The sequence below is a fragment of the Mycena indigotica genome (genome assembly GCF_014461135.1).
Source record: "Mycena indigotica strain 171206Taipei chromosome Unknown Mind.scaff0007, whole genome shotgun sequence".
In the NCBI taxonomy this organism is placed as follows: domain Eukaryota; kingdom Fungi; phylum Basidiomycota; class Agaricomycetes; order Agaricales; family Mycenaceae; genus Mycena; species Mycena indigotica.
Genome location: NW_023503006.1, coordinates 816,302 through 886,176, shown reverse-complemented (window position 1 = coordinate 886,176; position 69,875 = coordinate 816,302). Strand labels below are relative to the sequence as shown.

Below are 69,875 nucleotides of genomic sequence, written 5' to 3'. Positions count from 1 at the left end.
ATACTGTACTATTTTAATCAATTCATTAGCCTCGGAGCGGCTGTGTGACTGACGGAACACAAGCAGGCGGCCCCGCAGGGGCCAGCCCGACCCGGGTGCCATCACCCAGGCCAATTCATCAGCTCCGTTGGCACCCTGTGACTGACAAAGGTTTTCGTCAGTTTTAATAGGGTGTAACGCGTAACTGACTGTCAGGGGAACCTCCCTTTCAGCCCCTTGGAGACGCGTCCGATTCCGGTTCCAACTCCGGTCCGGCCCTCCATCTCGCCCGCACAATCACCGATCCGTCAACGCCCTCCCGACGGTCGCCCTGGGGCCTCACCTTCAATGCCGCCCAAGCCTTCTGTGCCCGACAGCGGCAGCTACGGACAAGCAGTATACAGTCAGCTACCTAGCAGGCGGATCCTTAGAGTTCCTGCTAGGTCAGCTTCATTTGTATTCGCTTACCAATGTTCACACTTTGGATCCTCCCCTGCTAGACCTTGATCTCAGGCCTCCGGAGTTGCCCTTACACTGACGAATTAATTAAAATAGTACAGTACAGAGCTTAAGAATATTAAAAAAAAAATGTCAGAGGAACCCTCCTCTCGGATAAAGCTCCTAACAACTGGCACAGGTGAGATACCTCCACTCACCTGCAGGTTTTTTCTGCTCAAAAATCAATACCTCCATCCCTGGCTGGTAGTAGGACACAAGGTACCTCCATCCGCAGATACAGGTACCTCTCACAGGTACCTGCAGATGGTGAGGGGTAATATCTATTGGATCATATATGAAGACAGTGATTGTCTGGTGTAAAGTGTTTATAAGCTTCAATAAATGATATTTCAAAAGCAGTATAAGTGAGTATAAGTGCATAAGGTACAGGTACGTATGACCTTCTGCACCAAGACCTCCATCCCCTACCATCCGTGAGTGTCAACGCCGGGCTCGGGCCGTATCGGGGCGTCGGGGGGTCCGACTTCGAAGGGGTCTGGGAGCACGAGGGATGGGTATTCGCCCGGAGAATAGACGATATTAGCCTAGCGACTACATCTTGTAAGTACGGTTTTTATATGCTACGATATTACGGATGGATCGGATGGGCGCCAGGTCCCAGGGCGGATCGGATGGGCGCTGCGTAGGGCCGCAGGGGTGAAGGGAAGGGGTTGGAAGAATGGGGGATTGTCGAAGGGGCGGCGGTATGCGGGCCCATGCAGGCCCGTTCGGGCCCGTGCGGCCTTATGGCCCAGACGGCCCGACCCCGAACCGTGACATCACCCCCTCCGTTGTGGGCGGCGCCTCGACGCCCTATGGGTCTGTGTCCCCTGGTCTTGCTTTCGGATCTTCCATCGGCCGTTTACGAGTTCTTCGCGGGGTGCGAACGGGTTAAGAATATAGAAATCCTCGAGTGCCTCTTCTGCGCCTTCCAGTTTGTCCCGCAGTTCCCACGTCCACTCTTCTCGAGGGTAACCTTTCCACTGAATTAGGTACCTCAGGCGATGTCGACCTTGCTTGCATACGAGGGAAATGGCCTCAACTTCGTAGTGAGGCTCGCCGTCCCGCATCTCTGCCGGGGGTGGCGGGGCGGCCCGTTGGTGTTCCGCTACTGGGGCGTTCCACGGTCGCAATAGCGCCGTGTGGAATACGGGGCTCACGCGCCAAGTTGGGGGTAGTATCAGTTCGTAGGACGTTTTACCGACTTTGTGCTTGACTTCGAACGGCCCGAATCTTTTGTCGTCTAGTTTTTTCGAGGGCCTATCGCTGGTCAAATTCGTCCCCTGAAGGTAAACTTTGTCCCCTTCGGCGTAATTTGGGTCCGGAGAGCGCTTCCGGTCGTAGTACTTCTTCATCGTTTCCTGGGCTTCTTTCATGGCTTCGGCCGCGTCGGCCCGAGCTTCCTTCATCCGTTCGGCAAAAACTGTAGCGGCTTCGGTCGGGACCTCTTGCGGGGCTTCGGACCCCTTCCTCGGGTGAAATCCCAACGTGAGGAAGAAGGGCGAGAATCCCGTTGAGGAGTTAACTTTATCGTTGAACGCAAATTCCGCTAGGGAAAGCCAGTCAGACCAGTCACTCTGCTGGAAGTTGCAGAATGTTCGAAGGTATTGCTCGACCTCCATATTCGCACGCTCCGTTTGCCCGTCCGTCTGCGGGTGGTACGCCGATGAGGATCGAACCTTGATTCCCAGCAATTTGCTCAAGTCGCTCATGAAATGCCCGATGAATTGCTGGCCCCGGTCGCTAGTTACTTCCTCTGGAAATCCGTAATCCTTCCAGACATGATCACGATATAGCCGAGCGACTCCTTCCCCGGAGATGTTCCCCGTGCACGGGAGTACACGTATCCCTTTACCCAGTCTGTCGACGATCACGAGGATTGTGTTGTATCCGGAAGACTCGGGTAGTTGCACGATCAGATCGATTGATATGCGCTGCCATACCCGAGTCGGCACGCTATTCGGGACCAAGGTCCCTGCGGGGCGTCTCGGGAATATCTTCGTTCGTTGGCACAACGGGCAGGCCCGTACGTACACCTGGCAATCGGTATGAATAGACGGCCACCAGTAGTTGCGGGTCGTCAGTTCGAGGGTTCGATGCCACCCTGGGTGTCCCACGATAGGGATGTCATGGTGTTGGCGTAGCACCCGATGCCTCAATCCCATGGCTGGGGGTACGTATACGAGTCCGTTCCTAGTCTTGAAGCCGTCATGCTGTTCCCAGCCTTCCGGTTCTCCTTCTTCCCAGAGTTTGAGGACCTTTTCCTCTGTGGCCGATTCGGCCCGTCGGATCGAGTCCATCAGCCCGTCGCCCTCCGTATGCTCCAGTGTGAGCATAGCGCGGATCGCGTGTTCCTTGAATAGCCCCGCCGGTAGTAGGATGATATCCTGGTTATCCTCTTTCCCGTTGTCGTACCCGTTTCGTTGGGATAACGCGTCGGCCCGCCCGTTCGTTTTCCCCGGCTTATGCAGCAAGGAGAAGTGATACTCGCTCAGTTTGAGTGACCATCGTGCCTGCCGCCGGTTCAGTTTTTTAGCAGTCATGAAGTACTCCAGGTTCTTGTGGTCGGTCCAGATTTCGAACGGCTTATCTCCCCCGTTCTGGAGATAGTGTCGCCACTCGGTGAGGGCCCGCATGATAGCGAGCATTTCTTTGTTGTGAATGTCGTAGTTGCGCTCGGTGTTGTTCATGGCCCGGGAGAGGAATGCGATCGGTACCCACTTCCCTTCTTGCTCTTGCGAGAGAACGGCCCCGGTAGCGAAGTCGGAAGCGTCCGCTTCGACCCGCCATGCCCCGTGATCCGTAGGGAAGTGTAGAACAGGTTCGTCAGTGACCCGGTCTATCAAGGTCTGAAAGGCCTCCTCCTCTTTCGGTCCCCATTTCCATGGGCTGTCCTTTCGGGTCAGTCGAGTCAGTGGCTTGGTGTACGCGCCGAAGTCCTTGATGAATCGTCGGTAGAAGTTGAGGAACCCCAGGAAGCTTTGCACCTCCCGCAAATTACGAGGTCGGGGCCATTCGCGCACGCCCGCGACCTTGATCGGGTCCATGCGGAGTTGCCCGTTCCCGACGATCACACCGAGGTATTCGACTTCGTTCCGCTCGAAGTCACACTTGTCCGGTTTCAGGTACAGTTGGTTGTCCTTCAGGATCCGTAGGACCTCTTTCACCGTCGCGCGATGTTCGGAGAGGTCGCTGGAGTATATGAGGATATCGTCCAGGTACACGATCACGCGACCCTGGGAGATCAGGTTGGAAAACAATTCGTTCATCATGGATTGGAACGTGGCTGGGGAATTGGTGAGGCCGAAAAACATCACGAGTGGCTCGAATAGGCCCCGATTGGTAACGAACGCGGCCTTCTCTTCGTCGCCTTCTTTTATGCGGATGTTGTTGTACCCCCAACGTACGTCGAGCTTGGTGAACCACCGGGCGTTACGTAACTTATGCATGATGTCCGATATGAGTGGTATCGGGTATCGGTTTTTGATAGTGATCTCGTTCAGCTTCCGGTAGTCCTGTACGGGCCGTAATTTCCCGTCCTTCTTCTTGACGAAGAAGAACGGGGATGCGTATGGGGATTTCGAGGGCCGAATCCGCCCGGTTGCCAAGTGTTCCTTGATGAATGCGTCAAGCTCTTTCTGTTTCTCTCCTGATAGGGGAATGCAGCGCCCTTTGACGGGTTCGGTGTCTGGGTGTAGTTCAATGGCATGGTCCTATTTCCTCCGTTCCGGGAGTTTGTCGAAGTCCTGTTTTTCAAAGACCTCCTTGAATTCCTCAAGATAGTGCGGCGGGTACGCTCTCCTCGGTGGTTCGGGGCTTCTCGGCAGCGTAGGCGGCAGCGGCCAGTTTGGTGGCCACGCTCTGCATGGCCCGGATGTGGGCGGGCGCGTTCGAACCTTCGTCGTATATCCGCGTGACGAAGAGGCGATCCCCTTTGCCCAGGGGTTCGTCGTCCTCTTTGTCCCATTGTTCCAGCAATTGGGCCCGCTTGCACTCGGGCGGGCATCGGGTGAAGGCGATCGCCCCTTCACGCCAGTCGATCACGGGATTGTGCTTCTTGAGCCAGTGATGCCCGATGATCACATCACTGTTCCCGTCCGTGATGGCGAACGTCAGAAGTTCGGAGTGATCCTGAATGACCCGTAAGCGGGTAACGTGGGTGATTGCCCCGTCGGCGTTGATCGTCCCGTCGGCGTTGTACACTAGGACTGGGTGCGGTAGGGCTTCGAGTTCCAGTTGCGAGTCCTCCGCGAACCGCTTGTGCATGAACTCGGAGGTGGCGCCACTATCGAGGAGGGTGTCAACCAAGTACCCGCGGAGGTCGTTGACCCCTTGAAGGGTGACGGCTACCCGCGTAGCCGTGGTGCCTTCACTTTTCCGAAAGGGGGGAGCATTTTGCAGTTGTCGCAAAGCTTCGGCTACATCGGGGGCGTACCCCGTTCGTATGAACTCTTCTAGTTCGGGCCCATTCTCGGCTCGTCAGGCCGGATGTATCCACTGTTGTAGTTTCGAGCGGGCCTTTTCGGGCTGATCTCGAATCTGCCCGACAAGCCTCTCGTCGCTGGCCGCGGGCCAATTCTTCCAAGCGGGCCTCGGGGGTATCTCGTACGGCTTTGTACGGGCCCTTCTTGCGGGTGGAAACGGCGGGTTGCGGGGTTCTTTGTTCGGGGTTGGTTTCTACGTCTGGTCCCATGTATCTCTGAGTTGGCAACATGGAATATCGATTATGCGGGTTGTAACTGGAGACACTTGTGGTATACGTTGGCGAAGGGCGTAGGCTTCACTCGTGACGATCGCCAAAATCCGCCTTATCCGCGTTATCTTTGATAAACTCCGAGAAGATAGCGCGGATCTGGGTGGCCGATGCGGCCCGGTTCGGGCACATCTGGCTGATGTGTCCTTCTTGGCCGCAGTTATAGCAACCAGTGCTGCGGGCCGTGGCGGGGGCCTGGGCCCGGTCGATCTCCATAGGCGCGGGTCCCGTCGAGGGTCCGGCGACCGTGGTTGCCCCGTTTCCTCGGGGTGCGGCCATGGTCGGTCCAGTGGCGCTGATCGCTGCGTTTCGGGCCCAACCGTTGAACGGGTTGCGGTTGCTGAGCCCGCTCTTGGCAGGGGCGGGCGCCGTCGGGGGCGTTTTGGCCCGAGGGTGGTTAACCTTGTGGCTTTCGTCGAAAATGCGGTAGCGGCGGAGTGCGCCATCTTGCTTGATGGCCTCTGCCTTCCAGGCCTCGTAGGTATCGGGGAGCGTGTCCTTTCGGTAGACCGCGTTTGTAACACCCCAGAGCATACAGTTCTTGGCGACGCGAATAAGGTTAACGTCGTCGTAATGCGCGACTTTGTTGAGAGAGTCGAGGACCGTGAAGTAGCTAGTCGCGTCCATGTCTTTGGTCTGGACGAAGGTTTCCATCTTCTGCTGCGCGATTTCGGCGTGAGCTTCCCCGCGGAAGGCCGCGATGAAGGCTTTCTCGAAGCCTTCGTACGTAGTATAGGCTGCGGCGGTACGGAGCTTCATGGCTTGGGAGACGTTTTCTTTCCACGTGACCGCGTTCCCGCCTTTGATATAGGAGAGTGCGTACGAAATCTTTCGCACCTCGTCGTTGTAAACATTCGGGTTGGCTTCGAAGGCCAACCAACAATCGGCCAGGAAGGCGTCTACTTCGCTGGCGTCGCCCGTGAACTCCTTAGGGGGAGAGACGGTTACTCGTGTATTTCCCCCGTGGGGCCGATGAGCCAAGTCCTCTCTGGCTTGGCGGAGCAGATCGTAGCTCTGCATGACTCCCTGTTGTACAGCTGCGTATTCCCCGTTTACTCGGGACAGCTCGGCCTCGAGGACCACTTGTCGATTCGTCAGGGCGGTGTTTTCCGCCTTGAGTTGCTCCATCTCCTGACTCGTTCGGAACAGATGGGCGAACAGGAACTCCTGTTGTTCGTTATGGCCCAGGGCTATGAATCGGGCACGTTCGTCCCCCTGGTTCGCAGGGGTGCCCATTGTACTGTCGTGCTCGGTAGACATTGTCGCACTTTCTTGCGTTCGTGGGGGAGGCTAATATTCTGTCAGCGCCGGGCTCGGGCCGTATCGGGGCGTCGGGGGGTCCGACTTCGAGAGGGTCTGAGGAGCACGAAAGGTGGGTATTCGCCCGGAGAATAGACGATATTAGCCTATCGACTACATCTTGTAAGTACGGTTTTATACGCCTATGATATTAGGGATAGATCAGATGGGCGCCAGGTCCCAGGGCGGATCGGATGGGCGCTGCGTAGGGCCGCAGGGGTGAAGGGAAGGGGTTGGAAGAATGGGGGATTGTCGAAGAGGGCGGCGGTATGCGGGCCCATGCGGGCCCCGTTCGGGCCCGTGCGGGCCCGTGCGGCCTTATGGCCCGGACGGCCCGACCTGAACCGTGACAGTGGGAAAGCAGGTACCTCCATCCCCAGGTATGAAAACCTGCGGATGCGGATTCCAGGTACCTGTGAAACCATCCGCAGGTCCAGCCACTTCTAGTCTCGGATCTGTGCTGTAGATGGAATTGTTTCACTGTAGGACCTCATATTCTTACTCACATCACCTATTGCTTCCCTCACTACACCAGTACAAATCTATCATATTATTGATACACAGTACTTATATAGTCAGTTAGAGTTTGTTCTCTGTACTATAGTCTTCCTTGCTTGAACTCTGTTCTATTAAGTAGAACAGTAAGAAAAACGACATAAATCAACATAATATAAAAAAGCCTCTTATACCAATGGTTTTTCTCATATAGGCATTTGTTTATACTATAATTTGAGGAGCATTTTTGGGTTTAAATTTCTTTGCTATCTAGTTGATATTTGTGGTTTGATTTTTCTCGGTCGTCATTTTTTTTTTTTTTTTTTTGACTAATTATTATTCTGATTTATCTTTTTGAAAGACCCTCCAGTTTTCTTCTGAGTCAGCGAGAGGTTAGCATCAAACATGATGTATGATGCTCAGTTTCAACATTCAACATCACCTCAACAGGCTGAACTTCAGCAAGTATTATGTCAATTTCAGGTTTCAGTCTCAGAATAAACAATGATAAACAATGATAAATAACCTCATATAAATAACCTCATATGCGCAAGTATCAGAGGTGTCCCGGCCTGAACACCAAACTTCTCTTCCAAACATGTTGGCACAATATACAATACTGACACCAGCAAACTACACACCCACTCCGTCCTGCGCCTACTGGGGGAACAGCCCGTTGACGAGCCCGGGGGTGCGGCCGCACGAGATGCTCTGCACGTCCTCCGGGATGTCCGCCGCCGCCTCCGAGTTCGAGAACGTCTCGCGCGCGGCCCGGAACTCGCCGTCCACGAGCGTCTCGCAGTCGGGGAACCTGCCATCACGTCAGCGCCGATCCACATGACATATGTACTCGAGCGAGCGAAAGCGCACCGGAAGAGCACACAGGTGTCGTCCTCCTGCATGACGATCGAGCGCGCCGCGGAGGCGTCCGTGCACGCCGTGTCCCCGATCGGCACCTGGCTCGAGTCCGTCACGTGGAACTCGATCGGGACGCACTCCCCTCCGCCGTCCGTGTCGGAGCACACTTGCACCGTGCCGTCCTGTTCCAGGCGGCGGACATGGTCCTGCGGGTGGGTCAGTGGGCCAGGAATATGGAGTGGCACAAGGGACGCACGAGGGGCGCGGCGACGCTCGAGAGCGAGAGGAGGAGCGCGGAGAATGCGGTCAACGCAGTGAAGTGCATGGCAGAAAGAAAAAGCGAAGATGAAGAGGGAGAAAGGGAGAAGAGAAGAGAAGAGAATGGCCGCGCACAGGCGGTGCGCCGCCTTATAACGCCGCGCGCAGACATGGTTGCTATGCCTGCGCTAATGTCGCTGCCGCTGTCCGATACCGCACGGGACTTAGGGCTCGCGCCGTTTGCGGTCCGCCGATGGCTTGGCGCACGTGGTCACGTCGTGGTGAGACGCGTGTGCGTCACGATTGTCGGACCACGCGTGCGTTCCCTGAGCGCAGCGCGCAAGCCCAGCTGGCTTGCGGAGTGTTCTCGGTGGAGGGACGCTAAATAGAATTCAGGCGCGACAGACGGGCGCTGATGTGCAAAAGGGTCGCCGTTGCCGTGGAGACCCGGCGGAGTTGCCGGCCCTTATTGGGCCCTTAAGAACCGATGCCCGCCGCTTGACGGCCGCGCTGACCGGCTGCCCGCGGAATTACGGGACTCCTCGATGCACTCAATTGGAACAAAATCGAGGATTTTTTAATCAAGGTGATAATGGCCCAAAAAAGGATACCTAAGCCTTTGTCTTATAAATAAATACAACAGCAATTCTATTAGAAAAAAAACATAATACGACTGACCTATTTCATTCAATTAGGCGGGTCACGGTCACATCAGATTTTTTTAGCCGAAATATTTTGGCGGGTCACAGGTCACAGCCAAATCTTTTGGTCCCAAACTGTCCCAATCGGGAAGATTTTCAAATTTTCGGCACCTGTGGCGCGCCGAACTTCCTAATCGGGTAGTAGGTCACGCCAAATTCCGCCTGTGGCCGAATTGGACATTTCGGCCAAACGGTCACGGGTCACAGGCCTGTTGAATTGATCGAAATGGGTCAGTATACTAATAATGTTGGATCTGATTTCCACCCTCAGGCTTGCAACGCACTGCGCAGGAGCGTAACAGCGGGGCATCCCGCTTGCGCACGGCCCAGAGCTTCGCTTTGTGCGCCGCCGCCCGGGGGCCGCGCGGACAAATGGTGTGGGATGTCACGGATAAGACCCGGCCCGTCCGCTCCGGCGCTGGTGTCGGGCCATTGCGGGCCCGCAACACGCAGCACGTGATGACGGGGAACATGCGCCCCAGTAGGAGGAACGCACCCGTGGGAAGCACGTGACCGAGAACGACGCGTCGAGCCGTCGCCGAGCCCAACTCGACACAAGGGGACTGGGGAGGAGTGCTAGGAGGTCAGGAGTAGCGCCTGGCCCGCAAGGGATGTACGATTGTCCCCTCTGCGGCCAGGAACGGGAGCGAGGAGGAGGAGGAGAGGCCAGGGTGTCCGATCACCCCCTTTGCGGGCCCGCGTATATAAGGCGCGATAGTGTACCCTGTACTCTATCGCTTAGATCGTCTAAAGAACTACCTTACTCCGTGCGAGGAGACGCTATCGACTCATCGGGCCCGACACGACCCGATTCGAACCTTCGACCACCGACTACGGCAAGGGACCGAGTTCACGGGCCCTTTCGGTTTCGATCTACCCCGCCCGCCGTACTTGCGGGCCCGACTATCCGTCTGTTCTGTTCCGGGCGCACGTTCTTAGGAGAAGTCCTCACACGGCCCGACCCGCAGTCTGACATGGGAGTGGGCAAGTGATGACTCGCTCGTCCTTTATAGGTGGGTGTGACTCCGCCAGATGATGAGCTGGTAGCTGTGCTGATCTGTAAGTACTAGTCACCGCATCAAGAACCAGGATTGGACACACGGGGCTGTGTGGGGCCGTGGGCCCAGGGCATTCATGACCACCAGGACCGTCCGCGTCAATGCAGGGGCGACGGACCGAGCAGCACAGAGCGCTCAGCGGTATGTGGGTTACGACGTCGGCTCGCCGCTCCGCGCAGTCGCAGAGCCCGACAGACACGCCGGCCAAGGGGAATGTGGACATGAAGAGAAAAGATGACACGTCACCGTGTCACACGGTGGCGGTGAAGCACGTGGAACGCGTGGAACGCGTCTGTGACATCAACAGGTGACACTAGTTTTTTTTTTCATATCTGCATTTATGATTTAAGGTGGGCCGACAAGCGGCGTAGCACAAACTGACTAGAAATACTGTAACATCAGTTGAATATTGACCCTTAAATACATGGTGATCAGTGACTATTGAAGCTCAATCAGTAAGAGTGACTTGAAATACTTATATAATTATAAGTGTCAGGGGAACCTCCCTTTCGGCCCGGAGACGCGCCCGATTCCGGTCCAATTCCGGTTCCGACTCCGGTCCAGCCCTCCATCTCGCCCGCACAATCACCGATCCGTCAACGCCCTCCCGACGGTCGCCCTGGGACCTCGCCTGCGACGCCGCCCAAGCCTTCTGTGCCCGACAGCGGCAGCTACATCAGCGAATCTGTAGAATTCTTGTGAGAGCGTGTGAGCAAATCGATCACGCGTGATTAAATCACAGTCTCGTTTCCTTCTCACAAGCTCTCATGAGCACTTCAGACGGCTGACAAGTCTGTGCTGCGCTAGTGAGTCTCTCACTTGTAAGCTATTCGACTGCCAGTGACTCATGATGCATCTTCCAGCCTCAACACTCACTATTCAGTGGACAAGATGCCGGGCACACTGCTCATTTGTCCATCGACAGTCGCATCAAGGAAACATGAGTAGCAGGCTAGGCCCGCGAGCACCACCGTCAACAATCCCTGCCAACGACACTCTCAGCCAGTGTGACGGTGACATCCACTGTCGTCGATACCAACAGCAAACATGCAAACATTCGACTCCAATATCGCCGACTTCTGGGGTTGGGAAACGGTTGCCAGCTCACAACCTGAAGAGGAGGAGCTTCCGAGGGCTCAGGTGCGTTCTTCCAGCTTCCATGTCTTCCATTCCCATTTCCTCACTTGCTTTCCAGCACCCTTTCCCGAGTCTCATCCCAGATATCAGTCATCCGTTGGCTATTCGTGGCTACATTACTGCGCCTGGTGGGCGCCAATTAGCTCTTAGAGTCCCGCCAAGCGAACGGTCTCGAATGCGTGTGAGTGCAACGCAAGCCGGGCTCCAAAGACGTCGACACCGTTACCTGGTTTATCATGTCTCTCAGGTGCGCTCTTCTTCTAACCTTACACTTTTACCTCTGATTCCATTCTTAGATGCCACAACATTTGCGCGAACGTGCTTTACTGGAGAAGCGTGCCATCAAGCGGCAACTTAAATGGCTCAAGAACGCAACGAAACGACTGCGTGCCGAGCACAAATACTTGCAGAGGGTTCTTCGAGCCCCAGGTGCTCGTGATTTCAAAGAAAATGTCTCTCCAATGTAGTTTGAATATACAATTTGATACTACAGACTTTTAGTAGCTATAAGCATGAATATCGAAGTCGTTGTCATCGAGTTGTGAGTTGCAATCGGACTCATCCTCTATTTCCTCTTCCTCTTCACCACCTGTTCCATAGTCTTCATCATAATAGAACTCTGGTTCCTCCAAGTCGTTCTCCATATTGATCTCAGTGACCTCATCATCTCCATCGTCAACCACGACATCGGTTTCATTGATATCCTCCAAATCAATGTCTTCTTCAGCTTCATTGGTTGCATTTGGAGCTGATGGTTGTAACGGCGTGATGGTTGGCAATGTGGGAGGTTCAGCATGAGGTGGAACACTGTCGAAGGAAGAGATAGCGCAGTCGAGATGGCCAACACCACCACCAACATACCGCATTAGCATATCACGATCAGCAAATCTGTCCGAGTCCAAGGTTAGCGACCACAAACAACGATTACTTACTTCCACGCACATATCAACATAGTAGCTCTTCCAATCATCGGTCTCGTCGAACAAGCGAGCTGCAGTCGGCTTCTGCGTTGATAAAAGATCATTTGTTCGACCCCCCGCAAAACGTGGAATAAGATGGCTCGCACGAATAACTTGTGCTGGATCAAGAAACCCAAAGGCATATGGATCGTCTTCGGGAACAAAACCAACTTGCGGAAGCTGTGCTGCTTCAATATCTCCAGGGCGCTCGGGGACAATGCCCATCCATCGGACCCAGAGAATCTCCATCGCGACTGGTGGCGTGGTGCCAGTTAAGAGAGAGCGATATGCTCTGGCGTGGAAGATCCCGATAACCTTGCAATACCAGTATGGGTGAGCCAGTCCACTGTCTGGTGCGCGCATTAGGACGAAGGGAGTTGTCAGCGGGTTGACAGTGTTGTAGTCTCGTCGAACATCATAGGTGGTATAGTTCACGCGCAGAGTTTTGGTGGCATACAGAGCATTGTTTAGCACATAAACAGTGTTTCTGTCGGCATCGGTGAAATCATGGTGGTCGTCGCCATCGAAAATACGGTGTTGTAGTCGTCCAAGAATATGATCTTGGAGCTTGGGGTAGAAATCCTGTCATGAACTAAGTAAACGGACACAGGCAAGTTCATGCTTGCAAAATTAGCTACCTTCATCGCAGGATCCTGCGTGCCGACAAATCTTGGAATGTCAATTGGAGATCGGCGAGCCCAACTAGTGTGATGATGGACCCGCATTGAGACCATTCCAAGCGGGTCAGACAAGCCTGAACGGACAAGGTGAAAATGTCGGGGCTGTCGAGCGCGATTGGCGCGAGCGGCTGCTCGTGCACGTGCAACCCGCATGTAGCGCTGGGCAAGTTGACGCTCATGGCCATTCTTGTTGGTCAATGTGTACATACGCTTGAGGAGGCGATGTAAACTTTCGCCCTGGAGAACTTTGTCAGAATTTGAATCCCGCAACCTTCGGCGGAAATATACTTGCAATTTGGGTTGAATAAATGTCAGTTGTCCCGAAGAGTCGAATAGTTGGGACATAGTCTCCCAGGGAATGCCATTTGTAGGTATTGAGATTAAATGCTTTGAGCTTGGGAGTCGAGGACGATGTTTTGCTGCCAGATGAGATAGCTTGATCATGGCGATGACGTGCTTCACGTGGCAATTCTTTGGTCTTGAATGCAGTACACGTTGTCTGCTGAAAATTGCGCATGAGCGTTCCAAGTTGACTCGTAAGCATGTCGAGGTGGTCAAGAGTCTGGTCCGTATGCATTCTGAGCTTGGCATAGCCGTGCCATTCAGCAAGACGGTACAGAAGCTTGAGAATGCAAGAGTTATGCTCGTCTGTGTCAGGCAGGGAAAATAAGCCTTCAAAAACCGGAATCGCACACTGGAGTAGATCTTCGAAATCACGTGCACTCAATTTCTTCATTTCAGACGCGTTTGTCGCAAATCGGCGAATGGTATCAATACCAAATCTTGGAACCTGACGATATCTATTGACTGGATGAGATCAACTCGGTATTATACTTTAAAGCATACCGTGAATCCAGTTCTGCCACCAGAGAAGGCCCATCCGGCATGGCATACAACAGACGGATAAGATGTGTAAATAGGTTCTTCCAGACCCCAAGTTCGAATTCGTGCATGAAGTCGACAACTAACATCCGGTGGAGGGGGAAATTGTGACCAAGGCGGTTGATAAATGCATTCTATATTATATTCCGAATCAAGACGATGAAAGCGAGCGGACTCAAGAATGCGTACGACAGTTGGCACAGATGATGTTGCCTTAAGCTCCTTCTCAACCTTGCTGGAGCGGACCCCCAAGCCATATGCATAGATGTATCGTCATGCTTTGGCAATCTTGCTGGAAAGATATTGCCGGACAAAACTACCCCCACGATTCACAAGATCTTGAATCTGGCCCATAAGGTGGAGCGCAGATTTTGGTGTCAGACAACGAGGACAGGGACATTCCCCATTTTCGCGGATTGTTGCGAGCAGAACCCTGGTAAATTATTTAGCTGACCATATTATACGCTTGTGAAAGCTTACTTCTCTGGATAATCAGCGGAGTAGGTGAATATTCGGGGATAAACACGTCGCTCAATACCATCGGCACATGTTACGACAATTCCGTACTGATAGTAGTGGAGGAATTCATCGTCAAGTAAATGCTTCCATACAGCATGAACAAGCTCGCGGCGACAATGGGCCAGTACCGATGCCTTTTGCGTATTCCATTTTGTGAAGATGGACTTGATTTGATCTTGAATTGCGTCCGGAAGCTGTCGGTTGGTTGTCAGTAAACAGTCGAGCATCAAGAGTAATAGCGTACGGAAGGAATATATGCTATATGGTGTTCCGCACCAATACTTGGTTTCCCACCAATATATTTAGATAGGTTACCAAAGAGCATGTAGATTGGCCAAAGCTTTGCGGTACCAAAGTTTGTGAGATGAGTCGAGTCAGACCAGAACAGAAGTGCAGCAACAATCTTCTCCCGTCCACATTTGAGATCATCGGGAGGAAGTTGACCGTGGCGCTGGACATGATCATGCTCCGCAATGAAAGCATCGGAATTATACAGCTCGCTATACACCCGAATAGGTGCGTCATGGCCAGGGAGCTTCCGAAATAGTTTGAATGGTGTGAGGTGAAAGTGTTGCGACAGTGGGTCGGCAAAAGCAGCCTTGATAACGTTGACAAGGCTTCTGAAATAGAGGCCTGGAACTGCCACGGTCACAGGCGGGGCTCGTCGCACACCAGTCGGCACCTGGATATCGACGGTTGTAGTAGTGAAATCTTTCATAAAAGGGAATGAGGTCTTTCCGTCTTCATCAACAAGTTTGTTGGCCCGACTTGCGTTGAAATCCACAAGATCATCGACGTTGAATTCGGGATTGAGAAGAACATCGTGAACGAGGGAATTTATTTCACTATCCGATTTGGTTACATTCCCGTTGTTCTTCCAGTCCATCAATAGTGTCGCCGTTGGATTTGTTGCTGGTGCAAGTAGCGTGGATTTTCTCGGAAGACCAACTGGGGGATTCCGAGAGAAATTGCCTGAAAGATCGTCGTCTTCGATGAGTGAATCAGGATCATACGATGGGCGATGGAGATACTCTCGCCATAGACCAAACACACTCGTTGCAATGGTCTTGAACCTATCGCGCACGATGAGCGTGACCCGAGGTAAGATTGGCCCCATGACCTCCTCAATCGGCGCAACATCAGGGACAAAATCGTTGAACCGTGCTGGAAGACGCGTTGTCCTTTTAGGGCGGCCAGAGTTTTCTCCCGTCTCCTCAGGCATCGGAGGAGCATTGCCAGTGCTTTGTTCAGCGCTTGCTTGCAGATTAATGCTGGTGTCGGAAGATGGTGGGGTTGGTATAGATAGCCCAGGGAGTTGGGAATGTGGCTCGAAGTCAGAATTAGTAGCTGGAGGCGAGTGCTACATTGGTTTAGTCAACTTTTTGATATGGTTATATGCAAGAGCCCACCTCTCTCCGCCGTTGTTTTCGTTCCACAAGAGCGGGTGGTGCCTTGCGCTTGGTTGAGAGCCTTTCCCTCAAAGTTGGTGGCCGAGTTGGGGTCAATGATGAGCGCTGTTGATGTGCCGCAAGCCGCTCTTGCTGGAATTGTCGATACTCAGTACAGGTTGACTGGTGTCGCGTCAGCCATCCATGGTCCGCAACTATTGTGCCGCAAGATGGTGCCAAACAACGAAAGGTAGCAGCAGCACTGCCAAGGCCATTTGGTGGGACGGCGGCCGGCATGCATAAGAAGAGAATGAGCAGAATAAAGAGAATGGTGTTGTGATGTTGACTGTGCCAGTGACGGCCCCAGCCCATCGGTATTGACTTCACGTCGGCGCGCACACACTGGCACGGCTTGCGACAGCGACTGGCAGTGGTGGAGGGGAAGAACAAATTCTTTTGGTCAATGCGATTACATGTTTCATACTAGTACCTAGTCACCAAGGGAATGATCCTCGTACTGAAAAAAAAAATTAGTTCGGATATAAAAGAATTTGTTTGTGATGCTTGCCTTTTTGCCTCCCTCTTCCCCTCCGACTGCCCCGCCTTTGAGTTATTGGTGGTGGCGGCAATGGCGCACCCCATAACCCCAAACCCATCATCCTCCCCAGCCCATAATGCATCAACAGCCACCCAAGACTCCGACGAGTCGGACGAAATGCTAGTCGACTGGAAAGCCAAGTACATGGCACTTGAGGCTCATTCACGGCTGACCAAGCGCAAGCGATCTGGCAAGTAGGTCTAGCTGGTACTTCACCAATAACATATATCACTCACTTACCATTCACAGTGAAACACAGGGCAGCATTACGCAGCAAGGCCGTGGTATCCGGTTGCTTGTATCGCTCTTTCTTGATCCAGCACAGATTGTTGTGGCTGGAGAAGCGTATGAGCAAACTCAACAGGAGCCTCTTGAGTATGACGAGTTCAATGACGAGTTGTCAGAGGAGCAGGAGAAGGCAGTGGCCGAACGTCGACCGTAAGTCTGAAGTAACTCAGATTCAAGTTGAAGCATTACTTCTCCACTCACAGAGATGAACGGCTCTTCACCGCATATCGCTTGCTACTTGAGCTTGTCCCAGGACTTCTCTACCAGTTGACAAACTGCAATAACCCCGACGACTTAACCAGCTACTACATACAGGTCAGCAGTGCTGGTGTCTGTGGACTGAAACTCACCATCGGCAGCTTAATAAGGGAGCTAACGACTCGCGTAGTGACGACATTGGCCGAATTACTAGACTCCTGGCAAATCTCATCAACAACGACCGATATAACAAGGAGATTCTTCAGTTTGACTTTACCCCACCTGCGAAAAACCAGGATGGTCAAACAATCAGAGACCAGCATGGAAACACAGTACGGCAATATGCACCTATCTTGACGCAAGAGCGCAACAACAGAGGTGTCCAGCATGATATCTGTGGTGGTTTGCTGTCGTCAACTGACTGTGACTGGAAAGACGACATGTTCGTTATCATCTCTGATCCGACCCTCACTTACTCTTCGCTTTCATTCAGTGCCCGCATTGCAGCACGCACATTCGAACCTGATTCCACCTACTCAGCCTCATTCCTCTGTCGCATTTTCTTCCAAGGCTTTGAGTTCAAGCCTGAAGACCCGTATGAAGGTTTTCTTCAGTCGCACTACCTCGTCAGCGTCAGCGCTTATTCCCTATCCAAAAACTTGTCTCATAACTGCCCAGTGCTACAAGTCCGTTTTCCTGGGTCCTTCCTCAGTCAAAAACAACGAAAATGTCCCACCTACTGCTAAAAGAATCAAGAATAATGTCGGTCAAGCTCGGAATGTGGCGACTAGACTCAAAATGAACGGTCGTGTAACTGGACGCTCTGTGGCATATATTGCAGTTCTGGTAGGTGCTTGCTGGTGGTAGTATAAGGACTGACCATTATCTTAGACCCACTTCTGCTTGACAAACGCAGAACAATGGACCGAGGAATTTGGCGGCTTCCTCTACTCTTCCATGTACAATTTTATTGTTGATTATTTCGAGGCTGCGCGGGTAGGGACGGCACACCGGGAGCGTGTGGATAAATTGTTGGCATGGTGGGACAGGTGAGTGGTCTCAAATGACATTCATTGCGCAAAAACTGAGCTTTACAACAGCCAAATCTTCCCCCACCACCCTTCTACTCGGACTGTCAGCAAGACTACCTCAAACACCATTGCCCGATTGCGTGGCCTTCGTTGATACCACACAAGCCTGTTCATTCTAGATAATATACAATATATCCTTTTAATTTGCTAGAGTATTCTGTCGGATTGAATTGTGTGTTCTGATAAGTGGGATACTATGCTTGTCTCATACTGGTGAGTTGCTATCTGTCGTGTACTGCCTCATGAGTAGGAGCAAGACTTTTGCATGCTCAGAAGCCCCGTGCCGACTAATGCTTACCGTTGAGCTTGACCAGCGATTGGGAAAGTGGATGGTGGCGATGATGGCTCATGAGAGCTTGCCAGTGACCACGCGGCTGATGTCATCCTCACAGCGCTCGTCGTCAATTCGCGAGTTGCAACCGTACTTGTGAGCACTCGTCAGCATTTTCCAAATTCACTGATGTACGGACAAGCAGTATATAGTCAGCTCCCTAGCAGGCGGACCCTTAGAGTTTCTTCTCTTTGGATCCTCCCCTGCTAGGACCTTGATCTCAGGCCTCCGGGGTTGCCCTTACAGACTGGGAGGACTTGGGCATGGTTGTGGTTGACTAGAGACCGCGTCGGGGCGGCCGCACGACTGATGTCATTTACAATTGAATCGTCCGGTTACTTTTTTGTACACCGTGTAGCTGACTATATACAGCCCGGGCTTGTCTTTAGCTACTGCTGTCAGGCACAGAAGGGCGGTGTCGCAGGCCAGGTCCCAGGGTGACTGTCAGGAGGGCATTGATGGATCCGTGATGGTGTGGGCTTGACCAGGTGTCAGACCAGACATGGAACCAGAATCGGAATGGAATTGGAATTGTCTCCGAGGGGCTGAAAGGGAGGAAAGAATATTCTGCTTGCATTCTGGGGAAGCATTGAGCATTTTGATGGTAATTTCCTATTTGAGATGTGATGACATAACCACGTCACACCTGCCAGTGCACACATGTGACATTCTGGCCTTGAATCACAATGCCTGTGGCCAAGAGGATATGTATCTCTTCTTCTTGCACTGAAAATCTGTGAGAAATAGTGCACCCTCCAAGTCTGCAACCGAGACTCTCCCAGACTCTGATGACAATGACACTAGCTGTTCAGACCCACTTGTCGAGAAGCCGACTCACTTCCAATAATCAAATGTATGGGGCCTACCCCCCTTGATTGAGTACATATCCTCCCACCTGGCTACACTTTTTTTCCTGATGATGAGCGTGATAAACTTGCAGCAGCTGCAAGTTTACTTGCTCATATCATGGTACACACTAATAACTGATTGGAAATAAAAAGTAATACATTGGTTTGGACAATGAGTAAGTATTCTCAACAACTTCAAGTTGAATCATATGCAGAAGGAGTCCCAGTGGCCAGTGGCCAGTGGCCAAGTGGCATGTCCAGTTGCGATCGGCGTTGTATCCCGCGACCATGGGCTGGTGTGGGGCGGATTGGTGCTATCCACGCGTCCATTGGTATATGAGTATGCTTGTAGCGATGGGTGGCACCCACCGATTGATACCACCGGCAGCAGCCAGTCCTTGGGGGGCGGGGCGGGCGGGGCGTGAATTGGTAGCGGGACGCGGACAATCTTGCGGCTGATCGAGCGCGAGTTGAGACTGGCGGGCTATAAGCACCGACAGACACAAGTGTATTAAACGACGCACGAGGCAAGGAGGCTGTTCGAATACACTGGGCGGCGTCAGTCACATGGCTGCGGAAACAATGGCACTCACTTTTGGCGAGGAATGTGTACAGCGCGAGCCACACGACTGGGCTTGGCTGTCAGTGTCCAAGGGGGGTTCAAGATCCGAATCACGGATATAGGGTCGGAAAGTTTTTTTCCGACCCTCCGGGGACCCCCCCCTCCCCCCCTCCTGCCATATAGGGTAATATGTTCCCACGATTAGCATCATGTGACCACTGATGTGATCAAAAATTGGCATAAAAAATTTAATCTTTGTGAAACTTTTTTTTTTCAAAAAAATTTATGTATCTGTATATGTATGTGTGTAGGTATCTATATACCTGGAACCCTCAAATACACATGGCAGGCCATATCACTGTTCAATATGTTCACCTCTCATCAATTACCTGATGATGGGCCTGTGATAGGGTGTACTATCCAGGCTTATGGGCCTGAAAGTATATAGATATAAGTATGGGGGGTTGTGAACTATAGAAATGAGAGTGTATACACTATATTTTCAGTGTCTTTACACCCATATAAGGCCCAAATCTTTTATATACAAAAAGTTTTTTTTACCCTCCGGGACCCCCCCCCTCCCCCCTACCCCATGTGCCTGATAAGGATCTTGAACCCCCCTTGTCAGTGTCTGCGTAGGTGATGTGAACATAGATGACCACGCACAGTTCTCCTTCATCGTCGCGAACTGGATACCTGTAGCTATATTAGGAGAACGGGCGGGAAGGCTGAGACCTACCGAGATGCCGACGGCCACCGACGTCAAACTGGCCATGGTGTCAGCCTGTCTCAAAGAAATGAACAATTTAATGTTACCTGGTGATGAGCCCAGTTTCTGCGCCATAATCAGAGTGAGCAACTTGAAGTACACAATCGGCCACAAGCACGCACCGATCGTCCAGACGACAAGTTTGTCAATGATCCGGCGCCCGCCAGGAAGGCTGTAGGCCCCGTACAACCGCCTGATGTAGTAGCAGAGCGCCACCGTGATGAGCACGTCGAGCACAACGCCGACGTTGATCGCCGCAGTGATCAGCCACCCAAATTCGAACTGGTATCGCGCGCCGTCCGGCTGCCGGGGCACATCCACGAAGCTCTCCGCGGCTGTCACGCAGCCGCCGCCCAGCCGCACGACTGCGAGCACGGCACAGATGCCCGGGACAAGCCGGCGCCCCGATAGCAGGTGGATGCGGTACGTGAAGAAGCCCTTCGGATTGTCAGAGTTGTTCTGCGAGTGCACCGGTGGTCAGCGTACCTGAACGAGGGCCGTGATGAGCAGCTCGAAGACGGGTGTGAGCGCCAGCGGGTAGGTGTTACCCGGCTTGAGGAGCTCAGGCAGCCCAGCGGACTGGACCGTAAAGATGTATAACGCGTAACACGAGCTGATAGTGTGTGCAAGTTCCAAAAAACTGTCAAGTCAGTCCATGTCGGAACTATCAAGCAAGGACCTCACATCACCATTACAACGAGGATCCGCAACCACAGGCGGTCGTCCTTAGCGCCGCCCCAGTAGATGTATGCCTGAAACATGACTGTACCGAACAGGAAAATGGACACCATGACGCCGATTTCGAAGGCACCCAGGATGAGCGGCGAGTCAACGCCGATCGACACCGTCCGTATGTGGGGTGAAAGCAACATTTTGACTGAGGAGATGATTAGTACTGAGGATCCGAGTCACTGAATGTCGCATTACTTATGTATGACTCCGAGGGCACAGAACCCAGATCGCACCCCGCTGCGTGGGAATCCAGCCGGAAAATGACAGATTTGGATACACGACGCCGATTCAAATCCTTGAGCTTCTGTGGAAACGGAGATGGCGATCGAGAACAGTGTAATTGTTTGATGTTGTTGCCGGCTTGAGCTTCGTAGGAGCGCCGCAAGGTCGCTGAGGATTGGTGGTTAATGTTTCTTGTGGGAAGATGAGGAGAAGGAGGCCGAGTCTGTGGTCGAATGATTGACGCCAGGAGCGACTCATGGATCCAAGAAAACCGATATTAGCCATAGCCATAATCGTAGTCCGATAGCTTCAAGTTTAGGAGCATCATTCAAAGTAACTGTTTTAGTTCAGCATATGACGCACCTCGTCCGCGGTGCGGCGCAGGACAAACCGCACACTGCGGAGCGCGACTCAGTCGGAGGTGCGCTGGGTAGCAGGTACCGGTCCGCCTCCTTATATGGTCCAAAACAAGTGTACGCCTATAGCTGGAGGATTTCGGCGGCCAGCGCACGCGGGTACTTGTAAGCGCCGAAGGACACGTCGTCATGCTGCATTGCACAGTGTCTGGGCTGGTGGTGATGGTTATGAGCAAGAGAGATCAATATTACGCAGTGTGTCACATGTTTTTCACGTGCCGTGACGGATTGGGTGACTGATGGCGTCCGTTGCCACGGAAATGGGACACCACGTGGCCCGCCTTCTCTTCTTTCCGTAACCACCACCACTAGACTGCACCGAGACTTCATCCGTCGACATGCGTAGCCGAGCACACACGCAAGCGGGCGGCCTTCTCCTAAGCCAAGTTGTGCAGGGCACTTCGAATCTCCAAGCCGACATGACATCACAGGTCGGAACGTCTTCCGAGGAGTGTCTGAGGTGATTACCCAGAGGCCCGCCCGCTGGCACTCCCGACGAATAAAATGCGGGAGGCTGCTGGAATGGAGGACCCAATTGCCCCACCAACCCAGCTGTTTCACTACGAAAATGTCTCTCCCTACCTTCGACGTCTCCAGCACTGCCGAGCAGGTCGCAGATACCTTCGCTAGCGACATCGCTGGGAAGAACGGTACGTCCATATAACCCCCCTCCATTGCAGCAACTTGCTCACCCGCTATTGTAGTCCTCGTCACCGGCACGTCGCAGAATGGCATCGGCTTTGAGACCGCGCGGGTTATCGCCAAATATGCCAACCTCGTCATCATCACCGGCTACAGCTTGGAGCGTCTTCAGAAGTCCGCTGAGGCTCTCCGCAAAGAGGGTGGAAAGGCTGAGATTCGTCCTCTTGTTCTCGACCTCGCCTCCCTCGCTGCTGTCCGCAAGGCCGCTGCTGAGGTTAACGCCTACTCTGAGCCCCTCCATGTATGTCTCAGCCGCCCTCAATCTCGCTGCCAATGGATTGACTTTTGCAGGTTCTCATTCACAATGCGGCGGACACCAACGCAACTTACCGCATCACCGAAGACGACATCGAAGGCCAGATGGCCATCGACCACCTCGGCCCCTTCCTCCTCACGAAACTTCTATACCCCAAACTCCTTGCCTCTACTTCTTCCTCGTGGCTCCCCCGTATCGTCATCGTTGCTTCTGGTGCCCAGGGCGCTGGCCCCGGCATCGACTGGACGATGCTCCGCAAGCCCCACCCCGGCTCACCGCAGGAGAGCAGTGTCTTCGCGCGCTACCACGAGGCCAAGTCCGCAAACGTGCTGTTTGCCCTTGCGCTCGCCAAGCGCTGCGAGGGGAAGCTCCGCGCCTACAGTTTGCATCCCGGTAGTACGTGATCTCGCCAGCCTATCTGCTCCTCGTTGATGCTCAATTTTGCAACTAGTCATCTTCAGCAACATCTTCACGAAGGAGGCGATGCTTCCGGCGCTCAAGGCCATGGGCGATATCAAGGAAGACGGATCACAGAACCCTGATGCATCCCACCCGTGGAAGACCATCCCAGAGGGCGCTGCCACGTACGCTTCCGCGGCTCGTTCCCTGACTTACGCTCATGGATCTTTCCCTCAGCACCCTCGTTGCGGCCTTCGATCATCGCCTAAATGGTTCGCGGTCTTCCTCCCTCCCTACCTTCCTTCTCCATTTATTCACGCATCTCGCAGACAAGTCCGGCGCCTACCTGATGGACTGCGCCGACGCCAGCGAGACTGCCGGCGGGCCGCACAACCGCAGCGCGTTCAACTCGGATATCGTAAGTCTTTCAAATTGCAAATTGCGAGGAGTTGGCGCTGACGATGCTCGTCTAGGCCAATGCGGATAAGTTGTGGACGCTGTCGGAGGAGATCGTCGGGGAGGAGTTCAAGATCTAAATTTAAGTGCCTATCTAGAATGTATGGACGACGCAAGTCCACATAGACTGCTACTTTTTGTACAACATGGCTGGGATTTTCACCAGTTAAAACGTGATTAAAGACAATTTGTGGCGTCGTAGTTCCCAATGCAACAGCTTCTCTCAATAGATCGAAGGAAAGTTACTAGTAGTCTTCTTTGCACTGGCAGATCCTGGCTTTATTTTGCTTGAACTTGGGAATTTCTGCAATGAAAACTTGATATAGCACTGCTATTCTGGTTGATCAATCTAGTCTCATCGTTGTACCCCAATCAGCGCTGGCGCTCACCGGCGCATCTGATCCGAATCCGAGCCATCGTTGTCATGGCGGCAGGCTCACGCCAACTGACTACTGTTCGGCAGCGCTGTACGAGTATATCACTGGCAGTCTCGCGTTCAGCGCCTTCCACACCACCCCCCAAGGCTATTCCACAATGCCGCTTCTTCCCCTCCGCGACGTCCTTCCCATTGAGCTCTGGGAGCTCGTGATCCAGGATCTCGATGACGACGACCTTCTGCTATTCTCCGGCGCCGCTGCCGCCTTGCACGAGCTCTGCACACGGCGCTACTTTGCACACCACAAGCGTGGGACTGTCACGCTAGTCCGGCCCGATCTGCCGGTGGTGCGTGTGCTGTCGGATGCGTGGGGCCCGCTGCTGCGCCGTATGAGGATCGAATATGGATATATGGGCGCGGCAGAGATAGACGCGCTGCAGGGGCTACTGGCCAACGCGAAAAAGCTACGGCAACTAACTCTTACTTGGGATCGAGCGAACTGGGACAGCGCCGAGTTCTGCCGGGCGCTGTTCCTGGCCGCGCGCAACGTGAACGGGCCCGTGATTGTGCACTACTCACAGGCTTTCTTTACGTGTCTTTCCGGGGACATCGCACGGTGGGACCTGGGCTTCGGGCAGCGGCTGAACCCTCCGGCCCGCGGCGGCGGCGGCCGCACTCCGGATACTTACTATGAAACAACAACGACGTGCCACGACCGCAGCCGCCGCCGGGTCGCGAAGCCGCCGAGGGTTATCGACGAGGTCAAGTTCACGGTGCTCGGGCCGCGCGCGGCCGGCGGTCGGCCGTGCAGCATGCTCCTCTTCAACCCCTCGGCGATCACGGAATTTACGCTCACGGACACCCTCTCTGCCTCCGTGCGCCCGTACCTGGCCATTTTCCTGCGTTATGTACGCCTCCCTGCCATGCGCAGCCTCCACATCGCGCCGCGCAACATCGCGGACCCTGACGCAGTCCGTGTATTCCTCCAGAATCACCCAGAGCTCACCACGGTGGCAAGCACTGGAAGTGCCAGCAGGGAGTCTGGCGCCGAGGGTCCGCTGATTGATCCGCCGCTAATGCTGCCAGCGCTGGCCGAGGTCGTTACGCATGCCGAACATGGCACCGTGGCCGGCGGCCTGATCCCGGGGCTCGCGCGGACCCCGGCGCTGCGTACTGTCTCATTCCACTTTGGAGAGACTGCCGCTGACATTACGCCGTTCTTTCGTGACCTCGAGGCACTCGCTGTCTGCCGGCCAGCCGCCGGCGAGCTTGAACTGCAGCTTACACTGACGCCCGGGTCCAGCAAGCCTGGCGGCGGCGCGCGGCTCCGCTCCGGCTCGCACGCCCCTGCGCTCTGGGCCAACACGACACCTTTCTTCGACGCTGCTGGTGCGCTCACATGCGTCAACCAGCTCACACTGAATGTATACACGCTGCAGTGCGCGCGCAATCTGCTGCCGTGGACGACCCACTTTCCCGCGCTGACTCAGCTCACGTTTTGTCTATGCCTACCGCCTCCTGATGATCCTCCAGCGCAGGAATTGATGCGTTCAGCATTCTGGGATGAGGCTGCTAGTCGCTTGACCAATTCACAGTTTCTGGGAGTGTACATTAAAACTGTTTATTAATCAGAACAAAATGCTCATTGATCAGTGACAGTGCTAGTGATTATCAAGAGATGGTTATTCCCTGATAACAATAGCAGACATGCTCATAACTATGTTACTACCAGGTATATATCTGGTTACCAAATACACACTAGTGTAGGACCTTCCACATAAATATAGATAGTTGTCACATGGTAAATTCAAATCTTTCTTTTCCCCCAGAAACATGAACACAAATATCACCTTTTAATATATATTTCCTTCTGAAAGAAATAAGATATTTTATCTGAATAAAAATAGACACCAAAATGATTTCTTTTTATCCATCTTTAAGTACCAGAGAAAGACACTCTTTTCATCACAATGAAAGAGCAATTAAAAGACTGCCATTTTGTCCAACTTTCGAAGCGGATCATGGAGTTCAATGTGGTTGTGACCACATACGGAACAGGGCACCCTCCCGAGCCAGGCGGGCCTGAACCATTCGTGGCAGACCTCTTCTGCGCCGCGTTAGTACGACAACGCGGGCACGAAAAGAAGTGCTACCCATTCGCTTGCGATCCCGGACATGCCACATTGCAGCCCAGTAGCGAGTGGTGCACTTGTTGAGCTGTCGGAGGCGATTCTTGGGCAAAGACGTGTGTCCGATCTTGAAAATGTGCTGCCCATTTCGCAATTTGAGGTCCAAGGCGTAGATTACGCCAGGACCGTCTTTGGGTGGAGAGTGGTGATGGTTGGAGATCAGTAGCACTCGCGCTTGAATGGCGAGACGTAATTGTTGAGGGGATGGGAATTTGAGAGCGAGGGTTAATGTGCGGGTGCGAGCATCTTTTTGCAAAAACACAAAGATCACAATTTGTTGTAGACAGAAAGTTGGACAAAATGGCAGTCTTTTAATTGCTCTTTCATTGTGATGAAAAGAGAGTCTTTCTCTTTTCAGAAGGAAATATATATTAAAAGGTGATATTTGTGTTCATGTTTCTGAGGGAAAAGAAAGATTTGAATTTACCGTGTGTGTTGTTGCATTTGTAGGCTTCTTTTTGAAGGAATCCATCACATGATCTGGCATCAAATAAGCCAAAGGCAACGAATCTTGCCCTACAGGCCCATCTAGAACAGTATTACAAGTGAGAAATGCCATCTTTCAGTTAAATAAACCTTATAAACTCAAGTATATACCATAAAATTGTTCATCATTTTATATTATTATATTACTATTTTTAACCGTTTTTAAATGGTAATAAACGTTTACTAAACGTTTTCTTACCATTTCCATTTAGTTTACCTGGAGGTGTAAATGAAAACTAAATAGTTGGAGCCCTAGAGATGTTAGGGTGCAGGATTTAATTAGTGTTTTAATTAGTGTTTCAACCTGCATTGTGGAACATGCACCGGTGATTTGGACAAAAAGGGTGGCCCAAAGCTGGATTTATAGGGCAAAAATCTGGTGCCAAAAATTGCCAGCTGATTACTGCTAAATCAAGACCTGAGATATAAATGAGCATGACCGAGTATATACAAGAATAGTAGGACTGGGACTCACACAGTAGGACTTAGTCCTACTTTGATAGCTCCCATATCACACCCTGTTGATTCCTACCACATACCTATCCTTTTTGATCCAATCATCGCCCTGATGACATCCCCGCTTGTCACTGTTCCTGTCAAATGTCTATGTCCTGTTGCATAGCCTTACTCTGACAGTAGTGTGACAAGTGCCATGGTGAAACAGCTACTTACAGTCTAGTTTAGTCTGACACCTGTTGCACTAGTATGTGACGTCACAGGTGCAGACGGTATATAAGTAGCCTGCTAGATCTCCTGTACCCTAGTCCTTTTATTCTCATTGATTACACCAAACACACCTACCTGTTTGGGAGTCTGTCACACTAGTAACAAACTCCTACCATCTTACGAATCCTCCCTTTACTTTGTTCTACGGAGCCATCACTTGATCACTCATTCAGTTGACCCATCATTTGATCAAGCTCTGTTTGTGACATAATAAAAGGACTACCTTCGTACCCTCGTACCAACAACTACCAACAACCACCAACTATCAACCACTACCCCTATCCCTTACCTCTACTCCGCCACCCTCATCATACTACTATGACTACCAAAGTCATTCTCGCCTCTACTCCCTCGTTCTTCGATGGCACTCCAGCCAAGTGGAACAACTTTTACGACACTCTCACTACCTATATCGGTGCTTACGACAGTGAACTGAATACTGAGAAGAAGCGGATCTTCTTCACAGTATCCTTTCTTCGAAAGGCAGATGGTTCAGACTGTGTAGCAGCTGATTGGGTCCGCAACTGGAAGAAGCGTACTCTGAATCCAGATGGTACTCTTCGCACCTCCTATACTTTTGCAGAACTCATCACTGAGCTAGAATCTGCCTTTGAGGATAAGAACCTCTCACAGATTGCTCATCTGAAATTAACAAGTAATTGCCAGGGGCGTATGTCACTTGTTGAATTCTTGCAACAGTTTGAAATTCATGCAGAACAGGCTGGTTACTCACCCCATGCAGAGGGTGGTAACTATGATGCCTTCCTGGTGGAACTTCTAGAGGACAATGTGAATGAAGATATCATCAGTCAGATGTATGTTGGAGGGGATGTCCTGCCTTCCACATACAAGCTCTTCAAGGAACGATTGCTACAGATTGATGGAAATCTGCAGCGAAGCAAGATTCGACGCAATCGACAAGTTACATCTCCGGTACACAAACCACGAGCAGTACATCATACTCCCCGTGGGTTTACTCCTACCCCAGTGGGCTTGACTCAGAAAACCTCTCAGTCAGTTCAAGACCAAGTGGTACCCATGGATGTGGACAAGCAAAGGCAAAAAGGAAAGCCTTTCACTTGTTATAATTGCGGCAAGATTGGACATTTGAGCAGAAACTGCAGTGAACCCCACAAGCAAGGATTCAATCTTCGAGCGCTTTGCGCTGAGATTGATGGCTTGGACACTGGCAGTGAAGTTCTGCAGACTCTCGCTACAAAGCTGAGAGAACGGGGTTTTTGAAGCGCTCAGTGCCAATGGCCAAGGTAGCTGAGCAGAAGTTTGGAAGATATACAATTCTTGAACAACTAACGGATACAGATCTTGTTGATAATACCGATTCATCTCCTAATTCCCCACCTAATACCATTTCGAAATTCCATATCCATTCCAAACGCAAGGCCCGTGGCAGACTTGCTGCCTCGACAACTAGAATGAAACCTCAAGAACAAAAGGGGAGCAAGAAGACTCCGATGGCTCAATCCTTGGATAAGGAGGAAGCGCCAATTCCAGTATATAAACGAACACGAATTCCATCCACCACACGCATTCGACAAGCTGCACTTAACCAGCACACTACAAAACCTGATAAGCTGTCACAAGATCTCAAGGAGTTCTACAAGCACAGGAACCGGCATGAATTCATGCTTCCTATCTCTTTGACTACGCTTGACACAGGCAAAGTCCGTTCTGTGAATGCATTGCTCGACTCTGGCTGCACTTCAACATGCATTGACAGAGATTATGCAGTTGCACAGAATTTTGAGATGAAGGAGCTGGATGTTCATATCCTGCCAAGAAATGCTGATGGAACTGTCAACTCCAGGGGGAGAATCACTCATTATGTTGAACTTCAGATGAAGATTGGCTCCCACCAGGAGAAGCAACGATTCTTGGTGACAGGTTTGGGGAAATCAAGAGTATTCATTGGATATGACTGGCTCTTGAAGCATAATCCCAAGGTTGATTGGCGAGCCCACAAATTAACATTCAGTGGCTGTCCAGCAGAATGCAACATGACTGGCACTGAATATGGAACTGGTTGCAATGATCCTCTAATGGAGGAAGGAGATTCAATTCTTCTGATTGACTTTGCACCTGCTATTGATATTCGAGCCAAGGAGACACAATCTCAACGGTTGGCTGAAGAAGCTCGCAAGGACCAACACTCAGCAGAGATTCCTGTGCAATACCGACATTACACAGATGTCTTTTCCAAGGAATCATTTGACTCTCTTCCTGAACGCCGACCATGGGATCATGCTATTGAGTTAAAGCCTGGAGCACAAGCTGTTGACTGCAAGATCTATCCTCTGTCTCACCTGGAACAACAGAAGCTAGATGAGTTCCTGGAGGAAAATTTGGTAACTGGCCGAATCCGACCATCAAAATCACCAATGGCATCATCATTCTTCTTTGTCAAGAAAAAGGATGGGACCCTCAGACCAGTACAGGATTACAGGAAACTGAATGAAATGACTATCAAAAATCGATATCCACTTCCTCTAATCTCTGAACTGGTGAACCAACTTCAGGGTGCCCATTACTTCACAAAGCTTGATATTCGCTGGGGATATAACAATGTGAGAATCCAGGAAGGTGACGAGTGGAAAGCTGCGTTTCGAACAAACCGTGGCTTGTTTGAACCACTTGTTATGTTCTTTGGACTCACCAACTCTCCTGCAACATTTCAAACTATGATGAATGACATTCTTCGAGATCTTATCAATGCAGGACATGTTATTGTCTACCTGGACGATATACTTATCTTCACCGAAACTCTTGAAGAACACCGGAAGGTCGTGGCCCAGGTGCTTGAAACCTTGGCTAAGCATAAGCTCTATCTCAAACCAGAGAAATGCCAATTTGAACAAACTTCAATTGAGTATCTGGGAGTGATTATCTCACACAATTCAATGAAGATGGATCCAGTTAAAATTCAAGGAGTTCTTGATTGGCCTGAACCTCGTTCCGTCAAACAGGTTCAAGCTTTCCTTGGTTTTACAAACTTCTATCGCCGATTCATTCGAGGATATAGTGAGGTAGCCCGACCACTTACAAAATTGACTGGCAAGTCTGGCTGGTGCTGGGGTGCTGAGCAACGAGATGCTTTCCAAGGTCTGAAGTCTCGGATAGCAGAAGACGCTGTCCTAGCCTTACCAGCAAATACCGGAAAGTTCCGATTGGAAGCTGATGCATCTGAAGGAGCAGTTGGTGCTGTGCTCAGCCAAAGACAGAATGACCAATGGCGTCCTATTGGATTCATGTCTCATAGTCTCAATCAGACAGAAAGGAACTATGAGATCTATGACAAGGAGATGCTTGCAATCATGTCTGCTCTTGAGGAGTATCGACCAATGCTCATGGGAGCTAATGAGACATTCGAAATTTTCACCGACCATCAAAATCTCGAATACTTCAAAAAGCCTCAGAAGCTTAATCGAAGACAAGCCCGCTGGTTAACAGAGCTCTCAGAATATGACTTCACTCTCCATCACCGCCCTGGTGCACTCAACCGTAAAGCTGACTTGCTATCACGCAGAGCGGACCATGACCAGGGAAAAAATGATAATGAAGATGTCACACTTCTCAAGAAAGAACTGTTCAGAGCAACAGACCTCCAGATAGAGAGTGTAGATGTTCAGATTTTGGAGAAAATCAAATCTAGCAAGGTGATTGACACTTCGGTCAAGCTTGCACTCCAAAAATCATTACCCGGTTGGAGTCGTGAAGGTGATATCATTCTCTATCAAGGCAAAATCTATATACCCCGTGACGAGACACTGCGGGAAGAGATTATTCAGCAGCATCATGATGTGCCAATGGTTGGTCACCCAGGAGAATATAGAACTCAGGAATTGATTGAACGCAATTTCTGGTGGCCACGCTTGGGCAATGATGTCAAGGCTTATGTCCGGACATGTGAATCATGTCAACGAACTCGCTATCGACGACGCACACATGGATTCCTGAATCCACATCATGTGCCTGAAGGACCTTGGCAAACCATCTCCATGGATATGATTGGTCCCCTTCCCACGAGCAATGGGTTCAATGCAATTCAAGTTTGGGTAGACCTATTTACCAAACGGATTCATGTTGAGCCAACAACGACCGAGCTCAATAGTGAAGGAGTTGCAAGACTTACTCGGGACAGAATTATTCGGTACCATGGAGTACCAAGGAAGATTATATCTGATCGAGATCCACGTTATCTGTCTGGGTTCATGACTGAACTGAACAAGCTACTTGGGACACAAATGAATCCAAGTACAGCCTACAGACCTCAGACAGATGGACAAACGGAACGCATGAATCAAGAGATCGAACATTACCTGCGTATTTATGTTAACTTCAACCAGTCAGATTGGTCTGATTGGCTTGCACTTGCAGAGTTTTCATATAATGACAAGGTTAATGCATCTACAAAGACCTCACCTTTCTATCTAGATCATGGATATCATCCATGGAAAGGAATAGGGACATATGTTGAATCTAGAAATGAATCTGCTCAAGAGCTTGCAGATAAGATGAAAGCCATACGAGATGATGCCAGTATAGCCATGCGAAAGGCAAAGGAACGGATGAAGAAATATTATGACAAGAAACGAACTCCGGCTCCTAATTTCAAGACTGGACAGAAAGTATGGCTAGAAGCAAATGAAACTGTAGATCAAGGTCGCCCCTCTGCAAAGATGTCAGATAGACGACTTGGACCCTATGAAATCCTGAAGAAAGTGGGGACAGCTTCCTACCAATTAAAGGTACCAGGCCTCGACTATCGATACCCTGTGTACAATGAAGAACTGCTGTCTCCCTATCATGAACCACCACCTCATCGTCAAGAAGAACGCCCAGGACCTGTTACAGTTCAAGGAAAACCTGAATATGAGGTAGAGAAAATCCTTAAATCTCGAAAGAGAGGCAAGGGAGTTCAATACCTTGTGAAATGGAAAGGCTACCCTTATAGTGAAAATACCTGGGAACCTCGACGGAATCTTACCAACTCTCAGGAATATATTGATGAATTCCTGAATACTCGAACCTCAACTATTTCCCTCTCAACGGTGGATTTGATCTTTCCCTAATCTAGTCGATGAGGACATCGAACCTAAAGGGGGGGTAATATCACACCCTGTTGATTCCTACCACATACCTATCCTTTTTGATCCAATCATCGCCCTGATGACATCCCCGCTTGTCACTGTTCCTGTCAAATGTCTATGTCCTGTTGCATAGCCTTACTCTGACAGTAGTGTGACAAGTGCCATGGTGAAACAGCTACTTACAGTCTAGTTTAGTCTGACACCTGTTGCACTAGTATGTGACGTCACAGGTGCAGACGGTATATAAGTAGCCTGCTAGATCTCCTGTACCCTAGTCCTTTTATTCTCATTGATTACACCAAACACACCTACCTGTTTGGGAGTCTGTCACACTAGTAACAAACTCCTACCATCTTACGAATCCTCCCTTTACTTTGTTCTACGGAGCCATCACTTGATCACTCATTCAGTTGACCCATCATTTGATCAAGCTCTGTTTGTGACATCCCAGTCCTACTCTCGAGGTCCCGGAATAGGACTTGCTTCCCGCATATCAGCCACAGTTGATAGATCGACAACTGTTACATCAAGGGTGCCAGCCAGGATTTGCTGGCGCCAGCCATGTATGGGCAACCCCGGAGGCCTGAGATCAAGGTCCTGGCAGGGGAGGATCCAAAGAGAAGAAACTCTGAGGGTCCACTTGCAAGATAGCTGACTATATACTGCTTGTCCGTAGCTGCCGCTGTCGGGCACAGAGGGCTTGAGCGGTGTTGCCAGCCAGGTCCCAGGGTGACCCTTAAGAGGGCGTTTACGGATTGGTGATTCTGCAGGTGAGATGGAGGGCTGGACCGGAATTGGAATTGTCTTCGAGGGGCTGAAAGGCAGATTCCCCTGACAAGCCGGGGTTTTCCACCCTGACCGAGGGCTTTGCCCCGGACCCCACACTGCTGTGGGCTGCCATTTGCCAGGCAGGCCCACTGCAGAGTGTGTGATCCATCTTTTTATGATTGGCATTCTGAGTTGAGTTGTCTCATTAGTGGCTAAGTGGTCTCAGCACCACAAGAATGGGACTGCGCACATCAAAGTGGGACTGAGTCCTACTATTCTCATTACTGCTCAGCATCAACAGTAAATTACCAAATCAGCCAGGAAATTATTCTTATTTGGTAATTTCCTGGTCACATACATGCAGAGCCTGAATTGGTGTATTGTATTTTATTGGTATTGTATTAGCAGTGTCAACCATATATATTGTATCTGTATTGCTAATATCAAACTAGGTCATCAGAGGTCCCACTGATGATTTCCCATGAGACCGAGATGATATGCACTGTCACAAATAACACCAAATCAGAGGATGCCAGCAGTGAAGGCAAGCAAGAAGCACTGTGGAAAAATATTGTAAAGATGATAGAATTCAAAGACTAGGGTGCAATACAAAATCTACTATACTTATATACACTACTACCATGTGTTTACCATGCCTAATACAAGAGGCAATGATGTCATACTTTAGCCATGCCTTTACGTGCTGTCTGCCTCATTTCGGCCAAACCGTCACGGGTCACAGGCCCGCTGAATTCATCAAAATGGGTCAGTAATGTTTGACTAGGTAATCCTAATAACAAAAACAGGCACACTACAGGTCTTGACTACCAGGTTCATCCAACAGTTCTTGAGAGTTCTCGAGTCTTTTTGCTATCTCCCATGCAGATATCCCTTCCACTGCACCAGATACTGCCAACCATAACCATGCTTACTTCTTCATAATCTCCTTAACCTCCCACTCCTCATGATCATACACAATGTCTGGTGGCGGCCTTTCTTCTCATTGGTGGGATGGGGGCTCGTGGTAGGCTGTCAGCTCTGTCTTATTATAGACTCTCAGATGGTCAATTCTGCTGCACCTTTGACCCTTCAATGTACACCTTGTCTCCAACTTTGAACTCAGGTGCAGGTACATATTTCTGGTCATAGTGCTTCTTCATCCGCTCTTTGGCCTTCTTGATTGTCACGTTGCATCCTGCACCTTTTTTGCAAACTCTTCTGCTGCCTCAACCTTACGGTCATATGGTCCTTTAACACCTTTACAGGGATGGTACCCATGATAGCATGAGCTTTATTATTGTAGGTAAATTCGGCCAACAGCAACCATTCGATCCATTCCAACGTGGTGGTTGACATACTAGTAGATGTAGAGATACTGTTCAATCTCTTTGTTCATCCACTCTGTCTGACGGTTGGTTTGAGGATGGTATGCTATGCTTGGGTTTATCTCTCTTCTCAGCCTGGCAGCCGATCAAGCTTGGGCATGAAGTCAGATACATAGTGCTCCCTCACTGTTGATCTTGATGCTCATGGGCTTGATATGGATTCGTTTGGTAAATAAGTCAACCCAGACTTGAATAGCTGTGAAGCCATTGCTTTCTGGTCGTGGGCCAATTAAGTCTATTGACAGTCCATTGGGGACACTATGAGGTTACAGCAGTCCATGAGTTTGTTGGCTCCATTGACTCCATTGGCATCCATCGCAGGTTCAGATATACTCCTTGATTTGGTTACCCATTCTGGGCCACTAATATTTTTGTTCAATGAGTTTTTAGGTCCGGTGCTCTCCAATCACCTTATACACCGCCAACGGGGTTCCGGCTGTGCCACAGCCACAAAATCCCTGGTGGATACATGTGACACTGGGCTAGTTCCCAGATCAGCGCCACATTGTTTCCATGTTTGGTTACAAATGGTTGCGGACCTACAGGCGGTGTCGGAGAACAGGAGCAACCCAACTTGGCTTGTGGGAGCAGAGGGCCGCTGCCGCTGATCGTCGCCAGGCTGGTCGCTCAAGCCCTGTTCCTGGGGGGTACTCGACCCGGGTCAGGGCCACGGCATTCTCCTCCATCGGGTCCTTCGGCCAGTCGGAAGGGGAAGGGTCATGTATAGCTGTCGGGTATTGCTTCGCTATTTTTTTATTTTTTATTTTCTTGGACTTTTATAATTTTCTGCAATAAATTGTTTTTTTCTCTCTCTCGCGTGTTCTGCTGTGCGGGCGTAAGGGGATCGCGCGCCCGGAACAGAACAGACGGATTGTCAGGCCCACAAGTGCGGCAAGTGGGATAGATCGAAACCAAAAGGGCCTGTTGACTCAGTCCCTTGTCGCTGTCAGTGGTCAAAGGTTCGAATCGGGTCGGGTCGGGCCCAATGAGTCGATGGCACCTCCTTGCACGTAGTAAGGTAGTTCTTCAGATGATCCAAGCGATAGAGTACATGGTACGCTATCACGCATTATATACACGGGCCCGCAAAGGGGTGATCGGACACCCTCTCCTGCTCCTCCTCACCCCCGTTCCTGGCTGCAGAGGGGACAATCGTACATCCCTTGCGGGCCAGGCGCTACTCCTAACCTCCTAGCACTCTTCCCCAGTCCCCTGGTATCGGGTTGGGCTCGGCAACGGCTCGAAGCGTCGTTCTCGGTCATGTGCTTCCTACGTGTGCATTCCTCCTACTGGGGCGCATGTTCCCCATCGTGTCACGTGCTGCGTGTTATGGGCCTGCAATGGCCCGACGCCAGCACCGGAGCGGACGGGCCAGGTCTTATCCATGACATGGATCTACTCTGGGTCCAGAGTGGCTGGAAACCAGCTGGATCTCCAGGCCACCACCACAAAGTACATTTGGTAGGGCCTAGACTTACTGTAGTATTTCAATCAATTAGTCCTGTCACGGTCACATTAACTTTTTTGGCCGAAAATTTTCTGCCTGTCACAGGTCACAGCAAGTTTCTTCGCTCCCAAACCGTCCCAAAATGGTAATTTCTGAAAAATTTTGCGCCTACAGCGCGCAGAACTTCTATATAAGGCAGGAGGTCACACCAAATTCAGCCTTTGGCTGAATTGCACATTTCTGCCACATGTGTCACAGGTCACAGGCCCGCAGAATCGAATGAAATAGTACAGTAGTACTGACTGGTTTAATTAGATGAATAAAATTTTAGTGTTTATAAATACTGCTTTGGAAAGATTTAACTAGGTCCCTGGTTTATAAACCAGGCTAGTTATGGAACTGAGGTGATCCATATTCAGCTGATTGGTCGAGTGTTAGGGTTTTCATGGTCTTTGACCATGACACATTGATATGAGAAAGGAAGTGACAGTGCCAGTGAGCAATTACTACTAGTAAGTAGAACTTGACGAGAAGGCATTTAAAAAAGTGGAAAACATTTTTTTTCTACAATGCACCTTTCTCCAATTCAAATGGCAATAATGCTTCAAGATGTAAAATACTAAAAATAACACATATTTGAAAAGGCTCAGGCTACTGACACATTTGAAATTGACTCCAACTCTTATCTTAATAAACCGCTTTTAAATACCTATTTTTCAAAAACTACACCATATGAGTACGTAGTTTGAAAGTTGTCATATTTCAAATGTCTCCCCAATGATTCCCTCGGTCATGTTCCACAATTTTGCCGCCCGCTCCTAAACATGTTCAGTATGGATGCTGTTCACAAGGATGGCCATTGGCCGCCACTCACATCATCGGCCGAGTGGGGTGCAACTAGTTGATCTGCAACAACACAGTCGGCGAGATAGGAACCAGAGTAGTCTACAGAACATGTCTTAGTAGATGAATCTGAGTCTAAGTGCATACCATTGATTCTCGGGTCAAAAGCTGCGACGACGGTGCTAATAATAGTTAGTCACGCATCCGCGGTTCATGTCAACCCGACGTACGTGGCTGCGCCTTGACCGAGAGTCTTCCAAGTGTATTGAGATGCAAGCGGATTACCCTCGGCGTCTAGAATACCCATTGTTTGCAAGACAGGCTGTACGGCTGGCTTTTGGTGCAAATTTGTGAGGATTGCTAAGTATCACAAAGGATCAAAGGTCGTTAGTTCTTCTTTATGAATAGTGCATAACAAACCTCCAGGATCCAAGCTGAAGGCTCGGAGTTTTGACCCGGCCTTTCTTGCCAGCTCTCTGGCGGTTAGAGCGTTGGCGCTTTTCACCTCCCCGTAGCGCATGAACCCGCGCGCCGCATCATTGTCACCTCCGCCCTTACCACGTGCCAATTCCTCCTTTTCAGTTGGTGCCCCATTCAAAAGAACATGCATCGAGGACGAAACAAAAACAACACGCGGAACCCAATCCCCGGAAGTTGATTCGAGGAGTTTGGAAAGAATGAGCTTGGTGAACAGAAACGGGTTGATGTGACCCGTTGCCATTTGTACTTCGAGATTGTCCGGCGTCTGCTTGTCGACAATGTCGGTATATGCGGCGTTGTTAACAAGAACCTATTGCGGGAGGATGTTGGTCAACAGGAAGGCATTCTCAGGCTCTCACTGTAAAACCTACGTGAATGGGCTCCAAATAAGCGTTCACTTCAGCGGCAGATTTGCGCACGGACGCGTCAGTAGACAGGTCCAAAATCAATGGACGTATCACGGCTGTCGGATTTTCTTTCTCAATCGCCTCTTTCGAAAGTTGCAATCTATGTATGTCTCAGCGACGGAACGCAACAGGGGTCAGAAGGAATACGGACCTTGTTTCATTATAACCTGTAATGACGACTAGGTTTGCATACTTGGCAATCGTGCGCGCGGCTTCAAAGCCAATTCCCTTCATCGTCGTGCCGGTTATGAGGACTGGTGAAGTTGGTTGGGGAGTGCCAGTAGTGAGTGTGTCGTATGAATCCAAAAGCTGGCTAAATACCGTTCTTCCCCGCGATTTCGCTGGCTAGCGCGGCAGTGGCCTCTTCAGCTGTAGTGGAAAATTCAAAAGTGGGAAGAGACATTTGTTTCTGTTCCCCTGACTTGCATGAAGGCGCTTTTAAGTGAGCGCTCGCATGCCGGTGTTATCGGTTTTGCTGAGTAAGTTATGGATACAGACCATCGTGTAGCCCGAAACCATCGGTGAAAGCCCACTGAGTATCTCGCCAGTTTTTAGCTCGCGGAATTATTGAAAAGGGAAATGCAGAGACGACATGCCTCCATTCATGCGGGGAGTGTCATTTGAACGACGGCACTGAGGACCATTTGTAAGACGGGCCGGCATTTTACAACCCCCACTCGCAGTAGCGGGGAGAACTGTCGGAAGAAACAAGGCCCAAGAAGGAGTGAGTCAAGTGGTAACCGATGCGGCGACTGCTGTAACCTTGAGCGAAGATAGGGCGGAGAGTTAGCGCTTGCTATCGGGCATAGGACGACCATCGACATATAGAGGAAAAGGATCGAGGGGGTATACGTCGCGGGTCCGAGCGAGAAGTCTGACGTGACACCCTCGCCCCATCTATCCTTCCAACCACCACGGCCAACACTATGACTAGCACAAACTACAAACCCCGCGCATCTGACTCCAGTCCTTCGTAATCCCCCCAGCGGCAAATGTTGGGCGTTGCGACGGAACATTTGGTTGCTCACCCTCGAGCACACGACAAGCGAACTTGGACGGGTCAGAACGCAAGTTAGAGTCTTTTATGATGGTGCGTCAGCCTCCAGAGCCGCAAACGACTTGCTCTCAACTACCACACCCGTAGTGGGATACCCCCTTGTTGACACGGCCGTCCCCCGACTCCCGCCGAATGCTTGCTACACCTCCTGCCGTTACGGTTTCACCCTCGATACCAGCTCAACAGAAGACGGGCGAAATAGACGGGAACGGAGGACGGAGGGTTTCGCGTTGAAGTCTCCCTGAATAGTGTGTACCCCTTCAAACCATTATTACCATTTCTCACATCTACCGCTAGGAGAAGAGCTCTGAGTAGCCAATGTGATATGTTCCCCCGTTTTCGCTGTCGGGTTCCCCATACGATTGTACCACCTGTTTCGCCTAACCATGGTTGAAAAACCTTCCCTGAATGGCCATAGCGCCACTCGCAATCCTCTGCGGGAGTGGCTCAAGTCGTGCTTTGGTTACGCTTGGGCCCACATACCATTTTCGGCAATTTTACTCCTCGACCAAAGAGCAATCCGATAAACGCTGGTCATAGATGAAGAGTATAAAGGCACAGTTTCGGGGCTATACCGACCGTGAGCTTCATACCCGACACGGGTAAAACCACTCGAAGAAACTATTCTCTCTCTAAATGGCAAGCCCGCATTCCCGCCAATCCCACCTCGTAAGTCACCCTATAGGTTTCTACTCCTGTATCTCTGACTGTAATTGTAGGGATCTCCTCATGGCCGGCTACCACCCACCGAATTCAGGCGTTTTGGCTGTCCTTATGGCGACTGTCTTTGGAGTTTCAACGACTTGCCCCACCTGCGACGACACTTGAATACTGTTCATGTCTCTCAACAACAACGCGATAATCTGTTCGTTCATAAGTATCTTCTCGGATGGAATTTACTTACCGATGGCTGAATTAGCGAACTGTGCTGTCCTGTGGAAGGATGCCCGTTCTGGACATTATATAAGACCAACCTGAACATCCACCTGAATGGGCAGTGCGTGTCGTGTTCTTCTGTTTGCGCCATTTTACTGACCTTCTATAATAGCACTGGCGACAGGCCCTATAAGTGTCCAGTCGAAGGGTGCAACTTCGATACCAAGGATCCGGCAGCTCGAAGGAAACATTTTTTGCGCATGCATGGAGAGAGTCATTGCAACACGATCGTCAATCATCCAAGGTCCAAGTCCCCAGACTGCGCTGTTACGACCCCGAACGACCATTCCCTTCAGTTCGTGCATTACGCGCCTTTGGCACAAGCCAACTCTCCTGCTTCTCCGCCCATCGTGTACTATGAACCCGGTCCGGAGTTCGAGGACGATTTTGCCCGTATGGCTCGCGCGATGGGATACTTTCCGCCTAAATCGATAGAGCCAGACCACGGCGTGGTCCCTCCTACACATTGCCCCGCTGCGGGCCACTCAAATCTCGCTCTTCCCGTGGAGCCGCAATCTGTGTCCGTTGGATTGGGTTCGTTAGCGGAGCAACTTTCACAGTGATTGGACTATTTCAATGGGGCGACTATGTATTCAAGCCGATACCGTATCATTGTTACAAGCTGTGGGGAAGATTCGCAAATACTACTTCAATCGACATCGAATACCAATTCCTGATAGCGAATAGCCCCGCCGTGAGCCAAGCCACGAGGACAGCAGGGCCGCCCGCGGTTCTGTGACCACATACGGACGTCGTCGGTGGGGCAGTTAAAGTTATGATGTGTGTGAATTCTTGGGAGGATGTTCGCTGTCAGCCCATGACAGTTATTCTGAGGCGGGCCACGAGGCTTGGGGGAGGAGGCCAGCAGGATCGCGGGAGGCTGTCGTGCAAAGAACAGGCTAGTGCGCATGGCACAGGCACCCTTCGCGTGGACGAGCTTGAAGTTTGAAGCTTTGGAGATTGCCGGGCGTCGGCGGGCGGTGTGCCTGCCTGCTCCCGGAGTCTTTACTCCTCGAAGGGCCTCTTGTGGGAGCTTGCGCTACTCCCTCCGCGATCCAGCTGCAGGCTGGTGGGTCTTGCCATGCTGGGAGGTATCACAGAAGTGCGAGGTGCGGATGCCTCCGGGGCCCGCGATCGGAGGCGAAAAACATTCACATTCGACACAATCGACAGGCCTCTTTGTTGATGAAAACTTGATGCAGCCTTCGATGATCCCCGGACATTGTTCTTGTTAATTGACAGCTTCGAACGCGTTCATTTGCACGGAATATGCATCAATTCTGGCCGGCGTTGCCCATCTCCACTTCATTTGTTCCACCACCAGCCAATGCAAGGTGAGCGTTGCCCTTGTTCTGTGTGTTCCACAGTCAATTGTCGGCACAGAATTTCATCGATATAAGTCGCCAAGTCCCTGACAATGATTTCATCGACCCCCTGCGATAGAATGGCGAATAGCAAAAAACCGTGCCGAGTGCCGAGTATTTTGAATGGTCGCCGGTCAGCTGCCCAGATTGGAGGCTAGAGATTCTCTGTCCGGGGTGAGAGATTTCATTTTAGATATGATTGCCAGTGCCAGATGTTACGAAGCAGTAACTGAATCGATTATGATGACCCTCGGAGCGAGCATCGGATTCCGTGAAGAGGCGCGACCCTGCGGAGCAGGCGAGGGAGTGCTGGTCGGCCTTTTTTTCCCTTAGCTCCCGGACGCAGGCTGCTGTAGCAGGGCGAGCGATTCCCTCGCCACTTCCGGACGGTATGAGATAATTTCGTGGAAGAACATGTATTGAGTGACGACGCGTGAGAGTCTCCTGCGAAGAGCAAGGAAATGTCGTGTGCCGAAATGAAATGAAGGTTCGAAATGAACCTGCGAGTCTGGGAATGAACTGGCGGAAGACGATGAAGCATGCGGTTCTAGCGGGGGCGTCGCGGAGATGGGCCCACTTCCGAGTGAAGCTCTTGTGCTAGAGCAGCCCCAGTGTGGACAGCAGCGCAGGAACCGACTACGCCAGTGCGGAAGACTTCCAGGGACTAGCTGCCTTGGGCGAGGGTGACGGCGGTGAAAAACCCGGTATTACGGCATCACGCTAACGTGACACTTTTGACCACCAACTGCCATCTTCGAAAGAAAATCGTTGTCGTGCCACAGCAACACGGTGCCCCGACACGCCGCCGGTGGTGTGTCTCGATCTGATTCTACAATAGCCCTGGCCACACTAAAATCGGATGTCGACAGAGCGCTGGGGATAAAAAAGATGGGGGATAAGAACTTCGGCTACACTTTCCCCTACACGTGTTTGCAGCGTGCCTCGGGTTGCCTCAGAAGGGGTAACGCAAAGGAACCGAATTTGGCTTTTGCCTTCTTCGCTTTCTGCTGGGTGCACACACGCCCTCTTCACCCTCCACCTTCAGCGGTTCCCACTCGATGCGAGCTGCGGCCTCCTACTCATCAAATCTACGCACCACAGAACCATGGACCGCGACCGCGACAATCCGGGACGAGAATCCCCCTCTTCGAGTCGGAAGCGACAAAAAAGGTCGCCGTCTCGTGGTGTCTCTGCCGAACCCGCGCTGGCAAATCCCCCACCACCTGCCGTCACGGTACAGCCAGTTTCCGAAAACGAGTATCGGCTGGCCGCCCAGTTGGCTGACTCCCGCCGCGAGGCCGAGGCGCTTAGACGGGAGCTTGACGCGGTCCGGAAGAAAGCGGACAGGCTACAGGCTCTCGTGCATTCACCACAGAGTAGTCATTCGAACGAGGCAGCATACCGGGAGAGGCTGGCGCGGGCGGAGGCAGCGTTGCAGGAGGCAGAGCGGAAGAGACGCCACGTCGAAACACACTGGATCCATGCGGAACGGAACCTATCGGTTATCCATGCCCAGGCGGCGCAGTCCCGGGCTACGTTTGGTCAATTTCTCGAGGAAATGACGACAGGAATTGACCCACGCCCACTGTCTTCCGGTGTCTCCCAACGCTTTCCACCGTCACGGCCTTCCTCTGCGGCAGGATATGTCGCAACACATCATCAACGCGGACTTTCAGACGAGGAGGAGAACCAGGACCAGTCGCGATACAAACGACAGCGTTCGGCAAGTCATCATGAAACAAGAGTGAGTTTGTTTGTTCCCCAATTTGGTATATGCAGGCTGAACCTTTGCGTATAGCGACGGAGCCCGCCACCTCCACTGCCCACTTTACCACCATTCAGACATCTACAGCGGCCTCCAGGACCACCAATGCCGTTTCCATCCCCTCCCTTGGCAACACATTATATTCCCCCACAAGAAACCATTCCCCCGATTCGGTCACCGTCGAGCACCCGGTCCAGTCACACATATCCAAGTCGGCCTTCGCTTCCCCAGATATACTCCCCCGTCGAGCCTGAAGCGGGTACATCGCGACGAAGTCGGACACCAACGCAAAGCGCGAGTTTTCCTCGCCACTCTAGTCAATCACCCACAAACTCCCGGTATCCCCCGATCCGTCCCGCCCTGCCCCCTACAACAATCCCGATTCCTCCTGCAGCTAGTGAGCTCCAAATTATCCACGACCGCTCGCCCCCGCCGCCCCCGCCAATTATGCGGCCGTCCTCTCCTTATGGCCAACTCGACTCGCAAACGGTGCCGCACACCACGGCTGGCGTCCCCGCGAGCGGGAACTACCAGCACCGGTTCCAGGCGCAGGTGCCTATCGGCAGTGCATACGGCCGACGGGAGAGTGGCGAGCCGGGCTTTGGCGGGTACTACGCCCGGGGAGAGGGCGGGCCGGGCCGGAAGCCGACGGTGAAGTTGGGGACCTACGAGACGGTTATTTTCTCGCTGGGCGATGAGCAGGTCCCGCGGTACCCTGGACAGATGCAGGCGTCTACTAGCCTCGAGGCTATGCAGCCCGGAACCGGGAGCGTAATAGGGAGAGGAAGTTTGTCGAGACCTGGGCCAAGCCGGCTCAGACGAAGGAGCCGAAGTCGGAGTAGGGAAGGCAGCCCCGGCCCGGAGCCGGAGGAAGAGCAGCGAGGCGCACGGTCCCAGAGACGGTGATGCTAGGTCTTCAAAATTAGGTCGAACCGCGCAGATTTAGACTAGTAGTCGCGTAGTGCGAGTAATCTGAGTAATTGCTAATAGACAGAGCCCCCACGTCCGGTTCCCCTCGCATGATCTGTGGTCAATCGGATAAATTACCGACAGTTTGGATCGTGAATTTACATCATCTTTCATCGGCGAGATCCGAGTTATCTTATCTCCACGGCCCGCAGCGCCGGCACGGGTCACCGCGTGATGATTGATTGGCGCTGGTGTGACTCGCTTGGCATCAGTTACAGCCAAGTTACACCCGACGACGCCGGCAGCCAGCTCTTCCCGCTTCTAAGGACAATTCGTGCAGGGTACATGGTACACTGGGGTGGTGTCAGCTGTGGCGTGTCAGCCGTCAACGAAGGACCCTAAAAAGGGAGGACGGCATGATCGTAGCCGCACGTACACGCAAGCGCCCATCTTCTCCTCCGCCAACTGGGCAGGGTTCATCGAATCCCCCTGGTTGACAGGACGTCACATGTCGGATGGTCTTCCGAGGGAGTGTCTGAGCTGATTACCTAGAGGCTCGACCACTCCCGACGAATAAAAGGCGGGTGGCTTTGAGAATGGAGGACCCACTTGTCACAGCACGAAAATGTCTCTCCCCACCTTCAACGTCTCCAGCACCGCCGAGCAGGTCGCGGACACCTTCGCCAGCGACATCGCCGGAAAGAACGGTGCGTGTATCCTGCCCTTTCCGTCGCTCGCTCACACTCAGTTTCAGTCCTCGTCACCGGCACCTCGCAGAACGGTATCGGTTTCGAGACCGCGCGCGTCATCGCCAAGCACGCCAACCTCGTCATTATCACTGGCTACAACAAGGAGCGTCTCGAGAAGTCCGCTGAGGCGCTCCGCAAGGAGGGTGGAAAGGCTGAGATTCGCCCCCTTGTCCTCGATCTGTCCTCGCTCGCCGCTGTCCGCAAGGCTGGTGCCGAGGTTAACGCCTACTCTGAGCCCCTTCACGTACGTCTTGCCATCTCGCCCAATCGCGTTGGATCTGACCATCGCAGGTGCTCATCCACAACGCCGCGGACACCAACGCGACCTATCGCATCACCGAAGACGACATCGAAGGCCAGATGGCCATTGACCATCTCGGCCCCTTCCTCCTCACCAAACTCCTATACCCCAAACTCCTTGCCTCTATCTCCGGCTCGTGGCTCCCCCGCATCGTCATCGTCTCGTCTGGCGCCCAGGCTGCTGGCCCTGGCATCGACTGGACGATGCTCCGCAAGCCCCACGCTGGCACCCCCTCAGGAGAGCAATGTCTTCGCCCGTTACCACGAGGCCAAGTCCGCCAACGTCCTCTTCGCTCTCGCACTCTCTAAGCGTTGCGAGGGTAAGCTCCGTGCTTACAGCTTGCACCCCGGCGGTATGTGTCTCCCTTTTTCGAAGCCCATCCACTGATCTATTGTCGACAGTCATTTTCACGAACATCTTCACGAAGGAGGCGATGATCCCCACGCTCAAGGCGATGGGCGAGATCAAGGAAGACGGCTCGCAAAACCCTGATGCCGCCCACCCGTGGAAGACTATCCCCGAGGGCGCTGCGACGTATGTAAACCCGGTTCCTCCCTGACTTAGGCTGACGCTCCGTTTTCTGACTAGCACCCTCGTTGCGGCCTTCGATCACCGTCTAAACGGTGCGTCTTCTCGTTCCCTCCTTCCGTCTCCTTTTATTTATGCCTCGAGCAGACAAATCCGGTGCTTATCTGATGGACTGCGCCGATGCCAGCGACACCGCCGGTGGACCCCACAACCGCAGCGCCTTCAACTCCGATATCGTAAGTCTATCTCCCACCGCCCGCGGAGCGGCCACTGAAAACCGTTATTCCAGGCCAACGCGGACAAGCTGTGGAAACTGTCGGAGGAGATCGTCGGCGAGGAGTTCAAGATCTAAATCGAAGCTTGTATACTAGCGGTTTAGAATGTAAAAGCCGCGTCTATAAAAGCCGTACACCATCCTCCCCCCCGAAGTTGTGAGCTAACATAGTAACAAGTAGAAGCAAAGTTGATCTTCGCTGCGAGAGCCCGGGAAATTTCAAGTTAGGGGTCAATGCTGACTAAAAGAGCGGTTGTTACAGTGAGGTCAGGAGGGGTTGTTGCGCACACCATATTCCCGAAGCACACCCGTGACCCTAGGAAGCAAAGGGCGAATATTTGGACAGGTGGATCAAGTACCTATTGAACTGTCATAGTGGCAGCTATTGAACGATATTTGATCCAAGGTTTAGAGCTTTGTGTGGGATGGACTAGTTTGCTATGCATACTTATTGTCAATATGGACACCTCTACACCCAATGCATTCCTTGTTTTCCAACAGATTGATCTTGACAGTAATTTTACTTATGTAACTTTTCCTTAGGTTTACTTGGGAGAACAAGCAGGCAAATCAGCAAGGGCAGCATCATAAGTATTGATAGTTGAATTTTTTAACTAATTTTTTTAAGTAGTTGGCACTACAGAGTTTCAATATGAAATAAAGCTTGCTACATATACAACACCTGAATCAGAAACTTGCCTAATTATCTTGCTGTTTAAACCTTCATGTAATCAAGCTATGTGAATGTGGGAATCACTAGGCAACTGTCACATTTGGTTAGTGGGTCCACTAATGCTATATATCAGTGGGCTGTTTCTCCCTGTGAAAAGTTAGGTAAAATTTTTGAAATTTTTTTCAAGATTTTTACTAGGGAAATGGTTCAAAATTTTTATCAGCAAAAATTGTTACGCAAAGGATCAGTTTTTTCCTTGATTTTTTACAAGCAAAAACTTTCACAAGTTTCTGGGACCTCTTCCCAACCAGCTCAGGACCATGGGGTGAAGGAGGTGTAGATCATTCATTGCATTACCAATGCATCCTGCAATGTCAAGGAAAACCGAGCAGTGAATGGTGTCAAAATCTTGTTTCTTATGGAGTTACTCAACTGAGGGAAGGGCTTTTCTCTTGTGTTGCTAAACAGTGGGACTGAAAACCACATTAGATCAAATGGCAGGGGAGAAGTACATCAAGAAAGGGGTCAAGACTATAGTGGGCGAAGATCGGGACCTTTTAAACGACATTACACCGGGACAAGTCAAGGAAACCATACAAGCCCTTGAAGCCAAGTGGGACGCCCAGCACCATGAAGTACGCGGCGACAACATCTTGGCTGCTGCAGACACAGAACAAGAGATTATGAGCAACACCGTAGCGCCTGCTGCCATTGAGTCTGGCGGTGCTCCTAGCTTCTTTTACCAATCTGTTCAAGAAGGATCCAACACAGTTGAGTGCGCTGTTGGCAGCTCCTATAGTCAGATCTATGCATAAGATATGGGTGGTGTCTAGGGAATGTTATCTATAAGATATGGGTCCAGCTATTTATAATATATAACAGCTCTTGAATTTATTATTGTTAGACTATCTGAGAGGGCTATCAGTGACAGAGTGATGGCATCTAGATCTATACCTTGATGTGGAATCAATTTTGATTGTCATCAATGATTCTGGTGGCTGTATAGAGATCCATCAATTTTATCCCAATTAGGATGATATTCTCTTTTCCCTATCATACAGCCCCTAACTACATACCAGGTCATTGGCCTGAAGAAATAGGACTTAAAATTGATGCTGGGGTTTGATCCCAACTGTCAAAGACATCTTCCCTATATCACGGGTTTGGACATGTTTATTATGCTTAAAAAAGTTGGGGAGCCAATCCATCAGGTGTTATTATGTAGTGGAGGGCCAGAGACCAAGATTTAAGCTGTATATTGATGCAGAAATAAGGAAACAAGCATCATCTAACATTCTCTACCTGAAGGCTCCGAGATATTCCGCCATCAAACTCCTGGGTTCCAGCATCAAACACCACATTTGAGTTTTTACTGAACACACTCTAATGGGTGTCCGGTGGAATACCTATATCTTATAGATAACTTTCTATGGACCTCACCAGCATTTTATGCATAGATCCAGCTATAGAAGGTGCTGTTGGAGCTGTGGGCTGCTACTCGACGGAAAGGTCAACAAGGGCTGCAAGGCTGATCCTTCTTTCTTGCATCTATGCTCACTTGTTGATATTCAGGCTCTATCACTGTGCCAACCATTGCAGAGATGACAGTAGAGGCATTGGCAATGATTCAAGCCGGGCTGAGTAAGATGCGTCCATCTGAAATCAATTTCCCTGGGCCTGACAATACTACAGAAGACATCCTAGGTAAAACAGGTGCAAATGAATATTGACAATTTTACCGAGAAGATTGTGGCAGGGTATAATATCACCTTGCGTTGGCCCAACATGCCTTTCAAGTGTCTTTCCTCCAAAATAACACCAATACTCTTGACTCATCTATTGCACATTGAAGGATAAGACATGCAAATGGGTGAAACTTACGGATGGCGAAGTCGAAGATGAGCTGGATTGATGGAAAGATCTTTAGAAGTGGGGAGAGGTTCCGGCTGCCAAAGTGTGGAAGCAACACAACGACAAGGGAACGACACAGAAGTGCAAGGCACAAATCTGATTGCGGGGACGAGGAGGAGGAGGAGGCACAGGCAACCGGTGTCGCGCAGAAACAAAAAATGCTTCCAGCATTGGCTAGAGTGGTGAGGGTGTGTGATTCTGTCAGGGGAACCCCTGCTTTGGCCTCCTTTGGACCAACCGAGCGCATCCGAGGCGCATCTGACCAACGCTCCCTCGGACGCTCCGACCTACCCCAACCCTCGTCCTCGGCCTCCTTCGCCCGCACAATCACTGATCTGTCAAGACCCTCCCAACGGTCACCTTGGGACAGAGCTTGCGACGCCGCTTAGGCCTTCTGCGCTCTACGTCGGCAGTTACGGACAACCAGTATATAGTTGGCGCCCTAGCAGGTGGACCCTTAGAGTTTCTTCTCTTTGGATCCTCCCCTGCTAGGTCGGTCCCTCCGTGTATCACTGTAGCTTTTATTCACGCTTTGGATCCTCCCTAGGGTTGAGCACGGGTCCGGGTCCGGGAATTTTCGGCTTGACCCGGTCCCGGTCCCCAGTGAACCCGGTCCCGATTCGGGTACTCCGTCTCCGTCTCCGTCTCCGTCTCCGTCTCCGTCTCCGTCTCCGTCTCCGTCTCCGTCTCCGTCCCTTTGGTCGACACGGCACTTAACAGTATTTACAAACTCACTTTCTTTTGACCATGTCAAACGTACGCCTCTCTTCTGACAACATTGACCCCGCCAATACTGGTCAACGGCGTTCATCCCGCTTCTACGAACAAATGGTTCCTCTCACTTCGCCTATGGCGAACTTCACCTACAACGCTGGCGCTCCTGTCACTTCGGTTCCTGTTCCCGTTCCTCGGACACCTACTGGCACGACCAACCCTTTCCGGCCTGGTTTTGTCATGTCTCCGCAGGATCCTGATCCAAGTACTATCCCTATGCCAACGACTCCGTATCCAAACACGGGTCGTTTCTCTAGCATCAGTTCCCCTCCCGTCTCTCCTACTTTTCGTTACCGACCCCTCACTCCCACACGCCTTCACGACATCGAAGAAGAAAGCGAGCCAGTTCCGATGTATCGGCACGCTTTTAGCAGGCCCATGAGTCCTGCTCAAGGTCGCTCCGGAAACGGAAACGATTCCGGTCAAGGTCAACCAAACCGCAACCGCTCTCCGACTCTTGGTGGCAAGCCGAGTCCGTTCTTGACTTCGCCATCTAGTCGATCTACGACCCCTCCAGGTTTCCCTGGAGGTGGACCTCCTGGCGGTGGTGGACCTGGCGGACCTGGTGGTCCTGGTGGTGGCCCTGGTGGATCTGGAAATCCATTCTGGGGTCCCCCTAGAGGTGGTGGTGGCGGAGGAGGCGGAGGAGGTGGAGGTGGAGGTGGTGGGCCACCTGGTGGAGGTGGTGGTGCCGGAGTCCCTCGAGCTGGCTCTCCGGGCGTGATCTTCAACGCCTATGATTGGCGCTCTCCAAAATTTCCAACATTTCCTCACCAACTTTCCTCAGCGCAACAATGCTGCGCCCCGTTCCAATCGGAGTCTTCTCCGGGCACCGGACACGTTCGACGGTTCCGAGCCCGCGAAGCTTCGTCCTTTTCCTCACCCAGTGCTATATGCACTTTGCCGAGTGTGAGCAAGATTTCTCTACTGATGACGAGAAAATAATCTACATCACCTCGTATCTGCGCGGAAACGCATTGGCATATTTTAAGCCTAACCTGTATGCCATGAATCAGGGCCAAGCTATTGCGATTCCGGCTTGGGACGGCAATTTTCCTTTGTTCATCAAGGAACTCCAGGACAACTTTGGTCCTCAGGACCCGGTTGGCGACGCGGAGGACAAAATCCGGAATGTGACGATGAAGTCCGGTGATAAGATCACCACTTACATTATCCAATTCGACACCCTCGCTCTCATCACCAATTGGGGTGATTCCGCTCTCCGACATACCTTCTATTCCGGTCTTCCCAAACGTATCAAGGACGACATGATGCACTACGTCTACACTAATACGCTGGACGGAGTCAAGCAAACTGCCCGTCTCATTGACGGCAAGTATTGGAAGCGTGAAGCGGAGAAGCAGAGGGAGCGGGAGTTAAGAGATTCTCATGGTGGTGCATCTGGTTCTGGTTCGGGCTCTAGCCATTCCGGTGGCTATTCCGGTGGCTCGAATTCTGGGTCTGGGGGTTCTAAAAAGGACTCCTCTTCGAAAAAATCGTCTGGCTCTTCTGGCTCCTCTGGCAACAACTCCGGAAACGGAAACGTCTCCGGTGGTAATTCGAATTCTGGCAACAAGGGCTCCAACAGCTCTCAGCAACAGGCTTCCTCGTCGTCTTCCAACAATAACGACAAGACGAAGACAGCCAAAGCGCATGCTTCCCTTCTTGGTCCTGATGGGAAGTTGAAGCCAGAAATACGCGAGTTCAGAATCAAGAACAAGCTTTGCCTCTTCTGTGGCAAGTCTGGGCATATGGCCAACGAGTGTCGAAAGAAGAAGGCTATGTTGGACGCACGTGCCACTACCATCACTCCGGTGGCTGCGTCTCCGGCGGTCGCCACTCCGGTCGACAACACTGAGTCAAAAAAATAGTCAGTGACTCGGTCCCTCTTGCAGCCGAACCGAGCCGCGTTGACTCCAGGTTGCTACCGGAGGTACGTCTCAACGCGTCCGCTCTTTCTTCTCACGCCCTCTTTCTCGATCTTCACGTTTCCGCTCTCGTCCCGTCTCCGGGGGTCCCGGACTCGATCCTATCAGGAATAGAGTCTGGTTCAACCCCAACTCTTTCCGTCGTACAACGCATAGCAGCGGGATTCAACTCCCGCTTGAGGACTCTTATCGACTCTGGATCATCTCATTGTTTTATATCTGCCTCTATCTGTAAAATGAAGAATCTTTTGCCCTATGCTGTTTCGCCTGTCAAGCTACGGTACCTCGACGGCTCCTCATCAACCATCAACCAACAAATCCGTCTTCTCATCCGCTTCCGTCTGGCGAAGTCCACCTTGTGGAATTCTATGTTACCCATCTGGACTCTCCTTGCGGAATGGTTCTTGGATATAGTTGGCTCAACCGCTTTAATCCGTTGATTAACTGGTCTGAAGCCACCGTCTCTTTCCGTTCCAACACGTCTAGGGAGTCTTTGTCGACAAAACTGGCTACTATCACGCCTGCTCCTGTTGCGATCAGCCCCTCTACGAGCGAGGACACTCCGGAATCGGAATCGATTCCGCCCTCTCCGGTTGCTCCTATATCGCCCCCTTCGCCAACAAATCTTGGTCCTGTATTGGACGATCCGTCTCCGGTTGACACTCCGTCTCCGGCCATAACTCTCACGCGCAAGACTCCTCTTGTCGCGCCCCAAATCTCTCTTGTTTCTGCTGCGGCTTATCGCTGTGTTATTGCGGATAAAGATACGTATCAGTACACTCTTCGTGCAGTCCCTTCTGACGAAGCCTTTGCTCGAGCAGCTCAAGCCGAGCCTGAGGTTAATCGTCTCCCACCCGAGTACCAAGACTATGCCCATGTGTTCTCGGAAACGGAAGCCTTCAACCTTCCGCCTCATTGCGAGTTTGATCTCAAGATCGAGACCGTTGATGGTGAAGAACCACCCATCGGACACGTCTATTCTCTGTCTCAGAACGAGCTGGAAGCTCTCCGCAAGTTCATCGACGAGAATCTCCGCTCCGGGTTCATTTATCCTTCGCGCTCTAGTCATGGCGCGCCTATTCTCTTCGCTAAGAAGAAAGATGGCAGCCTTCGCCTTTGTGTTGACTATCGCGGACTCAATCGCATCACGAAGAAGGACCGCTACCCGCTTCCGCTGATCTCGGACTTGCTTGATGCACCGGGAAAGGCACGTATCTATACAAAACTCGATCTGCGCCACGCCTATCATCTTCTCCGCATCGCACCCGGAGACGAACCGAAAACGGCATTCCGCACTCGCTATGGCTCTTACGAGTTCAGGGTTGTACCTGAAGGTCTTACCAATGCTCCTGCTGCGTTTCAAAGATTTCTCAATAGTCTTTTCGCCGACTTACTGGATGTTACAGTTATCGTCTATCTTGACGACATCCTAGTCCATTCAGACGACAAGTCGAAGCATGTCGAGCATGTTCGGGAAGTCCTACGGCGTCTCTGCGAAGCCGGACTCTACTGTAAGTTGCCAAAGTGCGAATTTGGCGTCACGACTACCGAGTATCTGGGCTACATTCTCTCCCCTGACGGCTTTCGCATGTCTCCGGAGAAGGTCTCCGCGATCACGGACTGGCCTACGCCTAGAAAGGTTAAGGATATTCAATCCTTCCTCGGTTTCTGTAACTTCTATCGACGTTTCATCTTCAACTACTCCGACATCACGATTCCGTTCACTCGTCTCACTCGTGCCAACGTCCGCTGGAACTGGTCCACTGAGTGTCAAGAGGCTTTCGATTACCTCAAGAAGGCCTTTGTCGAGGCTCCGATCCTTCATCACTGGGTGCCAGACCGCCAAATCACCCTAGAAACGGATGCCTCCGACTACGCTATCGCCACGATCCTCTCCGTCTCCGGCGATGATGGTGAAATCCATCCTGTGGCTTTCCGGAGTCGCTCTCTGGGGCCATCAGAGCTCAACTATGACACACACGATAAGGAATTACTCGCTATCTTCGATGCGTTTACTCACTGGCGTCAATATCTTGAAGGCGCCCCGATTCTGGTCGATGTGGTTACTGATCATAAGAACCTTGAGTATTTCTCTACTACCAAGGTTCTAACTCGGCACCAGGTCCGCTGGTCCGAGTATCTTTGTCGTTTCAACATGACAATCCGATTCCGCCCAGGTAAACTTGGGGGTAAGCCTGATGCGTTAACTAGACGATGGGACGTCTACCCAAAAGAGGGGGATAAATCCTATGGAAAATTGAATCCGCAAAATTTTCGCCCTATTTTCACATCTGAACAACTCAACGCCTCTCTCCGCGCTACCTTCCTTGAAGAACCTGTGCTTCGTGCCTCCATCATTCTGGATGTCAAGAAGCTTCACGACGACATCTGCGCTCACATCAATGACGATCCCGCTGCCGTCTCCGGCCTTTCCGCTGCGAAATCTGGCAACTCATTGCGCTGGAAACTCGATGACACTGGTCTCTTACGCTATGACGATCGAATCTGGGTACCACTCGTCTCCGGTACGTCTCCGGAGTTGCGACTCACTGTACTCCGACACCATCACGACCATATCCTCTCCGGTCATTTTGGCCAAAATCATACTCTCGCTCTTGTCCGACGCGAATACACTTGGCCAGAACTCAGAACCTTCGTCAAGGACTACTGTGCATCTTGTATCACATGCAAGCGCAACAAGAAGCCAAGGCATCGACCTTATGGTCTGCTAAAGCCTCTCCCTGTTCCTCTCCGTCCTTGGGATTCTATCTCTATGGACTTCATCGAGCAGCTCCCTACATCCGGTGAATTCGATACCATTCTAGTCATCGTTGATCGTGCCTCAAAACAGGTCATTTTGATTCCGTGCGACACTCACATTTCGTCTCCGGAGCTCGCTCGACTTTTCCTCATTCACGTCTTCTCGAAACACGGAGTCCCATCCCACGTCACTTCTGACCGCGGAAAGGAATTCGTGTCCTCTTTCTTCCGTTCCCTTGGAGAACTACTCAACATGGAACTCCATTACACTTCGGGTTATCATCCTTCTGCTGATGGGCAAACGGAGCTGTTGAGCAATATATTCGCATCTATTGTTCTTACTAACAGGATGATTGGCACGAGCTACTGCCGATCACAGAGTTCGCACTCAATAATGCTCCTAACGCTTCTACTGGCATATCACCCTTCTTCGCGAACAAAGGCTACGATCCCTCCATTACGATTCATCCAGAGCGTGATGTGGCTAATGTTTATGCAAAGGACTACGTCGTCGATCTCCAAGAGCTGCACGAGTTCCTCAAGGAACAGATCAAGTACGCTCAGGAGCAATACAAAGAAACTGCGGACCGGAAACGCATTCCGGATCCGTCTCCGTCTATTGGTGATGAAGTCTTTATCTCGACCAAGTACATCAAGACCAAGCGTCCGACTCCGAAGTTCTCGGAAACGCATTTTGGTCCCTTCGAGATCATCGGAAAGCCCAGTGCTGCGTCCTATCAAGTCCGTCTCCCGAAATCCCTTTCACAAGTTCATCCCATCTTTCACGTTTCCCAAATCGAAATCCACACACCCAACAAGTTCCCTGGTCGCGAAGAGCCACCACCTGCGGCAATTGAAGTCGATGGAGAAGAACACTTCGAAATCAAACAGATTGTTGACTCCAAGATTGATCGCCGTTTCAAGGGCCCGGCTCGACTCCGCTACCTGGTCGAATGGCTTGGTTACGAGAACACTGACGAACAATTCACTTGGGTTGGTGCACCTGACTTGGAAGCTGAAGAATATATCGAATCCTTCCATCGTCAATACCCCAACAAGCCTAAGCTGGATTAACGTCACTCAATTCACTCTCACTCCGTTCTGGATCTTCGAGATAAGGAAATTATAATTCTATTTACATTATACATCTAATCGCGTTTCCGTCTCCGAGGCGTCTCCGTCTCCGCTACTCGGCTCTTCCCTTCCCTTTGTCAACCCTCGCCGGGGGCTCCTCGTCCACATCCATCGCATCTTCTTCTTCGACCTCTTCTTGCTCCTCCTGCTCCTCCTCGTACAGCTCACCCTCTGCGTCCTCCGACTCCGAATCATCTGCATCCCGGCACCTCTGTCCTTCTCGCTGGATGAAGACATCCCAGTGCTTTAGGGTTTTGTCGATCCCCTGGAGGCGCTCGTCCAGCTGCTCGGGTGTAGTCGACGAGCTGATCGCGCCGACGTTGAAACGCAGCTCGCGACCAAGGTTTTGTAAACCCATGATCACGCGGCTGAGCTGCCGGTGATCTACGCGCTGACGCATCAGCAGATTGGCCATCATGGCAGCAATCCCCGCGTTGCTGAGCGTCAGACCTGACGACTCCGCAGGCGTTTCCGCTGTCGTCTCCGCTGGCGTCTCCGCAGGAGCCTTCGTCTCAACCACTCTGGGCACCACAATCCGTGGCCCCGCAACCTTCTTCTTCTTGCCCTTCTCCTTGGCCATCCCAGCCTCCTTCTCGTCCTTGCGGAAACGCAGGGGTGGGTTTCCGTCTTCGCAACGGGTCTTGAGCTTGCGGCAATTGTCGCAGGGAAGCCGCCCGTGCCAAGTCGTGTTGGGCTTGGGTTCGCTCCACACGCATTGTTTCCCCGTCTTGATACATTTGGCGCATTTTTCTGCCAAAACGGGTCAGGTTCATAACCGAGAATATTACTTGCACTTACTTTCTTCTTCTGCATCTCCGTCTGCATCGGGCTCATCGGCCTGTGCCTTCTCGGCGTTCTCGGCGTTCTCGGTTTCTTCCGCCTTTCTGGGTTCTTCGGCTACATCAGCCGGCTCGGGCTCCGCGGATGACTCAACGCGTCGCATGACCCGGCGGCCAACCCGGGCATTCGCCTCGGCCGTCTCGGCAAGGGTCAGCGGTGCGAGTCCGCGTTCCCGGCGGGCTCTGACCCGATCTCTGGCCAATAAGGCCCGGCCCCGGCGATTTTGTTCTTGAGGCTCGGCCTCGCCTTCTTGCCCTCTGAGCACTGCGGCTCGCTGGCGCTCGGCTCGGCTCCGGTGGTATTCGGCCGCTCTTTCGATGAGCTCCTCTTCGTCGTTGGGAACCCACTGCAACGGCGCCACTACGGACCCGTGCTCCGACGACTCTTCGACTATTGGCTCATTGTCAACCGGGTCGTCGGGATCATACGACTCCGACCGACCACCCGGTGACGGTGCTCTTGGAGCCAGTAACGCGCGCAGCGTTTCCGCTCTGCGGTCCAACTCCTCTAACTCCCTCCGCATATCTACGTGTCGGTTACGACCCGACGGTAATGCGTCAGCCAAGGGGTCTCGGTCCGTTCCACCGACCCATCCACCCACCCTCTCCGTCTCCGACAGCTCTTCGACCCGCTCCACCGCGTTTGCGAATAGGTTCTTGGCCTTCTTCGGCGTTTTGGCGTTCTGGCGTTTGGGTGGCATGGTGGGAAGTGGTAAAGATAGAGAGATTGATGTCAATCGGTGACGTGCTTCTTGTCACCCCTTTCCTTTTTTGTCCTCCTTGCTATTATCACGTTCTCACCGGCTTCCTCGGTGATCTCGGCCTTTCCGGCCTTCGACTCGAAATTTTCACAAGTCCAACTCTGACTCCGACTCTCTCCGATTCCGACTCCTACCTCTCGACCATTGCTCCTGTTTCTTGTGGGCAAGAAATGCAAGAGGGGGATACTGTTATATCCGTGCCCACTCCGGCATCTGTCTCCGATATCCGTCTCCGGTATTTGGTTTTTTACGCAATGAAGACTTACTGAGCGTTTCCAATTACTCCGACTTATGATCTATGCAATCATCTATGCCTTGTTCCTTGTATGCAACTCCTCTTCTACTTTACTTGACTTTGTTCTAATCTTGTTACTTACTTTGTTATACCTTATTCCGTTTCCGTTACTTCTCGTACTATAAATACTTTGATGTATTATCACATACTTCAGTTTGTAAATTAACGTTGCTGGTCTCTATCTCCCAGCGTCGTCTCGACTCCGCTCTTCTCTTCTTGTCTTGTCTTGGTCAACTGGAAGCCCCGGTCACCCAAACATCCTTCTGTGGTGTTCCACCCCAAGTGCTCTACGACTTCGATTCCGATTCCGACTTCGACTTCGACTCCGTCTCCGTCCCTTTGGTCGACACGGCACTTAACAAAATCGCAGGATCGACGATCCTAGTGTCCGGTCTACCTTCGATGACCACTGTCGATGTGATTAGGTCGTCGATTTTGTCCATTGTTGGTATCACATTCGCAATCGTGCTCTTGTTATCGGCAGAGAACACGATGGTTGCATTTTTAAAGACCTGTATGGTTGTAAGACGTCCAAGATGGCCCACTCCACGTTGGAGATTTCGTACTTGCGAAGGACCTCGAGGTCCCGATTCCCCGTAATTGTGTTAATTACTGCTTTGTATTCGAGCGCAACAATGAGCATATCGAATGTTGAATTCCATCGAGTTCGGACATCTCGCGGAATGAGGCGCACACGCATGTTATGCTTTTGACATGCGCTGCGCCATGCTGGCAATGCAATCGTGGTCGAGTTTACAATAAAGAACGCTAGTTGTCGAATCTGATCTCCAATGATTAACAAATTAAAACAACAACAAATGGCGTACCCTCGAAATTGCCGTTTTGAGTATCTTTGACGATTTGGTATAGGATGCACGCTGTTCGGTGCTCAGATTGTCGTACGCGTCTCCATTGGCATCTATGTCATCAGACAGCGCCGTTAGAATCGACGAATCTATACGAGACCGAATCAGACACCAATAGAATGCAAGATAAAAGCAAAACATACCGTCGGCCGCATCAGCAAGGTCCTGCAGGGAGTCGGTGCCGTCGTCGTCAAGTTCAAGCGGAGGGATGGTGTCGTCGTCGTCTAAATCGCCCTCGTCTACGGCGTTGCTCGATTCACCACCCTGGTTTGCTTTCCTCTTCTTCTCGGGTGGCTGAAACGGGCGAAGGAATGCTTTTACAGCGAGATTTAATGTGTGGTTGAAGCAGCGAACACGATTGACTGCATCGAAATCGTTGTTCAGATTGGCGCCCAGAGCTTCGTTTTGGGTGTCGTTTGATGTTGCATTGTCTCCCGTCCACGCCAGGATCTAGAAATTAAAGATTCAGCGAACGGAAAGGAAAGGATTTGACACTACCTTGCTTGAGAGATTGAATCTTTGAAGCATCTCATTGAATTCGCGCGCAAGTGTTTTGCCGGTATGAGACTCTGGAACCTCGTAGATGTCGAGCAAGAGGACCAACGGATGTCCTTCATGCTGAAGGTGAACTGTCCACGCGACGAACGCGCGATGATTTGGTGAGGTCCAAGCATCGGTTGCGAAGCTCAACCGTCCCGGGTAGTTCTGTGTGCTGTCAGTGATCATTGTAGAAGTCTAAATCACATGAACGTCGAGAAGATTAGCGATTTGCATTGAACAGCGTGCATATGCTGCCTGGAGATCACGAGCCACCGTAAAGCGACTTGGAACTGTGAGTTCGTGTCGTCCGGCTCCGAGCAGCTCCTTGAGCTCGCGGTCTTCAATAGTTCGCAGCGGTCGTGCCGCTTCTGCAATCCAGCGGACAATATGGGCACTTAAAACGACAAAATGAGTGTTACTGCATAGATAATACACCGGGACTAACCGGAATTCAGGCTGAGTATGTGTCCGATGTGAGACCCGGACAGGACAGGCTTGGGATGAACAGAGAAGAGCGGGTGGTTGGCCGGGGTGTCACGGGTGTGCGCTGTGTAGGCCGTGCGCCGCTCCCGATACGCCGCGTGCCACTGCCGGCATCAGGAAGCACAGGTCCTGAGTCAATAGCACTACAGTAGCTTCCATAGCAACTGTAGTTATGTAGACAAGGTGCCCACTATATAGCAGTGCCATAGCACCCCATAGCGAACAGCCATAACTATGGCTCTGCTCCCGTAGCAGCTCATATCCTCTATATCCACATACAGAGCTATGGGCAGTCCACTGCTATATTGACTATTCATGCTCTTGTATCTTGCCCCTTCGTACGGAAACCAGAAATGAAATTGCAATTTTTATCATCTAATTTTACGAGCTTAGTCCTCATCGTCTTCAGACTCAGTATCTCCCCCCCTGCCTTCCTGCTCTTGACGAATTTTTTCCTTGATGGCATCGGTGACAAAGGCCTCGACCACTACTTGCTCCTCCTTCATACCAGCAGCAAGCCTGTTAATTCTGGTCAGCAGCTAAGTCAATGCAAACGTAGAAGGATACCGAAGGCTTCTTGCCCATTTGGTGCGCAACTTGTCCGAGAAAGCAGGGTCCACAGAATCCCATGACAGGATGTCGTACAGCATCGCATAGTACTTGGGTGCGACGACCGTCTCCTCAAACTTCTGTGGTATGCGGACACCCGTCTTCCACTCGTCAAGACAGTGCTGAATCTGGAGAACAACATCAGAAGGAGTACAAAAAGGAATGAAGCGTACCGTGGTATAGACAAACGCAAGCATTTGGAGGGTGATAGGCATGAACTGCTCTTCATGCGTGATACCAACAGACTTGAGCCCGTTATTGAAACAAGCGTGGCTCAGGATATTGAGCGCAATTTTGTTCTCAAAAAGGTACTTGCGGTTCTTCATGTCCTGGATGGATAGTATCAAGATGCGCTTGCACACTGCTAGAACACAGACCTTGTAGCGATACGCTTGATTATCCATTGCATCCCGGTATTTCTTCTCGTTTGCGCGCTTGACCTTGTTCGAGGAACCATTGAGGAACTGGAACTCGACCTGGACGATGGGGCGGGCAGAGGAGCGAACAAACTCTCCCCGGACGCGGCTTAGGCGTTGCTTGATCTGCAGCAAATTAGATTCCTTTACGGAACGAGACAGCCACGCACAATACGCCGGATGTGCGTCGTAAGCTCATAATTGGTGCCCTTTCGGTGGTTCGCACTCTCCCAGCACTGCTTGATAGCCTCGTTGAGCAACGGCATCTCCGCTGCAATGGCATTTGGGGTTCCGGAAGGCGCCTCGGTTGTTGCTGCTCGCGCACGCATGAACGCGGGCCTCGGTAAGGACAAGGACTTCGAGACCATGGCAGGTGTCGATGATGACCTCGTAAGAGTCATCGGCATAGTCCTCTGCTTTGGGCTTCGCACCACGCTTGAACTTTGTCGAAAAACGGGCAATAGTCTCGCCATTCGCGGTCGTTGTATCTCCGATGTAGTGAGAATCCAGACACGTCATTAAAAAGATGACACACTGTCCTGACCTCCAACACGAATGCGGCGATGAGGGCGCACAACATCCAGTTGCTCCTCCTCATCCTCGTCATCATCGTGAGTACGCTTGTCGATGATGAGCGGCTCATCGTTGTTGAAGAAGTCAGCGGGAGAGTCGATATGGCCCAATGGGTGTTTGCGCTGGAGGGCCTGTGTTGTCGGAGACGATACAGCCGTCGTCTCATCTTCCTGGTTGGTGCGGTCAGCGAGGGGTTGCTTTTGTTTCTTGTAGCGCTGTGCAGTCGCAACACGATCGACTGGCAATTGCGGGGTATATGTGTCTCCCGGAACAGCCTACAACAGGTCAGCAAACAGAAGCGAGGGCATAGACGACGTACCGAAGCGCCAAAGAGGCAACGAGGCTGTGGATGCCCTGTAGGCTCCTCATCTTCGAGTTCCTCACTGTCGTTGTCGGGAGCAGGATTGCCTGCCAGTGCATAACTTGAGAAGCATTCGAAGGAATAGCATAACCCACCTTGACTGCGAGCCTTTTGGCGCTTTCGCAGGGCCTTCATTTCTTTCTCCAGCTGACGAATACGCGCATCGTCATCGTCGTCCACTGCTTTCAGCATGAGTGTTGCGCTATACTGCCATTGAAAACAACAACTCACTCTCTTGAGCGCGCTTGGTTGTTGGCTGCGTCGAACGTTGGGGACGGGGGGCTTTCGTCGACATGGTGCACCTGTAGTTCCCATATATCCTTTCTAATATGAAGTGACGGTATACCTGACCGTCAATTCATATTAGAAGGAAAGTATTAAAAATCCCTGTGCTGCAATAAATGCTGGAAGAAAACTGCAATAATTTCTAGATATATGACCGAAAAACTTCCAAGTCAGCGGCTGCTACGTATGCTGCAGTAAATCTCTGACATTTAACAAAGTATGTAAGTTAGTTCTATCTGATCATAGACTACTTAATCTGATCATAGACTACTTAAAAAGGAATATAAATGAAGTCCTAAAATGTCAGCATCTGTGCAGGCCAATACCTACCAGGTTCGTACACTCTGCTACATGGTGTGACATGAGGTCACAGGGTGACATACTTCCCAAAAAGGAAATTTCCGCAGTGGAACAGCAGAATGATCAGAGAATGTCACAGATCGTCACAAAATCAAAGTTGTACATTTTGACTATAGAAACAACTTTCATTAAGTGACCTGCAGTCACAGCTCAATAAATGTGTCAGCACTGGCTAATCATTTGCTGATGTACCCCTGATGTAGTAATATCTCAGTAAGTAGATAACTTACATAGATGATTTCAGCACTACAAAGGGTACCTGTATGATAAGAATAATGCCTTGACAATACAATGTTATTAATATATATATATCATCTCATGATTATTCATCACACACATTGATGCAGTAATATCTCCACCAATTCTACATCAAATTAGATGATTGTTATACTGGTAGGTAGATAATAACCTAATGTAAACATGCTCTGATATGAGTCTATTCTTATAACCTTAGGTTATACTGGTATCCCACTTTTCTGTACTTTTCCTTTTTTAAATTTGATTGAGCACCATGATCACTTGATATCTTGCTGAGGGATCCATGGATAAGCATGATTCAAGTTGGAGTATGGTCTATCGGATGTCCATCAGAGCTATGAGCACCTCATGGGGACAGATAATATGACTGAAGGGGCTAGGAGATGGTGACATGATACACCTTTCAAATGAGCTCTCTCCTAGCTTTATCCTCCCAGGCTAGCTGAAGATCCATGCTTATCTTTCAGGGTTGATGGAGATCAAATACCACTGATGAGCGAATGCATTGTATTCTCAGTGCCATATGCATGGTAGGTTGGAAGGTTGCATACTAGAGCCTTAGTCTAGAGTATCTAAACCTACAATCCAGCCACCTTACATGTTTTGATTCTGAGATATTCTCTTTTTTATAAATGAATAGTGAATATAATAATCATATTAAATCATGATGATCAAAAAAACCCCCGTGATCAATGATACCTTTGAGACCCTTCATTTGGTACTTGATTCATATATGTAGCTGGAGTAGCTATGGAGATAGAGGCCCATCAGTTACCTATTAGCCAGTCATTAGACAGTTTGGACATATTTATTGAGCTGTGACTATAGGTCACTTAATGAAAGTTGTTTGTATAGTCAAAAGGCACAACTTTGATTTTGTGACGATCTGTGACATTCTCAGATCATTCTGCTCTTCAACTGCGAAAATTTCCTTTTTGGGAAGTATGTCACGCTTGTGACATAACAAAGTGTATAGACTTGGTAGGTAGTGGCCTGTACAGGGGCTGAAATTTTACTAATGATTGGGACTTCATTTATATTCCTTTTTAAGTAGTCTACGATCGGATAGAACTAACTTACATACTTTGTTAAATGTTAGAGATTTACTGCAGCATATGTAGCAGCCGCTGACTTAGAAGTTTTTCGGTCATATATCGAGAAATTATTGCAGTTTTCTTCTAGCATTTATTGCAGCACAGGGATTTTTGATACTTTCCTTCTAATATGAATTGACGGTCAGGTATACTGTCACTTCATATTAGAAAGGATATGTGGGAACTACAGGTGACATGGTGGGCAAGAAAAAAAAGAGAGGGTGTGTGACAGTGGAGCCATATGGTGTGCAATCAGCGGCTAGGCAACTGCGGTGGCGATCTTCAGATGGTGCCAAGCATATTGTCTTCACCGTTTTCACCGTTAGCTCCAGCGATGCCCAAATGCGCTTTCTGCAGTGCTCGTATTGCGACCAAGCAAGGTCTTGTCTCGCACCAAATGCAAAACAAGCGTTGTCTGCAGGTTCAAGAACGGCTTTCTCAGCGAGAGGACAAAAACGAAGCTTTTCATGACTCACCAAGGCTAAAAACGGGTACCGATGAAGCAATGGATATCGACTTCAACTCGGAGCAGGTCAACGAGCTCCTCCATGACCCCGAGGAACCGCCTCGCCAACGTCCTCGAGTGGAGGAGGTGCCGGACGACACAACCAATGATCCCATATCGAGTTACGATCCTCGATATCTCCACCGCCAACAGTACCCGTCCGACCGCAAGGCAGGAAAGGGGCAATGGAAAGAGAGTACACCATTCGAAGAGTGGCGTCAGGCAACAGAGAACTCGGGGGAGGAGATCTGCTCACCTTTTCCGTCCCTTGAAGATTGGGATATCGGTCGTTGGCTCATTCGTTCGGGGTTATCGCAAGGAAGCATTGACGAGTTCCTACATTTGAAGAAGGTAAGTCAAAGGATATCTATCGCAATTGAAAGACTGACCTCTCAAGGTCCGAGACAAGCTTGAGCCACCATTCGCAACAAGTCGCGCCTTTTTCAAACACATTGATTCGCTCCCGGCCGGCCCAGCTTGGATGTGTACGCCGATGAACATTACCGGCGACGAGTTGGATGGGAATGGTAATGCGAAAGTGGAGGTTGTCAAACTGTGGCATCGCAATCCACTCGAATGCATTGCCGAGTTGCTCGGCAATCCTGCATTCAAGAGCGAGCAAACGTTTAAGCCCATGCGGCTGTTCCGCACACGTAACGAGTCGACAGGCGAGTTGGGAAATAGGGAATATGATGAAATGTGGACTGGTACCTGGTGGTGGGACACGCAGGTGAGTGGATTGTTGTCATCTTGGTGCAAAACTGACTTACTGAAGTAACAGGACCTCCTGGACGATGGCGCGACCATTATCCCGATTATCCTTTCGTCCGACAAGACCCAGCTCTCGTCATTATAAACAAGCGTGGCCGGTTTATATCTCAATCGGCAACATCAGCAAGTCTGTGCGGCGTCAGCCTAATTCGCGGGCCACGGTGCTTTTGGGCTACATACCGGTGCCTAAGCTGGATTGCTACTCCAAAACAGCCCGTAAAGTCGGCGCCTATCGCATTTTCCACGACTGCATGCGCAAGATGCTCGAATCGTTGGTCGATGCTGGAAAAGAGGGTGTCGATATTGTGTGTGCCGATGGATGGGTCCGGTGGTGCTTCCCGTTGCTGGCTGCATATATTGCAGACTATCCTGAGCAATGCCTGGTTGTTTGCTGCCAGGAAAACTCATGCCCGCGGTGCTCGTGTCCGCCCAAAGAGCGAGGGTCGACAACGGAGTTCCCGATGCGTAGCCAAGCGGAAACGTTGAGGGTTCTGGAGGCACAGGCTAAGGGCCTGAGGCCAAAGGAGTTCAGCGAGCTGAATTTGCGCCCAGTCAATCCGTTTTGGGCCGACTTACCTCACTGCGACATCCACTCCTGCATTACCCCCGACCTTCTCCACCAGCTTCACAAGGGCGTATTCGCTGACCATATTTCAAGCTGGGCGGCAGAATCGATGGGGGGAGCGGAGGAGGAGCGGAAGAAGAAGCTCGATGCACGTTTCAAGGCTATGCCTCGGCATCCCACGCTCCGTCACTTTGCTAACGGCACATCCGTCATTAAGCAATGGACGGGCTCTGAATATCGAGGGCTTGCGAAGACCTTTCTGGGGGCTATTCACGATGTGGTGGATGAACGGGTGACCGCGGTGACACGTCACCTTCTCGACTTCATGGGATATGCTCATTTTCAAGTCCATACTGAAGACTCCCTCGCTGCGATGGAGGCGGCCTGGGTGAATATGCATGAGTATCTGCCCGTCTTCCGCGAACTCGGGCCAGAGCGTACCGACTTCAATATTCCAAAACTCCACAACATTCGTCACTATGTCGATTCAATTCGCTTGCTGGGTACTGCTGATGGATACAATACCGAGAATACCGAACGCTTACATATCGACCTGGCGAAGAACGGCTACCGCGCGTCGAATCGTCGCGACTACATCCAACAAATGACGCATTGGCTCACGCGTCAAGAAGCTGTTCATCGCTTCTCCCTTTATCTGCAGTGGGCCTGTCCGGGCTACACTCCAGGCCAGGGTTATACGGCCCCCTCAAACGTTGATTGGGATGACTGGGACCAGGCAGATGAGGCGGGGAGATGACCCAGGGGACGAGGACTCGGAAGACAACCCAGAGATTGTTGCCTGCAATGTTTCCGCTCGGCCCGGCTATCCGAATCTCTCCGTCACAGAAATCGAAAGTCGCTTCCAGGTGCGGGACTTCCTCTTCTATCTCCAGCAGTTTCTGGCACGCAACAATCTACCCGGGGGTGGGCTTCTCTCTCCGACCACTCACTTTGGCGCATTCAAACGAGCATCTCTTCACCCTTCGGCAATCCGTGCCGCCGAGACAGAGGCCGAGACCGCGGATATTGTGCAAGCCATCCTTGCAACCAAGGGCTCCATATCAAACCAGGGCATCACGCGGGGCAGTGCAGCAAAGTTCAGCACTGTCCTCGCTCGGGTGAAACCTAGTGATTGGATGGAAGGTCCATTGAGTGGTAACTCGTTAATTAGCAGTTTGTCATTTACTTACGCACAATTGATCTAGGCTTGCAAGCGGCACAAGTGAAGCTCATTTTCCGCCTCCCATCAAGTGTTTGTGCCTATCCACACCCCTTGGTATATGTCCACTGGTTCACTGCCTTCAACAACCCTCTTTCCGATCTGGAGACGGCCTCTGGACTGTCTCGGATCTCGCACTCAACTTCTGTTGGCCAACGTCGTGCATCAATCATTTCCCTGGCTGATATTGTGCAGACATGCCATTTAATCCCGAAGTTCGCTGACCCAATCAACCCAAATTGGAACTGCGACAATGTATTAACTGAAGCGACATCATTCTATTTCAATCCTTACTTATGGTATCGAGACTTTTTCTTCTTTCGCTATACCACATATCTTGTTTCAGAGTACCATAAGCGCAAGGCAGCCGACCTAGCTGCTGTGCTTGCGCGGGGTGCAAACCATATTAATTATTAATTTATTTATTTGATTGTTTTGCTATGAAAAACTCAAGCACTACGATAGCATTCATAGCTAGCAGTCCTAAATATGTGATTGTGTATATCCCTGGCAGTAGGTGCTATAGTTCTACAAGAAGCAACCGGAGTTCATCATATGGCAACGGGAGCGCTATGATGGCTATGGTGCCACGCGTAGAGTTGGCCTGCAGTTCCGTAGCCAAATCCTTGCTTCCTGATGGGTAGTGCGTAACGTTACAGGCGGCACGCTGTCGTACCCATCCTTGTTCACTGTCACCTGTCAGCGCTGACGTTACGAGGAAGGGGACAGACTCACTGGGGCTAGGCAAAGAATATCACGAGCAGCGACGAGGGCCTGAGTCGTCGGGGGTGACACGGTTGTGCGCCCACGCGTGCCACTCCCCGGTAGTGGGCAAGGTTCACGACACGGGCGGCGCGCTGTCGGACACGTCCTTGTTGTCAGCGCCAATGTTATCGGGAAGGGGACGGACTCACAGTGGGCAAGGTTGACGACACGGGCGGCGGGCTGTCGTACACGTCCTTGTTCGCTGTCACTTGTCAGCGCCAACGTTATCGGAAAGGGGACGGACTCACAGTGTAAGTTCGCGTTGGGACCCGAGCCTGCTGTTGTGCTTCTAGAGCAGTGGGGCCGTGTCGATCGGTGCCAAGCCCTCCTGTGCGCGCGGTGGAGAGGGGCGCGGCAGCGTCGACAGCGACAGCGGGTTGCGCAGTGTCAGCGGGTCGCGCAGCGTCAGCGGGCCACTCTGAGGGCAGAGATGAGCCACCGCCCGCCGCGCTGCTGGATACCAGTCAACAGTCTGGAGGGAGACGAGGGCAGCAGCACGCACCTATAGGCTGTTAAGGCTCCTTGCCCACTAGAGCTCCACAACAGGGCTCAGCGCTGTGGGTGTGGGAGGAGAGAGAGAAGAAGTGGGGGGGAATGTGGTGGGAGGAAAGAAAGCCGTGAAAAATCACGCCATAGGCGTCGCCATGCTGAAAGAAGATCATCAGTAACAGATGGATGTCCCATGATTGATGCGGGACTTAGCAAGTTTTCCGAGGCCAAATTCTGGCAAGGCACATCAAATTCTGTCAGATGTCTGGCACCAGCCGGAACAGCCGCACCAGCCATGCCAGATCAATGACAGAATCTTGAGGGCCTTGCCAGGGCCTCCAGGAGGATGGAGTTTTCCTGATGGACCGCTAGCGGAAGTGCCAGACAAGCGCTCATCAACGATGAGCTTGCCCCAGCAAGCACGCGCATGCTTTTTGAGGCCAGACGTGGATGAGCGGTCACTCGAGGGCTTGCCATCCAGTCGGGTTTGGTAGCGTTTCACGCCCTTGAAGTCGCCTGAACAGTTCATTCAGTACCTACGAAGACAAGCAACACTGTGGCGCACCTTTTCCTTTGCATCGCTTGGCCCCGCATGCGAATGCCTGATACGTTCGACCATCGGTTTCCGTGAGTGTCTTGACATTAGAATCGAAGAATTGATAGATTCCCGATGTCCATTTCGCCGCTACAAAAAGCCAGTTAATGCCAAGGGACGTTCGCAAGGTAAAGTACTCACTGTCTGGGCTGGCATTTTCATCTTCAGCTCTCTCCTGTGCATCCGTCTCCAACGACTTCTTGTGCCACGTGGAAAACGACTCGGAAATGGACTTGCTTTTGTGTGATCCACCTAACAACGCACATCGTCAGTATGTTGCTGCAAGAACTTGGAAATACTGACTGGATAGAGAGGTTGCAACCTTCTTCGCAGCCTTCTTGATTGACTTGCCAGCTCTAGATATCGAGCTGGCCGCTTTCGACGCGGCACGACCGACATGCGCGCTGAAGGCAGACATGGTGGTGGGTGGTTGCTGGTGCCGCACGACGTTTTAACAGCGCCTCATGACCCCTATAATAAGGGATTTGTGCATTGGGAACTCGGCAGAGAGGAGTTCGTACCTTGGAGTCCTTGCAGGGGAAGGACGAATGGAGCCATTGAGGAGACCAGTAGAGCGGAGAATGACACGTCAAGGGTGATGTAAGTGTCACATGGCCTGTCACGACCCACCGGGTAAACCCTGGCCGGGTCCGGGCCTGACTGGGTGTTCTCGGATATCATCCCGCTACCCGGACCCGGGCCACCCGGGCCACCCGGGCCCGCCAACCCGGCCGGGCCGACCCGCACCCGGGCTCAACCCTAATCCTCCCCTGCTAGGCTTTCATCGGAGTCTCCAGGGTTGCCCTTACCGATTCAGCAAAGAAGAAAACTTCAACACAACCATCGCACTGACATGCTTGCTTGCCAAAAGACAAACAAGGACTAAGTGTGCAAGTGCCTTCAGAGCTAACAAACTCCTCAGGAAACTCAACACCAAGAACTCAAGAACTCAAAAGAGAACTCAAACTCAGAAGGGAAAGACTGGGAGGGGAAGCACTGGGAAGGATGATGCTAACTACTAGCTATGGACAGGCTTTTATAGACTAGATAAATCAGGGCTAAATGAAATAGAAACTAAAATCAAATGGAAAATGAGCAACAAAGTCAGGAAAGATAGGGAATGGAAACTAAGGTAGGAAATAGCAACTAGAAAAGGAAGTGGAAACTAAAATAGGAAATCAAACTGGGTGACAAAGTGTGACTTGTGACGAGCAGGCTCGTCACCTCCTCTCAACTCAAAAAGTGACTGTCCCCAGTCACTCACTGGAAAGAGAACACTAACAAGGAATAAATCAGAAAAGTGAAAAAGTGAAACAGAAATGGGGGAGAGAGTCCATAGACTTCATCAAGTCTGGCAACTTTCCAAAGAGGAAGTCCTAAAGCAACTACACCACTGCCTGACCAGGCAAACATGGGCCTGCGAATCAGGGCAACAGCGGAAATGTAGTTCAGAAGGTTGATCCGGATCAGAAGGGGTCGCCAAGCGGTCAAAAGTGTAGAAGGCGGTGGTGGCGGGAGCAATTCAGCAGCGCAAAACAGCGTCTCGGGGGGAATGTGGCAGGCAGGCAACAATATCGCAGGTGGGCTCTCAGTTCGAGGTTCAATCAGCAGCGTGGGTAATTCGTGGATCGCAGGGTAAGCAGCTTGGGTTTCTCAAACTTATGCAGGGAAGGTTGCAGCGCAGGGTGGAGAATCATATTTCTCACTGGCAATTCAGCAGGTATAGTTCGCGTTGCGGGAATAATTCATCATCAGGGGTACTAGTAGCGGGGAGTAGCGCCGCAGCGTGAGTCCGTTGCTCAAGCATCGCATGTCGCCCGGCGCAGCTCGGGGATAGTCGTGGGATGTGGAGGCGGCACCTCAGTCTACCCCTGACCCAAACCTAATAAGGTTAATGTACCTTGGCAAACCCTCCACCTATGATCCCCTAGAAAGTGGAGCCCTTCCACTGGCCGGGATCCTACCACCGGATGTGGAGGCTTCCCCACCTGTCACGTCACATTACTGTGGAGGTTACCACCATAACTGCCTATTTTGGATCTTAGTATTGCCTGTATCATTGCCTCTGTAGTGCAGCTGAGCCAGTCTAGGTAGGTGTTGGACCTTGTATAGTATAGTAGCTACCCAGGGCAATGGACCTGACCATGTTCACTGTACTGTAGCTTGCAGAATGAGAGCCTGATGATAGCCTTATTAAATGAATTGCCCCTTTAGAAAATTGAATCTTCCCTACTAGTAGGCTGGCTGGGAGCCTTGCCTATCAATACATGATCCATAGAGATGACAGCCCTGGTATCAGCTTATTTGCTAGCTCAGAAAATTAAATTTTCTCTGGAAATTATTACTAATGCACTTGCTTGGAGCCTTGCCTATGAATAAATAATCCCTTGATATGTCTTGACTAGAGTCTCACCTATGACTCCATTTTTAAATATATTATTGATTTCTGACCATAAGACTGGGTGGCTTTGAAGGATGGGGCATGAACAGGACTAAGAAAGGGAACAAGAAGTAAAAAGAGAAAAAGTGCACAGAAGAAGAATTGAACCAAGAACTATCAAATTGATGTCAAAACCCAAATAGAGTCAAGACCATATGGAGCAGGTGGCTTTGCCAGAC

The 69,875-nt window shown here is 51.3% G+C and overlaps 10 protein-coding genes across 10 annotated transcripts; 6 read left to right on the top strand and 4 right to left on the bottom strand.

Moving 5' to 3' along the window:
* Positions 1-7,681: 7,681 nt before the first annotated feature.
* On the bottom strand, positions 7,682-8,312 carry MIND_00807500 (uncharacterized protein; the record flags this gene model as incomplete). Its single annotated transcript, XM_037364750.1, has 3 exons — positions 7,682-7,835; positions 7,895-8,088; positions 8,139-8,312. The coding sequence occupies 3 exons, from the start codon at positions 8,310-8,312 to the stop codon at positions 7,682-7,684; spliced, it is 522 nt and encodes a 173-aa protein (XP_037217992.1).
* A 3,221-nt stretch (positions 8,313-11,533) lies between these two features.
* Positions 11,534-13,628, bottom strand: MIND_00807400 (uncharacterized protein; the record flags this gene model as incomplete). Its single annotated transcript, XM_037364749.1, has 5 exons — positions 11,534-11,924; positions 11,979-12,577; positions 12,634-12,920; positions 12,964-13,475; positions 13,522-13,628. The coding sequence occupies 5 exons, from the start codon at positions 13,626-13,628 to the stop codon at positions 11,534-11,536; spliced, it is 1,896 nt and encodes a 631-aa protein (XP_037217991.1).
* Positions 13,629-16,092: 2,464 nt separating this feature from the next.
* MIND_00807200 (Alpha beta-hydrolase) lies at positions 16,093-17,733 on the top strand (the record flags this gene model as incomplete). The annotated part of the gene is made up of 7 exons (XM_037364748.1): positions 16,093-16,256; positions 16,312-16,500; positions 16,554-16,665; positions 16,710-17,180; positions 17,227-17,394; positions 17,440-17,597; positions 17,649-17,733. The coding sequence occupies 7 exons, from the start codon at positions 16,093-16,095 to the stop codon at positions 17,731-17,733; spliced, it is 1,347 nt and encodes a 448-aa protein (XP_037217990.1).
* A 1,280-nt stretch (positions 17,734-19,013) lies between these two features.
* MIND_00807100 (uncharacterized protein) lies at positions 19,014-21,021 on the bottom strand (the record flags this gene model as incomplete). The annotated part of the gene is made up of 9 exons (XM_037364747.1): positions 19,014-19,132; positions 19,188-19,294; positions 19,343-19,367; positions 19,412-19,447; positions 20,047-20,147; positions 20,197-20,215; positions 20,272-20,587; positions 20,636-20,789; positions 20,834-21,021. The coding sequence occupies 9 exons, from the start codon at positions 21,019-21,021 to the stop codon at positions 19,014-19,016; spliced, it is 1,065 nt and encodes a 354-aa protein (XP_037217989.1).
* Positions 21,022-21,874: 853 nt separating this feature from the next.
* Positions 21,875-23,412, top strand: MIND_00807000 (Short-chain dehydrogenase/reductase family protein; the record flags this gene model as incomplete). The annotated part of the gene is made up of 7 exons (XM_037364746.1): positions 21,875-22,169; positions 22,224-22,462; positions 22,513-22,873; positions 22,929-23,061; positions 23,114-23,148; positions 23,206-23,294; positions 23,350-23,412. The coding sequence occupies exons 1-7, from the start codon at positions 22,088-22,090 to the stop codon at positions 23,410-23,412; spliced, it is 1,002 nt and encodes a 333-aa protein (XP_037217988.1). The 5' UTR covers positions 21,875-22,087.
* A 13,157-nt stretch (positions 23,413-36,569) lies between these two features.
* MIND_00806900 (Short-chain dehydrogenase/reductase family protein) lies at positions 36,570-37,947 on the bottom strand (the record flags this gene model as incomplete). The annotated part of the gene is made up of 8 exons (XM_037364745.1): positions 36,570-36,632; positions 36,689-36,759; positions 36,805-36,839; positions 36,888-37,017; positions 37,078-37,447; positions 37,509-37,644; positions 37,696-37,798; positions 37,866-37,947. 8 exons carry the CDS (start codon positions 37,945-37,947, stop codon positions 36,570-36,572), a joined length of 990 nt encoding a protein of 329 aa, XP_037217987.1.
* A 1,290-nt stretch (positions 37,948-39,237) lies between these two features.
* On the top strand, positions 39,238-40,100 carry MIND_00806800 (uncharacterized protein; the record flags this gene model as incomplete). Its single annotated transcript, XM_037364744.1, has 4 exons — positions 39,238-39,270; positions 39,321-39,466; positions 39,521-39,598; positions 39,650-40,100. 4 exons carry the CDS (start codon positions 39,238-39,240, stop codon positions 40,098-40,100), a joined length of 708 nt encoding a protein of 235 aa, XP_037217986.1.
* A 1,906-nt stretch (positions 40,101-42,006) lies between these two features.
* On the top strand, positions 42,007-43,572 carry MIND_00806700 (uncharacterized protein; the record flags this gene model as incomplete). The annotated part of the gene is made up of 2 exons (XM_037364743.1): positions 42,007-42,645; positions 42,700-43,572. 2 exons carry the CDS (start codon positions 42,007-42,009, stop codon positions 43,570-43,572), a joined length of 1,512 nt encoding a protein of 503 aa, XP_037217985.1.
* Positions 43,573-44,200: 628 nt separating this feature from the next.
* On the top strand, positions 44,201-45,505 carry MIND_00806600 (Short-chain dehydrogenase/reductase family protein; the record flags this gene model as incomplete). The annotated part of the gene is made up of 8 exons (XM_037364742.1): positions 44,201-44,282; positions 44,330-44,568; positions 44,616-44,897; positions 44,944-44,977; positions 45,027-45,159; positions 45,214-45,248; positions 45,301-45,389; positions 45,443-45,505. The coding sequence occupies 8 exons, from the start codon at positions 44,201-44,203 to the stop codon at positions 45,503-45,505; spliced, it is 957 nt and encodes a 318-aa protein (XP_037217984.1).
* Positions 45,506-62,633: 17,128 nt separating this feature from the next.
* Positions 62,634-65,824, top strand: MIND_00806500 (uncharacterized protein; the record flags this gene model as incomplete). The annotated part of the gene is made up of 6 exons (XM_037364741.1): positions 62,634-63,203; positions 63,250-63,582; positions 63,634-63,698; positions 63,748-64,822; positions 64,875-65,306; positions 65,360-65,824. The coding sequence occupies 6 exons, from the start codon at positions 62,634-62,636 to the stop codon at positions 65,822-65,824; spliced, it is 2,940 nt and encodes a 979-aa protein (XP_037217983.1).
* Positions 65,825-69,875: the final 4,051 nt, after the last annotated feature.